A 71,502-nucleotide genomic window follows, 5' to 3' on the forward strand; every position below is an offset into this window, starting at 1 on the left:
TCAAAGTAAAAGATCTGAGAGCCATTCCCAGCAGCACGAATGCAGCCTCCCACCGTAAAAGCAGTGAAGTGTTTAGATCTTCTGTGGTGGCTGCCAGTCTTCTTGGGTAGGATCCCAAGTGTGAATTCCTGCTCTATGAATTCAGCATTAACAAGAAGTGAGTTTTCATAGGGTTTAAAGCCAGAAGGGAGTCATTATGATCCTCTACTCTGATTGCCGTGATAACACATGCCTTCGGTTGTTACCCAGCAACTTTGGCCCCAAGCCCGGTGCGATTTTCTTGTTGAAAAAGGATATTTTTTAAAAAGGTACATCCAGTCTTCATTCAAAGGCCCCAAGAGATAGACCACGAAAGGATTTGCAAATGCTGATAGGCCATTATTGTCTTTGCTGAAAGCGTGCATCTGATTTCCTAGCCGATGACCTGACCATGACTACATTGACAAGCACCCCAGTCTGAAAGGTCGGATTTGAAACACGGCTTGGCACTGGGGAACTAATTAGCAGGCCTCTAAAGGTAGAGGGCACCCTCCTCAATAGCAAAATCTGGGAATATATAAAATAGCTCTTCTAGGAAGAACTAGACCTCAAGCAGGACCTCTGCCAGCAGCACCTCTAAGCTTCACAGCAGGAGCCCTAGGAATGGGCCAGTAGAGACAAACCAAGAAAGCACAGTCCAGTGCTACTTCCCCAATTACCCCAATTAAACACCCAATTACCACTGCCCATTAGCTAATTAGCACTGGAAGCTGGACCACAAAGTCATCTTGCTTGGCTTTAGCTGCCTACAAAGGAGATGTTGACACTTGAACTGGCTGGATGGGCTCCCGTTACCAGTGCTGGGAGCAAATCAGAAGGGGTCAGTGGAGTAGGATGAGTTGCTTCCCAGTAGAACTAATTTTTCTTTTTCAACTATGAATGAGGGAACAAAGCCTACAGTCTGCTAAGCTGGGTCTGTTTTGTTACCTGAGCTTTTATTCAGCAAATGACAAGCAAATCCATTTACTGGAACTTTGGGCAACTGAGTGTCTACAAATGCATGGTTCCTTCTACATACCTGTCCCCAAGCAGGTGTCACCTATGCTGTCAAGGCTAACACTGCATGGTGATCTCAAACCAGGAGGAAAGAAGCCTTGATTTTTGAAATAGTTGCAGCTTCAGCATGAACCAGCTACAGCTCCAGAAGTCCCTAAATTGCAGGTTGTTGGAAGCTGGAGGAGGATGACAGAGAAACTTTTAACACAACAAGGGAGAAAGAGAGAGAGAGAGAGAGAGAGAGAGAGAGAGAGAGAGAGAGAGAAAGAAAGAAAGAAAGAAAGAAAGAAAGAAAGAAAGAAAGAAAGAAATCTGAGCTTTTCAAGAAGTCTTCTCTTTCTAAAACTTGGCATTCAGAGAAGACTATCAAGCACTATTAGCCTTGCAATGAAATTTGAGTCAGTGGCAGCCTCAAGGAATTTGTCTGAAATTTCTAGCCATTGTGAATTGTAAGGAACATTTAAATGGGAAATCTCTTGAGAAACCTGTATTCCCTGGGGAGTCCTGCTACTTCACATTTCTGGGCAGCCAGTGAATTGTGATGAGAGCAGTGTTTGCAAACTCTGCCCCCGCTGTCAGCTGGAACTGTGAGTTGCACAAGCCACTGGCATGAATAATAATGCATGGGAAGAGGTTACGCAACACTTTCAGACCTCAAATATTCTGCATTTCACGCCATTCTTGGGTAAAGGTTGGGGCCACTTTTTATTTTATCTGGAGAGGTGCATTTTACTGTGACTACTGCGTCAAAAGCATGTGGCTGGGGTGTTTTTGGGAGGTATGTCGTAACACGGTGTGCCATGTCTGGTGAGTAGAGAGCTGCAGATCACAGAGGGACAGCTTGAAGTTCCTTCAGAGAGCTGGTCTGCAAGCTGTGCTGGCCATATAGCATTTAGTTTTCTGCAGAATTTATGAAAGGGTAAACAGTATTATAAAGCTGCTGAATTAAAGCCTCAATTTCAGACCAGTAAACTGAGGCACACCATGGGTGCCATCAGCTCAGGAGGTCAAAAAGTAAAAAAAAAAATCTCATCAGACTGATCCTTGTGTTCTGTCTCCATTACCCAGTGTCAATAGCTGAGCTGTTTGTGGATGCCCAGGAGAGGCTGGCTTGTCTGTGTCTTGTTGTCATCATGCTCTCTCTGTAGTATGTCCTCCCAGGAAAACGTCATTCATTTAAAATAGTGATCCTCCTGTTTAAAGCATGTTTTATTCTGTGAGAGCAGGTCAAACAGCAGACACTTTTGATTAATGAAGCACCAAGATAAAGCAAAAAACCTCACCATGCCTCACTGGGAAAAGGTATAAAGGACAGACGTTCAGTGGGGGAGGGGGTTGGGGGCAGGGGGGAATGAGCAGGAATGATCATACCTAAAGAGAAAGCCAAAGCCAATGCTTGCAATTGCCAAGGCATCAGCCAAAAGGAAAACACAACTCTGATCGCAGAGTAAATTCATGTATGAGTCATGATGGGCCAAGAACAAGTTTGCTTTCTTTTCCCCCTCATTGAACAGATGATGATTATAAGATAAATCATGCTTGGAGTCAAATCAAGTGATTGGATTAAAGTTTAGTTAAGTATTTAGAGACTGTTTGGGACACAACGGAAAGCTAATTGAAAACTTACATTTGTGAGACCCTTGAACTCTCCAGCTCTTAATAAAATACTACTGCAAAGTACACCAGGGTTCCCTGTGGGAAAGATTCCTCTCCACAAGTGCTTTTATTCTTCAGGTATGTGAAAAAAAAAACGGTATTCATTTTCTCTACAAGTTCACCAAAGAAAAGAATTTGAACGATCATAATTCAACTATTGCTCACGATACAGTAACAATCTATTCATCTCACTGAAAATCAGTGAAGCAAGACAAAAAAAAGTCACTTCTTTAAAAAATGAAGTTTTAAACACTTCATTCTTTTAAATAGTCTTTGCTCTTCTGAGCAGCTGGTATTCCAGTGTGACTGGCTGCCTGCACTGGACTGAAGTGACTCTGGAGTCTTATAAACTATGTAAAAATTCCTTCTGGATGTGCTGTTGTAGGAAATGTCATGCTTTATTTGTACTAATAATATAATTGCATTCTGGAATCACCCCCAGTTCTTAAGGAACGCACCCAGCCTCCCCAGCTTCAAAGTGCTGTCCTTTTTGGTGGAAATACCAGTGAAACCCACAATGAAAGAGAACAAACTTCCTCATGTACACACACAAACACACAGAATTGAAAAAGCAGTGCTGGTTCTTCATTTAGCCACTTTCTTGATAAACCTTATAACTGAAGTAAAGCTGCAGAAACTCTGTAGTCAGGTTCATTTACCCCCTTGCACTTTCTGGCTCTTGTAGATTATTTACCTGACTTTTTACTGACCCAGAGAAGTGGGGATCCAACAAGGCATTTTGCAGCCAGAGCCTGCATGCTACAGGTCATTATATTAGAGCAGTCTATCTCTCTTATAAGCCAACCCTACCCAAGCCCCTAGCAGCAGAACTGAGAAGCAGGGGTGTTTAACAACCCTCACAAGTGCAGGTCAGATCTGAAAACCCACCATCCAGGTTGGCTTCTAGGGTAAGGAAAGGTGCTGCCCTCAGTCTGCATCACTGCAGGTCCTAGGAAGGCTGTTGAGTTTTGTGGACCAGTTGACCCCAAAAATAGGTGATGAATGAATCCTGAGAGGAGCACATTAGAGCTGTCGTCCCCTCTATGTGCAAGAAAATATATTTCTCCAACTAGCTTAACCTTTAAAACAGCTTTTCTGCAAAAGGATGTGGGAGCAGAAACCATACCTGAATAGTTTAAGTATAGAAGGTTTGGGGGAGAATGGTAATAAGTTATGCTTATTTCAGATGATTAATATAAATTACTTTTCAGATATGCTTTTCAGATCATCACAGCAAAACCTAATGTGAATGTGACCAGCTGGTTTAGTAGGTGTGATGCTCCTGTGATCAGCATAATTTAAAATATATTCCCTGCACCTGTCCAGCTGCAGTTGGAAGGGGAAAAGCAATTCTTACCTGTGGCTGCTGAACTGAGTTGCTGCCTTGTAGCTGAAGATTTAGTAACCAGAGTCTGCTACTCAACAATGACTGAAATCAGTTTTGTGTTAATGTTTTTTTGCTGGAATAATACAATGATAAACATGGAGTTTAATTTGGTCATGGTCATCCAGTGCAGTCAGAAGCAATGCAGTAGCACCAGAGAATCAGGTATGTTGCACAAATTAATTAATTAATTAAACTCTTTGAAAAAATCCCCAATCCTAAAATCCTCAAAATAGGACATTGACTGTTTGTCTGTCTGGTAGTGTGGTTGCAGAGGGTTTCAGGAAGCTATGCAGCCCTTCTTCTTTCCTTAACAAACAGCCCATGGGACTTTTCCAAAATATACGTCTCTACTGTTCTTAGGGGCTGGCAGTTATTGCAGCCTTACTCTTAGTGTTTTTCACTTACCTTTAGAAGTTTCCTAACATTCAACCTGTTTTTCCCCTTGATTCCACTGATATCTGTGACTCCACAGTTTGTCCCCATACTCTGTCCCCTTCTTTTTCCCACAGCCTTTTACTTAGCTGATGTCCTTAGCATGGCTCCCGTTCACTTTTCCACATAGATCATGTGTCCTTGAACTCTTGCCATTCCCTTTCCTGGGATACTTTTCAGACCAGTGGCTCATGTAGTCACAGATGAGGAAGCTGGTAGCAGGAACAGTCTAACTTCAGTGACTCCATGCTCTACGCAAACTAACTCACCTTTACTAAAGATAAGCCTGGGTATTTCTATAGTACATGGCTTTGTGCAGCTTAGCCATGTCTGCTGCATTGCACTGAGAATGCCATGAAGGTAAAGATAAGCATGTGGGGTTAATGGTTTGGGACTAATTGTAGTTAGTCCCTAGTTTGTTGAAGTGTTTATCTTGTAGCCTAACCTTTGCCTCCCATTGCTATCAATGGAGCAATGTTCTCTAGCATAAGTATCTACTATACATCAAATAAAATGAAAATATTAGAATAGTCACAAAGGTAGCTTTCTGATTGTGCTAATTAATGTCAGTTGCATGCATTAAAATGGTAAGTTCACTATAGTAGCACTGTTGCATAATGCCCTCAAAAGCTGGCCTAGCATTTGCAGTTTCTTAACAGCTGTAGTTTGTTCATCATTAGAAAGCTTTATTATGACTTAGAGTGATTAATGTGTTCTCAGAGGACTGGGTAATAAGCTGTATGACACTCCTTGGTGGATTAGAAGAAGACAGATCAGAAAGATGAATATGTTTCTATTCACTGTTGCAGATTCTGAGATGTGTCATCTCAGTGCTGAGGAATGTGCATTGGAGGCAGTGCTGGAAGTGACACTGTTTGTTGCTCAAGGTTAGTTGCATGCATGGGGCTTCTCTGTGTGGAGGTGCCATGAACATGTTAGAGTGAGCAACATTTAGAAGATGGGGAAAGTCAGCTGCTTTGGGCATGGTGGTACTTGCACAGCCTTGGGAAGAAGTGGGAAAACTATGTGTTGCAATGTCAGAGATGACAAATCATCCAGTGATCATCCAATTTGCACTTGGCCATGCTAGGAAACAGGGATGCTTTGCTTTGTACATATGTTGGCTGGGTGATGTGACTGGCTTAATTATAACTCAATGGAGTCAAAATTGTAACAGTCTGAGAAATGCTGTCTCTTCCTCATAGTATGGGTGGTTATGGTTACAAAGCAAGCTGCACCTGCTTCATCCATGGACAGATGCTCACCCTGCCTGCCCCAACTCTTCTTGCTGCCACAGTTCTCCCTTTGGCTCTGCCAGCAGATGTGTCACTGTTCTCAAACCTGCACCCCTCCAAAATCAAGAGGTATGAACAGAGTGGGCTTTGGTGTGCAGCCTCTAGCTTCTTGCTTTCATTTCAGCAGCCATGGGGTTGATTTAGCAGAATAATTACTCCAACTAAAAACAGTCAGTCTCAGGGTGAAGTATTTGAATTGACTGAGCTCGTGGGGTCAAAAACATTGCCTTGCATGTGAAAAGAGCCCTCGCTCTGGGGAAATTGAGATGATTTTTTGTTTAAACCATCAAAAAAAAGGACACCTACTTACTCTATTCAGAATGGGTGGCGTTTCCTCAGTTTGGAGAGCACCTCTGTATGTCCCAAATAGAAAGCTGAAAATGGACTGAGACACAGCAACTCCAAGTAACAGCTGTAAGCAGGCCTGGGAGTAGCTTTGAAGTCCCCTGTGTCTGAGGCTATGATACCTCATAATGTGGCATTTTATCAAATAACTTGTAGGTTTCTTTTCACTACTACTGCTGAATTTGATGAGATAGCCTGTCTGGGTGCTTTGGCTAGGAGCACGGGTTGCATTGGGTGTCATAAATAAGGTATGCATGATTTCAGGCTCTCCTCCCCTTATGGGTCTCTCATCTCCTCTATTTTAATGAAAGTAGTAATAATTATAACAGTAAAATGATATGTGTTATCCTAAGGGCCTATACACTGAGTGGTAAGCCAGGAGCCTCTGTGTCCCACTGAGAGCTCTTCTGTCAACTGCTGTTAATATTTCTGTGCTCTCTGCAGCACTTATGGTTAGCAAACCTCCATGAGAGGGAAAAGAAACTCCTCCAGATACACGCAGAAAATATAACCAAGAAGCTGAACAGGATCACATTAGGTGGAGTTTTGGGACATAAGGCTCTGGATGGATGCTAGGAGGACAGCACGAATCTCTTCTTCCTTGCCTTTTAGAACAACTGTGTTCGATTACATGTTGCGCAAGCTCCTTCTGGTTTGTTTTTCCCCTCTAAAAGCTAGGGCAGATGTTGTGTTATGAGGCTGTTGTGGCCTCTAGCAAACATCCCTGGGCTGTATTTCAGGTCTAAATCTCCCACTTTGTGGCACTCTTTTGGTGGCAGGCAAGCAACTGAAGAAAAGGAAACCAAAGCTATTAGACATCTTTGCTACCCAGCAAACACCCTATGCATTGGTCCTAGGGGTTCATATTTTGCAGTAAAACAATAATAAATAAATATAAGGTGGCTTGAGAGAAGGGAGATATGGGACCAAGGGACACCAGACTTCCAAATTAACCATGAAAGAGAGAGCATGAAAACCAAGGGAGCATCTCCATGGGAAGTGCAACAGGGTAGACAAGAGAACATTTCATGGTACTAATGTGTGTTTGTCTTTGGGGAAAAAAAAAAAAGTCTCCTAGCTGCAGGAGTACAGAGTTAGTGCTGTATTCACAGGAGTCCTTTGAGAAAGCAAAGCATGTGTGCTGGCCATTTCCTCAAAGAAAATATTCTTTGTGAAAGCTAATAATTTTAGCAGGGATTCTTTTCTTCCTCTTGAGGAGAGTTAAATGAAGTTGTGGGTCAGTGAGAGGGCATCTGTACAAAACAGAAGCAGAATTTCCAAAGCTTGAATGTAGTCCCTTCATACAGAGAAGACCTGGTCAAATTGGCTTTCCAAAACTTTTTCTTTAATAAAGATTTTATGAGTGCATTTCTGCTGGTTTGCAGAGACTGTTAAACAACTCTGAATTGGTAGGACTCCATAGATGGGACTAATAGAAAGCTTAGGAATTTTTTAACAATTTTCCTTTCACAAAAGTAAGCTTGCCAGTAGCTTCCACTGTACCTGTCTATCTTTCTTGACAAAAATATCATGTAATATCCTTGTGTGAGTGGCATTGTTCTTCTCTCGAAATCATAAAAGAGTATTGCTGTTTAGGCTCATGAAATACCAGCACAAGTCAGGTATGCCAGCCTCCTTCTGCATTTATATTCTCAAGATAACCCAAAATTTGTTTTTTCTCCAATATGAGTGGCAACCCTCTGAACTAATTCACCAGTAATGTTCAGACCTCCTGTGGGAAGAAACTGAACAGTCCATAGATCTCTTTTAGGCTGTATTTTCCTCACTCAGAAATCACTTTAAATAGGAGTCAAAGCTGGATGAGGACTGCACATTCACAAATGAAATTAAAAATTAGCTCCTGATTCTGTTGTTTCCTTGAATGAGGGAACCCTTGGAAAGGTCTTGGGTAAAAAAATGACTCATGATGGCAGAGTATGGCCTGAAAGCTGAAACCAGTCTTAATGTCCATGTATACAAAGAGTGTAGAGCATGAAAAAAGGTGTCCAGTGAGTGGCTGCAGGGCTTTATAGTCTGCCTGATCAGGTCTCCACTGGGCCATGTTTCTTTGCGTCCTGGTTTTGAAAGCCTGATTTCCTGAGAGATTGTATGATTATTACTTTTTAAACTAAAATATTTGGCTAAACAAAAAGGCATTTAAAAGTAAAAAATAACTGGCAGTGCAAATGAGATCACTGAGTGGTTTGCTGGAAATGCCGTACATTGCGTTGCCCAAAACTTGGCATTTATGAAAGTGACCAGCGGGGAGAAAACAGAATTGTTCTCATGGCCGGTGTCAATATGGATCATAAAGCCACGCCGCAGCTTTGGCATCTCTGACGGAAATGAGCGTCTTTCCAGTCCGGTACAATCCCGCTCCACAGCGTCACTCAGTGCGTAGATTGGGTTTGCAGAGGATTGACAACTGGGTGGGACAGCATTGCATAAGTCTGCCTGCTTTTTCGTCTCGGATTAATGATCTTCAAAATCTGGTTTTCAGGGACACAGACTCACTCACACGTAAATAAAAAACAGAGGGAAGCTTTTAAAAGACTCAGATGCTTGGTATTCTGAGCAACAGCTAATGCAATGCCTTGTTAAGACATCTCGTTGACAGAGAACATGGCAGTCCTTTAGCGCTTTACCTTTTCCCTATAACTCTCTGAAAGTAATCAAAGGTGGTTTTCACACTGAACTCTTGTGCTTGGATTCCTGGACTGACAGTTTAGCCTTGCTTTGGCATGCTCCTGCGTAAGAATAGGTGTCTCTGGAAGGTGGTACAGCTTGCCCTAGGTCTCAATCAATCCCTGGAGAATCTTTCTTTCCTTATCAATGAAATCTAGGGCAACTCTTTTCCTTCATTTAGCTGCTGTAGGGAGGTGCCTGTAGCTGGGCAGAATGGGTCCATGGCTGAGTTCATGCAGTTCTGAGCAGCTGTAGTTCAGAGAAGATGCTCCCATGTGGAGGTGCAGCAGGCTGAAGCTTGTACAACAAAGGTAGAGAAGGTGAAGCTGTGTCACACGAGCTGCCTGAGTTTGATATTTCACAAGCTTTTGTTGGAACCACCCCACCTGGTCTGTCAGGCTGTGCCAGCACTGCAGGCCAAGACTCAATAAAGTCATTGTTTCCAATTAAAAACCATTACAGCTATAGAAACCGAGAACCCCACATCTTGGCAAAGGATGGACTCAAACACCATTTCAATGCAGTAACGACATTAAAGCCCCATCCTGTTCCCATTGAAGTTGGTGGCAAATCTCCCATTGACCTCAGTGGGAGTGGAATCAGGCCTCCATACATAAACACAGTTGGGATAGATTCACCAGGGTCTTATTCCTGGTTTGGGCTATTTGGGGCCTTTGGATGTCAGCAGTGCTTCCACTGAGTCGATGCTGGTGGAGCAGTGGTGTGGATCAGAATCGGAATTTCATCTAATCAGTGCCCTATGGCTCTCCGCACGTTTATCAGACGGAATTTCAAGCAAAAAACAAAGGGATTGAAAGGTTGAAAAACAACGAAGGAATGTGCACTTGGCAGCTCTGCTAACCAGATGTTTGTTTCTTTTTCCTTGTTCTTAACAATGACTAAAAAACTCGTGAACATTCTCAAGCCCAGCGCAAGGTCAGTCTGAAACTAGGTAAGAGGTGTCGCAACAAGGCGGAACGAACATCTGGGAACGGACAAATGTTAATTTATACCAGGAACCAGCTCTGTGGCTCAGAAAATGTGGCCGAACCTTCTGAAGGCTGGGTACATGTGTGCTTTCCCTTCCCACAGCAAGCCCCATCGATCGTGCGAAACTCTTGCGGAAGTTTGCAATATTCCCTTTGTGATGTTGTGTGAACTGCTTCCAAGAGCAGTGCAGAAAAAGGCGGTTGAGCTGTTGTGCTGGAGTGTGAGCAGAAACAAGCCAATGTTAAAGCAAATATGTATGTACATATAAATATACGCATCCATTTCCTGGAAAATACATACTTCAAGAATGGGTCCGCAAACTGAATGTTGCACTTTGTGCAGCTTTCAAGGGATAGAATAACACTCTTTGCTGCAGTGTTAGTCTTATTAAATAGCATGTTTCATTAAATTGCAAGAGGTCCCTTTCTGAGGAATCCCTAGCTGTTTTTGACAAAATCAATCCAAAAAGGAAAAAGGACTGGGTGGGAAAGAGCATTATAATGCCCTCAGGCTGTAGAGCAGTAAATTGAATCACTGGCCTCTCTGCTGTGTCACCCCTGGACAATATGCATTTCTTCAGCAGCATGTCCACAGGACCGTTCCCAGGACCATCATCCTTTTGTCTTGTTTCACAGAAAATCACCTCATTAATCAGTCTGCAGAACATCACAGTGAAGCAGATTAGGGGGAAAAAAAAAAGAGAGAGAGAAGAAGAAAAGATTATTAATTTTTATTAGTAAGAAAACTAAGCCAGAGAGGTAGAAGTGACTCATTCATGACTTACTTGTTCATTAATGATGGGATTAGGAGCTGAGCTCTTGTTATCTGACCAACTGGCTTTTTTTCAGATCACATCTGTCTAGTAGCAGCTCCACAGCCAAAAAGCATGCTTGGCCAGAAGGCAGTATTTTACTAAACCGGTGTGTTTCAGATTGTGATGGCCTGACCTTACTCTCTCTTAAATCAATGTGGCAAACATGATCTTTTCACAACTGGTTCTATTTGGATATGACCATTTCTGAAAAAGAAAAAAAATTGGATATATTTAAGCTCAGTTTATGTAGTAGCACTTCCTTGGGTTGCTTGGGCAGTATGCGATGGTGAATCAGTTTAATTGGTTTAGATATGTAAGAAAATAGTGCTATCAACAGGGTTAGGATTAAGGTTATGGCCAGCAGGTTTTCATCAGTACAACTCACAAAAGCCATGCAGTTCAGTGCTCATGATTATGACAGCATTAATTTCTTGGTTTAACTGTCCAGGTAAAATTGTCTGTTTCTTCTGGCACCTTGCTCTGTAACAGTCCCAAGTCCAGCCTCACTTGCTGTGAGAACTCGGTAAACAGCAGCTATTGACTGGACCACCTCACTATGTAATGGGAAAACAGAGGGGGGGAAAAAAAAAAAAAAAAACCTTCTGGAAGAGCTACTGTGAAAGCGTACAGGTTGCTCCATTTTCATCTGTGACCCAGCAGAACTACAGGCAGGGCCATTGGACATGCCTCCATGTCTGGAAAAGCACTTGCCTCAGGTGTCTTGCCCATGCACAGGGGTTAAAAATGCCCTCAGGTTCTCTTAGGAGTTCTAGCAGAGCCTGGATTTAATGTTTCACCAAAGAGCTTCTTTTCAAACAAGTACTAGACATGTTAGCATCCTCTCTGGAGATGTGAAGCCCAGACCACTCAGCGTGGCACTGCAGGAGCCTAGCCATGAGTAACCTTTCTGATGCCTGATCCTCTGTGGCATGCCCAAGTTTGTCCCATTTTTATTTTTCAGCCCAAACAGCATGTTTTCTCAGCTTGCCAGCACTACCTAAACCCCTCAGGCAAGTACATTTTTTGCACTTGTCAAGGGGTCTCTACCTCACAGCTAGAGCAACCTTGCTGTCCTAGCTGGATGTCACAATGATGTAATGTGCAGGAGAGGTGCAAGCTCTTAATTTGTTTTGTGTTTGGAGAAATGCTTAGTGGTGCTGAGGATATAATCCTCCCTCCTCCTTCTGCTTCCCAGATCTCCGGCCATCTTCTGAGCCATACTGAAAATAAATCTTTGTTTGTTTATGGAGTTTCTGGAAGGCTCAGGTTTGTTTTCCTCCCTCCTGCATCCTGCCAACACTGGAAGTGCCAAAACATAAAAGAGAGGCATTTCTCTTGGAGTTGTCGGCCACGGTTGGAAGGAGAAGTGCCAGAAATCTCAGGATAAATCTGCTCCGGATCTTTCCAGCACAGACTTACAGATTGGAGGGATTTGGAGAGTTCAGCAAAGCATCTGGGCTGCTGGATGCCAACATGGCCTGTGTTCCAGCTGGGGATGTGTCATTACTTGTTTCGATAAGGACAGTGGCACGCAAAGTCAAGACCAGGGGAAGGACTGCTGAATGCTCCAGAGGTGGTAGCCATCTGCTTGCAGGTTTTCTATATGTGAAAGCATTGGTTCACTGCGTATTTAGTGCAGATGTTAAAGCCAAAGCTTCAAGATTCACATTTCAGGCCAGTTCAGTGGCACTGAGAACTTTGCTGACGGGCTGCCATTCTTCTGCAATGTGTGGTCTTAACCAAGCTCCCTCTGAAACCTGACTAGTATCTTTCACCATATCCAAAATCTTCTTTGAAAGCAAAGCTTTATTCACCCTTTGAACATCTGAGGAAAGGGAGTCACCCAGACAGCAGGTTTGACTCAGCCTCCATTGGCTTCCAGGGTGGAGTTAAGCCTCCCTTTTACTGAAGAGATGGTTGGTGGGACCAGTAAGACATCCATGGAAAGCTAAGCCCTTCCAGGAGCCTTGCATATGACCTGATCATGTGCTAAGACACCAAAGTTCATTTCAGAGAGCAGTAGCATGGCAGAGGGAGAAGCCAAATTTTCTTGCAGTCCAATGTAGATGGCTTTGGATTTTAACCTATGGCTCCTTGGTTGGACCAGTTTGCAGGAAACAGATCAAAAAGCAGACTTTTTCTCTTACTTTGATGTGTATGTTACTCTGGTGGGTGAGTGCACTTGTGTTTTTTTCATGAGCACTTACTGTGCACATGAAGGAACTTCATCCTTCAGAATCAAGGTCATCTGCAAGTATAGGAAAGCCCACATGGGCAAATATCTCCCTCAGGTCACCAAGAACTTAAAAGGATTGAACAAGAGAAGAGATTTTATCGGTACGTTGCTTGTGTATCCAAGAAGGAAGATGCTGGTGAAGCTCTGTAAACTGGTGGTAACATAGGGCTGCATGGACTTCCCTTGTCCACCAGTTTCTGAAACCTGTTATTGAGGGCAGCCAGGAATTGAATGGATTTCTAATGGTGTATGAATCTCTACTTGATCTCACTCTATTTCCTGTTACTATTATTTCATTTAATGTTTTTTGTTTGTTTGTTTTTGTTTTTTCATTGCAGTACTAGTATGATTCCTCTGCAGAGGAATTTATGTAAGTGCAAGTAGCTGAGAGACGGGCACAGTCCTTAAAGATGAGTATTTGGAGTAATTTTCTCTCTGTGCTCTTCCTTTACAGCATTAAGTCAGGGCTGGACTTCTGCACAACTTTCTTCCTCATCTATCCACCCCTACTGCTACCTGCTTCATCAGAGAAAGAGACAGGTATCTTTAAGCCACCATTCGGAAGACTCATGAAGTCATGAGTCAAGATCTAGACTATCTTTTCTTAACTGCTAGACCAGTAACTTCAGCAAGTTGTCCCCCTGCGTGCATCGAACCCCATGGAAAAAGTAGGGCAAAAAGTTCAGCAAACTGCAAACCATGTTATAGCAGACCTGCAAAGCACAGATATTAATCCCAATAAAATAAGGAGGGGTGGTGGGGGAATTCAGTTGCCAGTGGCAGATAGAACTTCAAATATTTAAACTGTGAGCAATATTTTTAAACAATACACAATAAAATGTCCTTCCTTCAACATCAGAAGAAAATTTGTTTTTCTTAAGCTGGATTGTCACCAAAACAAAACAGAACAACAACAACAACAAAAACCTTGACAGTGCAGAGCTTTCCTGTAAACCATCAGTCTGGATATATTTAATGATGTGATTTATAGAGAGTTTGCTTCTTAAGACTCAAAGCAACATTTCTATAAAAGCATTAAAGGTGCATGTTTTGGTAGTGGATGGATGCCATTGCTTTTCTTCCATAGCTTGGAACCTGCTCAGTGGGTGACACCACTTGGAAAGATTAATTCTTCATGTGTGGGCAATCAGTAGCAGCCTTGAAGCAGCACTGATTACAATGCTATCATTCTTCTAGTCAAGAACAGTATCACAGCAGTTACTTAAGCTAAAAGATTAATTAATGAGTTTCAAGTCAAGGGGAATGTGCTTCCTTGGATTTCCAGCATCAGCTTTGATGATTCTTTCTTCTGCATGATTTTTTACATCACTTATGCAGCAGAGTTTTAGTGTTCTCTGTTCAAGTCATGGAATAGATTAGATAATCCCTAGGCCTTTTCCACCTCTAACACTTGTGGTTCTGGTTAAATAGCTGTCAAGTTCTGAATTTAAAAGAGAAGAACAAGCCAAGGCTTTTGAGGTTCTGTTGGGAGGATTACAACTTGTAACACATTCCATAGCCTTCCAAAAGTGTTTGCACTTTTGGGTTTCCGGACAAAAAAAAAAAATGATACTCAGCTTTCTGCAGACCTTCCTTGTATATTACCACATAATCCAACTTTTCCTTGTGCATGAAGATACTGCTAGCCTATTATGGCTGCCTTCAGTGAAAATCTACCCTCCCTTTCCTTGTTTATGGCTGAAGATGTTTGTCTATTGCTGAAGCAAAACAAATTTCCTTACATTAAAGAACGCATCTGCCAATTCACTTTTAAATGTGGCTCTTGGAATTTATAGGAAAGTAAAAGATCCCAGGGATATGATTGCTGTCTTGTAACCTTGCCAAGTATACATAAAAGAGTTGATAGGTCTTTGGCCTAGTTGCTTTTATTGTGGTCTATAAGCTGAACATAAATATTGTATCTCAGATGGCACAGTTTAGGACTGTGGAGTTTTCAAAACAGGTTAAGGAGCTTTTCACCTCTAAATCATTTCTCTGAACCCCACTGCTGCTTCTTTTTACAGTGAGTCATCACAGCAGAGAAGCAATGGATTTGTGGTCTTAGTGGACATGCCAAGGAATCACCAGGGCCTCATGGTGGTGCATCTGCCTGAAATGAGCATCATCACACCATCACTGGATTTGACAGGCATACCGAGGTAGCTGGAGAATCTGATCTCTTGGAGAGGCTCTCCCAGTAGAAATGTGGTGGGGTAAAGTTTGGTGGTTAGGGGAAGGGGAGGGTGGAGTGCAGGGTGTGGTAAACATGCTTATTTCCTTTGGCCTCCAAACAGATGGCCTCTTTTGGTTTCAGTTTGGCTGGGGCACATGTAATAGCCAGCAGAGCATTGTAGTACAGCAAGAATCCGTGTTGTAATTGTACTGTTTGGCACTGCAACACAAACATGACTTCTCAGAGGTCTGGTCAACAAGACCTGATAGCATTTTCGTAGAGAGGCCTCCTTGTTCCACTGACCTAAAAGTGCCTTGCTTTCCTTGAGACCTGTGACACTAACTTGCTTTGTGACCTTGGGCCCATCATTTGGGCTGGGACTCAAATCACCCTGGTTTAGTTGGGCCTCTGGTCAAAGTTGGCTGTCTAGGTTTCACCTAAGTATAAAAGCCTACGTTGGTCTCTTTTCTCAGGTGCAGTCTCAAGTTTCACCAGATGAGGTTTTGATTGGATATTAGGAAAAAATTCTTCATGGAGAGGGTGGTCAGGCATTCACAGGGAAGTGGTGAATACCTCCCCAGTCCTGAAGGTATTTAAGAGATATGTGGATGTGGTACTATGGGACATGGTTTGGTGATGGGACTCGGTAGGTTGAAATTGGTGATTTTTAAGGTCTTTTCTAACCCAAATGATTTTATTATTCTAACGTGATTTGCATGTGGAGGTTATGTATTTCAGCTATGACTGGTGGCCACAGATGCAGGAATGTTCTTTGATTCTTCACCTCTGCAGTAGAGATTGCTTGTATCATTTATACCAGTATAATCATTTTGCCATTCACCCAGTACAACAGGGTCTTAATCTCTGTGTCACTGTAGTGCAAGTAGAAAAAGGCTTTGACACACACACACACACAAAAAAAAAAACAATCATAGCATATTATTTCTGTGACAACATTTTTGTTGTTGTTACTATGGGATGGTATTATTTACCAGCTCCATGTATTTTCAGCTGTTAATGGAGAATCTTACACTGTGACTCACAGGTAGGATCAGTTGCTTTCTCCATGTAGAAGATTGCAGAACACTTTCTATTCAGGACTGGTAGGCAGCTGCTAGCTTTGCTTTTCCCATGAAAATTCAGATCTGCTTTACTCTTTGCCATTGTCCAAGTGTGGAAGATTTTACAAATCTGGGCCTGCATTCCCCTCCTGGTGCTATTTCTTTACAGCATAGGCATTTCAGCCTTGTACTTTTCAGAGCATTCTCTACCCTATTAGATCTTTGCACTGTTAGTTGCTCCTTTTTGTTGTTGCTGTTGTTCGTTTTTTTTTGTTTGTTTGTTTTTGTAGATCATCTCTGGTGTTAGAGCCCAGCTGTGTTAGGTGCAGTATAAACATTCTGTCAGGACAAAAGGTGTGTGTCTGCCTTCCTTGGCAAGGAGAAGTTGACAGAAAGTTCATCACTGGGAGAAAAAATAGGTACATTTTTTGAGATAAGGAGTGTGGCATCTTTGTAGTTTGAGCTTGGAAGCAAATGGTGACTGTGAACTCAGCAGGAATAGGATGGGTTGCCCTGTCATAGGTGAGTAAACTTACCAAGCTCTTGTGGTCAAATCTTTCTCCTCTGTAAGGCAAGCCTGGAGGAAATTTGATGGTGAGGTGTGGAGGGGAGGAGCCTTGGAGTTTGATACTGTAGGTATCTGGGGTAGGGTATATTAACTTGGCATCTGGATTTAAGGGCACTAACACAGAGTCTGTAGACAGAGTACAGGTCTGAGAAAGGGAGTTGTTGGTTTTGTGCTAGTTATAAGTCATATTAATTAATATGGAACATACTAATATCAGTTATAATATTTTATTATATACTGCTATCATTCTTCTCTAGTGCTACTGTGGGTGGTTTGTAACTAACTACGTGCTGTTTGCCTCCAATGGGACTGCTGTCCAGTAAATAGATTGTGTCTAGTGGAAATGCATCTCTGCATGGTTAGAAAGCTGCCTGGCAGAGAAAGACCTGGGAGTATTGGTTGATAGTCAGCTGAATATGAGCCAGCAGTGTGCTCAGGTGGCCAAGAAGGCCAACAGCATCCTGGCTTGCATAAGAAGGGAAGTGATTGTCCCCCTGTACTCGGCTCTGGTGAGGCCACACCTCAAGTACTACTGTGTTCAGTTTTGGGCCCCTCACTACAGGAATGACATGGAGGTGCTTGAGCGATTCCAAAGAAGGGCAACGAAGCTGGTGAGGGGTCTGGAGAACAAGTCTTACGAGGAGCGGTTGAGGGAGGTGGGATTGTTCAGCCTGGAAAAGAGGAGGCTCAGGGGCAACCTTATCACACTTTACAGGTACCTTAAAGGAGGCTGTAGCGAGGTGGGGGTTGGTCTGTTCTCCCACATGCCTGGTGACAGGATGAGGGGGAATGGGTTAAAATTGCGCCAGGGGAGCTTTAGGTTGGATATTAGGAAGAACTTTACGGAAAGTGTTGTTAGGCATTGGAATGAGCTGCCCAGGGTAGTGGTTGAGTCACCATCCCTGGAGGTCTTTAAAAGACGTTTAGATGTAGAGCTTAGGGATATGGTTTAGTGGAGGACTTGTTAGTGTTAGGTCAGAGGTTGGACTAGATGATCTTGGAGGTCTCTTCCAACCTAGATGATGCTGTGATTCTGTGATTCTCTATTCCCCAGACACTCATGGTGCAATGTGAGGGGAATCAGTGCACTTACTGCACTGCATGACAATATCTGCCTTTTGTTTTCCCTAGTTTCTACCTCAGTTGGCCTTGCCAAAATGTTGGATTTATGTGGTGAGTCTGTGGCAGCAGGGGCTGCAGGGAGGTGCAGAGCCCCAGCACTGCCCCATGTAAGAGTAGAGCCAGCTCCATCCAGGAGGGACCTCCACATTCTCTGACAGGGGGGTTGCATGTAGTTACTGTGTATTTTTAATAACACAACAATATGTGAAAGTATATTGGAAGAGCTAAATAATGGTGCAACAGGAGAAAAAGTCCTGGGAACATTTCTATTTATCTTAAAAACAGATTAATCTGGGTCCTTAAAAACAACCAGTCTGTGCATAATCATGGTTATTTCTCAGCAGTTAAGCAAGAAAGAATTAGGATGTTTGAGAGCTTTAATTGTATATTCCCTTAATGCATACGGATCTTTTTGAGATGTAAGTTTAAATATTGCTTGTTTTTTTTTTAGGTTTATTAAGGACTGAGTGACTGCGCAGTTCATGAGAAGGCACTGAAACAAATGTGATGCTGAACCTTCTACCTTTGGGCTGACAGAAAATGTGCACTTTTTGCTGCAAAGTTCCCTCATGTCCTCATCTTCAGAAGTGTTTGGCATCAGCTTAACTCTTTTTCTGCTGAAATCAATGGCAGGATAAAGAAGTTTCTACCTTGTATTTTCTTGCTTATATTTTGATAATGTCATTTTCATTGTCTTTAAGGAATGGTGAGAATTTGTTTATTGAACAAAAAGATTTGACTTTTTTCAGACTGTTTTGCAGCAATCCACATGCATCACAGGGGTGGAAGAGAAATAATTGGCCTATAACTTTGCACAGTTCAGGGAAAACATACAATTAGCATTGCTGCAAATTGCTCCCGGATGAAATTGGTGAGATGAGAAGTAAAAAAGCCAAAGAGCCCTTGAAGTTGGAATATTTCCCTGTTCGCCGTAGGATGTTTATGATCTTAAGACATCAGCTGTATCTCTGGGTCTTGTTTTCATAATGAAGTATCTCTTGAGATTTCTTCCACCAGAATAGTCAGTGTTAGCGTGGGAGACATCAAAGTAAAGCTAGATAACTGGCAACTGGCACGGCAGCGTGGGGTAAAAGGTGAATACTTTGTGAAATGATGCCTGCAGGCTGTATATTACACATCAAATACAGGCTCTCCAGAGCTTTAAAACCAGAGCACCATAAAACTCTAGGTGACTCCCTTAATGGGTTTAAAAATAATTCTCCCAAGCTTGCTCCCTGTTGTTCACATAGTCTCTCACCTGTGACAGAGAGCAGTGGCAGGCTGCAGTGAAGGAATGAGAGGGGAGAGGAGACACAGAGCAGGAAGGAGCCAGAGACAGCTGGTAGTCTCACAGTATAACATAACTGCTCCAGCACTCCCCAGGGCCAGGGGCCAGGTGCAAGGGTGGATGTTCAAAGGAGACTGAGGAAGGGAGTTGCCCAATCTCATGTAAAATCATTTCAAATTGGGCAATTATTTGCCTTAGGCTTCTATGTTTTGTAGTAATATCTATGTGGGGGAGAAAAAGAGCATGTGTATCTTAGGCCTTAAAGGGTGAGATGGTATTTTGACATTTCTCTCTTCTTCATGCGCAGTTTGGAGTGCTCAGCTCTTTCCATTACATTCCTGTTTTTATGCCACATGTAAAGTATGAAGCAGTTCAATGGGCAAGAATTATGCAAATTGAGACAAATTCGTTGAGACACAGAGCCAGTCTGAACAGAGTCTTGTACAGGTTTCTGAAGGTTTAGGAAAAAGCAGTCCCAAAGGATTCAAAACATGTTTCCACTTGGCTTCCCATTTATACCTCAGCATGGTGGGAAGATGTCAGCCTTTATGCACCCATGCCAAGGAATAAACCATTCCCTAATCTTGGTTTCTTATCTTGTGTCACTAGAATAGGCCCAAGAAGACTTAAAACACCCCTTGTTATTACTGAATGCTACTGAATGTCTCCCAAGAACAACAGGCATGGGGAGCTGAGACGTGATATTTCTAATAGAAACAGAGATCTGGGAAAACTCAAATTCCTGTAAAGACCTGTTTATTTCTCAGGCCAGATGTAACTGAATCTTTACAGCAGTGGAAAAGATCCCAAGGTATAACTCTATGATATTATTTTATTTCTTCTTTATTTTTTTCCCTCACTAATGAGTTCATCTCATGGTGGTTGAGCTACTTTAAAGCACAGGTTTTGTCTTTCATGGGCTGAGTTTCAAGGCCTCATGTCCCTGCCTGTAAAAAAGCAGTGCAGTCTTCGTATTTGGTTTCCATGCAATCAGATGTCAGGTCTGGCTACCTCCTAGCCTGCAGCCCTGTCACAACTCCCCAGGACATATACTGATGATAGGAGTCAGAGAAACATTTCCCAGCCGGTGATTGCTGCTGCTCACACTCTCCTCTGGTTTGGAGCTTTACAGGGTGCACTGTGTGTACACAGTGAGGCTGTGCCAGGTCTGCAGGGAGGCCTCTGTGCCCCGTGTGAGAGCAGAGCCAGTTCCAGCCTGCAAGGTCGGTGCAGAAGGAGGGCAGGAGAGAGGACCCAGTGGAGCAGGCTGACCCCCTGCAGCCCATGGGTCCCATGGCGGGGCAGGTCTCCACGCTGCAGCCCTCCATTGAGTCCTTTTTACCCATGACAGTAATTGCTGAGTGACCTCCCTGCCCTCATCTCCACCTACAAACTTTGTTTTTTCTCACCCTGTTCCGCTGTGGATGGGGAGTGAGAGAGCAGCATGGTGGAGCTGAGCTATCTGCCAGCATTAAACCACAGCACGGGAAGAAGATTATAAGTCTCTGGGGAATGAGGGAGAGAAGGAGCTAGCAAAGACTTGTCTGAAGTGATGGGATGAGAGCTGGGAGTCTGGGGCTGATTCTGTGGTGCTGTGGGACATAAGGAAAACACATTAGCAAACCTTAATTTTGCTGCCCCAGGAAATGCTAAATTTGATTAAAAGGATTTCTGACCACGATAGTTTGGGGGTGTAGACAAAGAAAATTCAGTTTTGGCTGTTCGACACTGTGCGCAGCAGTGCCTGTATTATCCTTGGTGAGTTGGAGGTGATGACAATGGCAAGGAGCCTGATACATGGTGACTGGTAATTGCAGCAAGAACATGCCTTGATTCCATGGCTCTGCAAAAAATAAAATAAAATAAAAATGAGAGAGAGCAGTGTAATTGGCACCAGGTAGCAGGTGTGAAAACCCCAGAGACATTATCCAAAAACAACCCTGGCCACTTAAAAGTCAAACCCCAACCACCCTCAGAAGTGTTTCTCTCCTTGCTCTCCTAGTAATGACTTCCTCGCAAGGGAACAGCCCTGCTGTTCTGTCCCTGCATGGACATCTAATTGGGACTCCTCCGACCAGCCAGACCATGAAGGAGCAATTTACTGTGAATTTACTGCGGACTCTACCTAGGAAATGAGAACCATGCTCCTGTGAGTTGGATCTGGTTCGCCCCAGCCCTAAGCTCTAGGAACAGGGGCAGAAGAGGAAGGAACTCTTGCTAAACCCATAAAAATGGTCATCTGGAAAAGGCAGCCACTGTGCGGCTGCTTGTGTTTAAAAAACAAACTTAAAATATTTTGGGGGGTTGTTTTTTGTTTTGTTGTTCTTCTTGTTTTCAATTATATTGATGCTGGGGGGGGGGTTGAGCTGAAAGTTGTTTGCATGCAAGGGGTATGGCATTGTCTTGAAGTCACTGGGATGTACTTGCAAGGTCCTTATAGGGAGCAACAGCCTGTTTGTATGGCCAGGAACCTGGCCCCCCAAAGAGACTGTCCAGTAGCAACATTATCTAGAGGCAATGACCAGGACAGCGTTCTTGGACATGGCTATCTTGTGCTGCAATGTCAGACCTGGGAGACTATGACTGAAAGCATATGCAAGAGGAAGCCCCCAGGCTTCTGTTTTGAGGGCAAGGGAGGAAGGTGGAGGGAAGAAAGATGGAGGAGTCTGATGTTTTTAGAGACCTGGTCCCCAGTGATCTGTGTGTGCTGGATCTGTGCAGTAGAGTTTGAGATGCTGCTCCTGCTCTGGGTCACAGGAGAAGCCTGTTGGGGCTCGAACTGCCCCACTCCAAAACTACTTGTTATTTTCTCAGGGTGGTAGAAGGGAAGGTCGAAGTTGCTTAATCCTCCCAGTTTTTTCATTGAAGCAGATTTTTGTCCATATAGCAGAGGTATAATCCTGGGCTTTTGAGAAATATCCTATCTTCATCCTATAAGTAACATGCAGTGTCAGTTAATCATCTTCACAACTTGCCATTTCCTTCCTCTCCTTTACAGTGTTCAAATGTATTTTGAAAGCTTATGGAAATAGCTCCATTTCATTATGGGTTTGCCCTCAAAGACACACAAGACACGTACTTTAGGAACAGAGGGCTTTGATGTGTGGAAGGCCGCCCCGCCTGTGGTCCCCTAGAGAGACCTCTCTCTCCTCCAGAGTCCATTGGCTGGGACTGGACCACAACAAAGAACCTTAACACAGGGTCCTATCTCCTCTGGGCCATAGCAGTTGTGTCCTATGGAGCAAATATCATGACGGGTGTCAATGGAGGCTCCATGTTCACCCATTGCTGATGATGAGCTTCTAGCTTTTAATTATGAAATTATACTCCCCCATTCCCCACAAGGAAACTAAAGAAACCATTGAAATTTGTGTAGGTTAAGTCAAGTATTCAAGTGCAAGGAAATGGCAGATTTATAGTTGCGACTATAATCTTGCACATGTGCTTTGATGCATGTACTTTAGTAACCTGACTCCCTGCATTTCCAAAACAGACTCGTAGGAAGCCGAATTATGGCTGCCCAGGTAAGCTTGGATCAGGCATTTCCAGCTTCTGAGTGCCTAACTCCCCACCAATACACCACTTTGACATCAGGTGACATGAGCATGTGTGCAAAGCTGATGGCATGGCATTTTGTGTTTTGTGTGCAGCGTAGCTCAGGCTGGTGAGAGGTGAAAGCATGCGGGTGGCCCTGGTGTTGTATGGCTTTGAGGGTGTTGTACGTTGATCATCTCCACTGCCAGAACACTTAACAAATTTTGTAGTTTTCTGGCTACAGTGGGTTTACTTTTGCAGGCAGCTTTAAAATGTGGCAGCATCTGACATTCACTAAAACCAAAGGCATGCCTGTTGACTGTTGAATTTCACCTGTAATATCCTCTCTGGAATCTCCATAGATGTTTTTTCAGTAAGACAGAAACATTTTATTATTATTATTATTATTATTTTTATTTTTATTTTTTTTTGAGAGGAATTAATATCTTGTTCATTCGTGACTCTGTTTAGGAATTCATATTGTGGAAGTTCAAAAAGTACTTTGCCAACAACTTTGTGTCCTGTGAGCAGGATACATCCAACTGCTTCTCCTGTAGCTGTGCAGAATGTGACATGGCAGTATGTGTAACAAGTGTTTCTTGGTATAACTTTACCCTGTTGCCTTTCTGATGCTCAGCATGCTTGGAGGTACTCCACAAACTGAACCAGAAGCACACCTGTGTCCTTATTCCTTCTGCAAACAAATACTTTTGTTTTGTTTTGTTTTGTTTTTCCACAGAGGAATTTGACTAGAAAATTAAAGAAATTTTAAGATTAAGGCTGGCAGGAGAGGGTCCTGCTTTAGTTTCCCTACATTGTTTGTGGTGTATACAGTTCTTGTTCATGACCATCTTTACACTGGTGTTGCTCCACTGCAAAATTTAAAGATGACTAGGAGCAAAGAAGAACTGCAGTTAGCTCATGTGAATATCCAAACTGAGCTCCAGGCCTGCCCCACAGCTTCATACCTGCTACACCTTCCTGCAGTAGATTTTAAAAAGTATCAATCCCTTGGTTTAGAAAAAGCAAATTCTGAACTACCTAACAAAACTGCTTAAGAAGACTATGAAATTTCCTCAGACAGGGTGCCTAAGTGACAGTCCCTCCCATGGGGTGATAGGGTGGCTCTAGGCTTGCAGCTTTGGCTAAGTCTCCAGGCTGCATGCAGTCGGCCCTAACCACAGCCCACAGGAAGCATCAGTTCTGTCTCGGAAGGATGATCTTGTAAAGAGGTGGCACAGAAAATGTTCTTTCCAGGATGGGTTTAAATAACCTCAGTGGGTGCTGGAAGAGAACAATGACCCTGATTGCTGACAGATTCATGTAACAGAGAAGATACAGCCAAAGCTGGGGTTTCTCTGACTTGTGCTTCATTCCAGAAGTCCAAGTACCTTGTAGCAGTTGAGTTCTGCCAATGAAACTTCCAATTTGAGTTCTCCTCTTGGGCGTAGGTCCAGTATCCTTCATTTATCAGAGGAGCTATGATATCCTGGTAGGAGCCTCTAGAACATAAAACAATGTAAAAGGACTTTGGCATAATAACACATCCATGTCTTCCTCATCTCTCAAACGCTGGCTCAACAACGTGAATGTCTCTCAGAGACCAACAGTATAAAATGTAGGCTGAATACTGATTTGATGACTTCTCATTAGCTGCATACATGCATTATATTGATTTACAGTAGAAGATATAATTCTGATAAGCTGAGTTGAATCATATCCTTTAAAAGGAGAAATGACACATTAATTTGTTGTGAGGTGGCAAATATCCTGGTAGCTGGACATGGGAGTGAGTCAGATGGATGAATCGTGAATCATTCACGGAGTTGTCAAAGCACAGGTCGGTTTCCCATAAAAAGCTGGTTGTTTAGAACAAGTTGTCAGAAGACCAGCTGAAACTGATATGACCTTGTCTTGCTTCAGAACTGAATGCTGAATAATTTTGTTTTTTTACCTAATCACACAAAAATGTTAACATTAATAACGACTAGAAATTCCCCACTTAAACAAAACATCTACATATTACAAAATTCAAATGTTTGCAGATTCCCAGTTAACACCATCTCTGAAAAAATATCCCCCTTCCCCAGCAGCTGTCTTGATATTTAACAATCCTTTACATTGCAGCTGCTGTTTAGCTAATCCCAATTTCTTTTAAGCTATCTGTTGGGATCTAATTCAGGTCATATTGAAGGATTTCAATCTATCTCAACCCGTCATTTAAGAATGATTCTTTACACTAACTCTGTCATCTAATACAAGGTGTAAGAGTCCACTATCAATTGAAGATGCAAGAAGAGGCAGAGGGTATGCAAATAAGGAGGGAAAATAGACTTTCCTGGTCTATAAATACATCTTTGGGGAGACAGTTTTGGATGTAAGAGAGTTTTATCCAGATGGTGAAGACATAGGGATGTATCACTTCAGGAAAAGACTGTCAAAAGAAGTCTACTGATTCTACAGCAAGGAAGGTAATTGATCTTCAGCTCTTACACTTCCCATGCTTATTCTGGATTGCACTAAAATAAAACTGCTTCATTTGGGTGTGAGAAAAAAATACACCTTGTTCATTTTCAGATTCATCTTAGTGCACTTTAACACTAGGTGAGCTTCCAATGGGTAGTGAAAAGAGGGAGAGTATTACTCAAATTATAGAGAACATCCTTAACTACAGGTCTGAAAACAATTACAGAGAGAAGTTATAATCAGAAAAATGCAAACTTTAAAATACATCTGATGTGGTTCCTTGCCAGCCAGAGGCACTGAAACCACAGGAACCATCAGTGGAGCTCTGTTGTGTCTTAGGGACTGGTGTCTTTCTCCCTCCCATTTATGCTTAGGTAGTACAGTAGTCTTTGCTGAGCTGTAGCTTTGGATGAGCTGCTTGGCATCCATGCAGTAGCTCTTGGCACATGGATAAGGCGATTTAAGAACAATTATGCTGTTGGTGTCCAGATCAGATTCCCTACATGCTGATCCTCTCACTAGTCTGTCTTTTCTCTTTAGTCTCTGAAATCATAGTTAGAAACATTCACTGTAATATTTTCATATCACATATCTTTAGGCTTTTTTCACTGAGTTGCAGTTCCATTTGACTTTATTTTACTGGCATCATTTGGAGACCACACATGATGAATCAGCATGTTCTGCTTGCACCGGTGCTGTCATATCTCTGATGCCTTCCTGGGTCGTAGCCTGTAGTTAGATGTAAACTATTGTGTCTGCTCCAGGGGTCACTGTGTGAAGTCTTCTGGTCTGTGTGACACATGAGGACAAGGTAGGTTGCCACAGTGGTTTGCTTGGCTATGAGCTATGAAATAAGGAAATCTTAACGAAAGGATAGCAGTGGAAGTTTTTGGCCAGAATGGGAGATAGTAGCAATACTTGCCTCTTGACATCTTTAAATCTTGGTGGCAGAGCAGGATGTGGTGGACAAGGGGTAAAACCATGAAAGTGGGGAGCAAGTATTCAGTCAAAATATTCTGTTTGAGCCTGGAAGCAATATGTGTGTCTTGAGCCTCTATCAAGTTGGAAAGCAAGATCTGGTGGAGTAAGCACAGCTGTTTGCAAACAGTGAGTCAGGATAGCCATGGGCAGGACTGGTGCCACAGACAATTGTGGCCAGAAGGAGCAGGGAAAACCAGACTTGGTATGTGGAATCAGAGCATTTGGCACAACTGAAGTAGTAAGAAGACATATGGCAGCTAAAGCAGAACTGGTGCTGCAGCCTACCCATAACACGTGAGAGAGGGCATTCAGCAAATTCAAATTCAAACTACAGTCCATCTCTGAGCAAAGAGGCTAGACCAATCACACGTGCTCTGGTGCTAATTATTTACTTCATTCCTGTGCTATGAGAGAAGAGCAGGCTAAATCAAATGAGAGCTGCAGGACATTGGAAACCATTGGACACCCTGGAACAAATCAGAATCAGGAAATACAAGGACAACCTGTGGATCAAAGGGTATGAATCCAGGTTCCCAAATAAAGGGGTGATTATGTGAGCAGTTAAGGAGGGATTAGAATTGTAGGTGATAATAGTAAGCAGCTGGAAAGGGAGACCATAAAGAGCCAGAAATAAAATAAAAGACAGGTGGAAAAAAAAAAAAAAAAAAAAAAAAAAAGAACAGATGAAGGAGGCGTGATGGGAATCTTACCCTAATTAAAGATTTAAAAATATGAAATGAAGTGCTCTGAGGCACCTCATGTTCATATAAAATCATGGAATGAGGCACTCTGAGAGGTGCTCTGACTCCAGCTGATACTCTGGCTTCTTCCACATCTTCCTAGGTTCTGATCTGGGCAGGAGAATGCATATTCCCTGAAGGAAAGATTCTCTTAAGAAGTGCTTTTGTGATAAGTCTGGTCTTTGAATTGTTACTGAAATGCTACTCCTGTTTGACAGGACTGTGGTCAAGCAGAAAACTATTCTAGATGCCTCCAGCATTTCCTTTATAGTTGGATGCTTCTTTCTTAGCCAGCTGCTGGAGGCTTAGAGAAGCCTGCTGGGATTTCAGGAAACTAGAACATGACAGTGTTGAGCTGGAGGGAAAAAGCCTCACAGATCTTGTCAAAAGCACTCAACAGTCTGTTCCAGGAGCTGTTTTTCTTCTTTACTGCAGGCTTGTAGCTGGGATTGAACATGGGTGCTTTAGAGCTGATACGAAGAACCAAGCTTGGTTGAGCGACAGCACATGGTTGTTCTTCAATGTATGGTAGGCCAACAAGAGCTGGGTCTAAGCCCTGTGGCTGACCTGCCCATAGATCCATTGCAAAGGGTAGCTCTTAGAGGAAAGTTGAACTGTTCTGCCTTTTCAGCATGCCTTTTCTTTCTTACGTGGCTAGATCACACTTAAGATTCAGGAAAATGCCTTTTACATGCAAGTTAGACCTATCTTTGCACTGAAAAACTATGGCTCCATTATTTCCAGTTCTGGTTCTTCATAACTTTTACACAGAGTCATTATAATTCCTTTACACTGCTCAAGAAACAGTTTGAAGCTAAAGATAGCAACACATAACAGAAAGGAGGGAGTAAAGCCAACTTAACTTGAATATGCTTTTGTTCTTCATTTCAGAATAAGAAGCTATCCCAAGCCCTTAGTTTTGGTGTATGACCTGATATCTTTGTTACAGCTCCTCTCTTTTTTCTTCCCCTTGCAAGGACCATCAGGTTCATGTATGAAAAAACATGTTACGTGTTTAGGACACAGAGAAGGTGAAGATGTCTCCTGGTGCTTCCAGACCTAGTCTGGGGCTTTTCAGAGTGGTGACATCTATCAGGAGTCAGATGAATAGGAGGAGGCAAGCTTGTAGTAGAAGTTGCACCACTTGTTCACCATACGTGCACAGGCCATCTTCCCATACAGACAGAAGCTGATGGATCGGCCAACCATCAGCTGGCATTTGGGCAAGTGGGGATGGGGTCTGGAGGATTTTATGCATGTTTTGTTGTTTTGTACAACAGAGCTGTTTGACTGGTTGCCAGTGGTGGCTGGCTGAAGAGAACTTTCCAGATTTTATCACATTTTAGTGGAAACTGGCATTCAAAATATGCCAGGCTGTGGGGCCACAGTCTCACCTACAGGGGGCTGAAGTTGCTTCACTGCCTTCTGCTGTACGATGGCATTGTGTACCTAATGATTTGGTGCTGGTGTCCTTCTGAACAGCACATCCCAGGAGGGTCAGAAAGCCTCTCTCTGATCTTAGATCAGCAATGCCAAGCTCTTCCAAACACACTGAGCACAAATTAATTTACAGGAGCCACTGATGACCCTTGAAGTTCTCATGGAAAAACATGAAAACATATAATTTATTCAGTCATCTCCAGCATCTAACTGCTCTCAGACTAGTCTCTTGTTTTTTACAGCTTCCTGTCTTGTCTCGTCCCCTGCATGACTTCTGCTGGAAAGGTTGCCAAACTGGCCATGAAATAACCAAATGCCAGCAAGTTTGATGTTTTTCTTGCTATCCTCTCATGTGCAGGGCTGGTGGGTTGTTTGTTAACATTTTCCCTGTCATATCTACCCTTGCTTTTTCTAGCCAATGGCTACTTGCCAAAAGCATCTTTTTAAGAGCTAAATAATAAAATTATTGCAGTTGGAGCTGCCTCAAAATCTCAATGAATTTTAAAGGAGAAATCTCTTATGACAGTGGGGGAATAATGATACATCTTTTGAGGCCAGAGGAAACTATGTGGAATTCTGAAGTTATTTCTCCTTCCCCACCCTTCAACCAGTTCCTGAAATATTTTCTTAAACCAAACTAAATCCCACATTTTTACCAAACTTACTGCCAGTGTGAACATTTATGATAGAGAAGAAAATTGTCTAATAAATATCAAGATTCTGGTTTGAAAAAGGCTAATCTAGACAGAGTTTGAAGTTGGAGAGTGTCTCTGTGATCAGGTCTCTACAAATTTCCACTGGAAGCCTGATGGCTTGTGGGGGAGGTTGGCCCATTTATCTCATGTGCTATGGATGAACATGAGTTCCAAATAGTGGGAATGGTCCGGTGCTGATGGGTTGGGATTTGGGAAGCCACTGATCACTTTTGTAGCTCTTCCAGAGATTCCCTGTTGTGAACTTAGGCTAGCATCCAAGATGTGACAATTCAGCTAGAGACACTATTTATGTGACTAACTTGCATCCGGGGGAAAGGGGTCACCCAGAGCTCATGAAAGGAATCAGTTCTGTTGGTTCCCTTCAACTCTTTTACAAGAACATAAAAAAAAAAAAAAAATGCAGCAGGGATGCTAAAATAACAGGATTCTAGTCTCTTGTGACTTTTGAGGTGGTTCTTACTGCTTTGCTTCCCCTCAAAATGTTTCAAACAGTTCTAGCAAGTGGTAGCTGGAAGGCTCCAGCGAGACGTCCTGGGAGTGGTTCACATTTGCATTTTCAGTTCAGGTACAAAGAAGTGTTTAACTTTTTATGAAGGCACACCTACCTACTTCCAGTTCATTGCAAGGAGCCAGGATCTGGGGTCCAAGCTGGCTTTCCTCTGGTTCTTGCACCACTACTAAGGTAGACCCAACTAACAGTGTCTGCTGTTGGTTTTATCTGTCCAGCTGTTATGCTGAAGTCAGTGCTATTCGATGTATTTTTTTGTTCAGACTAACACTTAACTTCAGCAGGAGTATTTGCCTTGAACTAGTTGATGCTTGGGTGTGTTTCAGACAATTTCATTGCTAGGTACAGCAAGAAGAAATTGTCTTCTGTAGCTACAAGGGTTTTTTGTTAACTTATTCCTCAATGTGAATTTTACTTTTGCTCTCCCAGTGGAGCCAAAACTAAAGGAGCAGAGACCAGGAGTAAATTTCTTTTGGATTTATGTGAGCATTGCCTTGGGTCTCCATAAAGCAGGACTGAATTCCTGCCCTTGATTTACCACCCCTTAATATCAGCATCAGTAACTCTGTTGGGTTTAACTCGCACTGCCCAGGCCTGTCTTCCCTCAGTGATGGATACCTCCATCACCTCCCCAGCAGCATTCAAGGTTTTGTAAGGAAAATTGGAAGGAAAACATTGCAGGCACTTGTCCTGTGCTGCAGACCAACACCGCAGAAGACACTTTCCTTGCTTCCTTTCAGCTCTTCAGTCTGCCAGCCACTGCGGTGAGAAAGATCCAGTTCATCCAGCAGTCGCAGTCATATGTGAGGTGGGAAGCTCTGGTCTCTCTCATCGGAGGAATACAAGGGAAGTGTAACAGCGAGCAGTGCCTTGTGCAAGGCCAAGGAACATGATGATAGAAGGCTGGCTCGGAGCAGAGGAGGGCTGCAAGAAACGATAGCGGGGGCTAAGGGTCAGGCTTGAAGAGCAGGGAAACTTATCCCCTGTTTTTCTCCTGTTGTCCATACCACACTTCATCCATCTGGTTCCAGTTTGACTTCCTGTTGTGTTTGGTGCAATTCTCATATTGCAGCCCCAGCACTGCCAGTCCCAATGGCAACAGCAAGTGAACTGACTGTCAGTATATGCTCAGGCATGTTAAAGTGAATGAAAGCAGGTACATCCCTTTTTTTTTTTTTTTTTAGTGGTTGAAAGGAGCCAGGGGGAGGGCAGCTTGGGGGAAAGGTACTTATTACAGGCTCTGAGACCTTGGGAACAGACAGCTTCACGTCTGTCGCACATACTGAAGCCATTTTTCCCAGGCAATGAGGTAGATAGCACCTGATGCTCTGTTGGTTTTGTTTTATACTCAGTTTTTTAAATGTGTGGAGGCTTACTGCATGCATGCATTTGGATAGGACACCTGGTTTCTCCGCTGGGGAACTCTTAGATGCAAACAGATGGAGAAGCTGTCAGAGGGAGTCTTGCTCCAGGGATAAAATTCAGCGATGGTTGAGGTACATGGAGCAAATGGCATTTAGGCATCTGCTGGCCTAATTGCTTCACTTCCCTGCCTTCCCTCTTCTTCCCCCCTTAACCTGCAGTCAGTCTGGGAGACATATGAAGTATATTGCTGTGAGGTTTTAAAATACTTGGCAATGAGGGAAGTGTTGGGTGAAAGATAAAGTCAGAGGTACCTTTTCTTGTGGTGTGAGCCAAAGATTATTGCAGGTTTGGAGTTCTTGGGCAAGGATTTTGCAAGAGAATCTGTTTTGTAACTTTTTTTATTGTTTTATTGTTTCCTCTGTAGAAAACATGCTTAGCTGGCTCATTACAGCATTTACCAAGAATTTGTTCTAGGACAGGATTAATTAATTTTACTGTCAACATGTCAGTTTTCCACCACTGTTCTGTTTCGTGGTCTCCCTTGGGGAAAAAGAGATCAACTCAGGGGCAAATGCTATGGTGATGGGCATGCTGAAGTCTCCTTTTCCTCAGAAGATACATTTATTTTAGGGATGGAAAGATGTTTGTATGCATTTAAAAAGGCTTTAACCTAGAACTTTTTGGAAGTGGTTGCAGTTTGGGACACTTGTGTGTGCCAGCAGCAAATACCATGTTGATTACCTTTTGTTCTGATTTGAGAGAGGATCCCAGGAGGTGACTGGAGAAACTGTTGGTACTTCAGCTTCTATTGTGCTTTCAAGTGAGATGTCTGACAACACACTAAGGCACAGGAAAAAGCAACAGTCCCCTCTGAGAGAGGGAAGAGCATTGGGTCTGCTGGCAAGGCTTTGGTGGTATTTACCAAGGAATCATGAGAAGAACAGGAGCTACACATCTCTCTTTTTCACTCTTCTTTCTGAATGAAGTTTGTCAGTAAGGAGAGAAGCCAACACTGGCAGTTTCTCTTCCCACATGGCTGAGATGCAGCCAAATACAGGAGAGGGGAAGTCAGTAAGTTTGCCTTCGACCCCCTGTGCCTCTGGGAAAAAAAAAAAAAAAAAAAAAAAAACTTGCAAATTCAAGTAGTAGCAAGGGGAAAGGTCCTGTAGCTTTCAGTAGGGATGAATGGGCAGGAGCAGGGGTGAAGGACAGATACATCACAGTTGAAGTGGCATGAACAGACCAGCAAACCCATGGTGAAGACATTTCTGCTAGTGGTAAGTAGTCCTGGAGAAAGGTGCTGGTTGTGTCTGACCACCTGCGTTCAGACTCCAGTGTTAGAAGTAAGGGCACCTAGTTCAGTTGTTAAAGGACTCATCCAGGACTGAGAAGGTAGGAAAGATTTCGAAAAAAAAAAAAACAAACAAAAAAAAAAAAAAACACCTTGGCTTTGCTCCTGCCTTTTGTGTGACTGCAGTCGTGTCAGCAGAGTCCTCCAAACCACTCCTTGTCATGTTTCTTCTCCTATGAGTAGTCCTGTTATATTCAAGCTTGCCATCTTTCTCCAAATTTCCCCCTTAAAACAGGCCCATAGATGTAATAGCAGGGAAAATTAATACGATTGCTTATGATCACTGATACCTGGGGTCTGGTCTGTGTGCTTTTTGCTAGTTGTCATTGTTTCTTTGCCGTCTTTCCCCCTCCGTTTTCCTTGCATCTGCCCACGTCTTGGACTGTGAACTCCCTAGAGCATGGACCAATGGATGTGTTTGTCCACCTTGTACACCACCCTGACCTAAGCTTCCAGGTATCACCAACTGCAAATGGCAAATACTGGTCATATGGTGGTTAGAGCCCCGGGGAGAAAGGGATGTGAGGAGCACATTAAATGTTTGCTGCGCTGCTGAGTTCCTAGGAGTTGTGGGACATCTGTCAGAAAAGCTTTATTTAACCTAAAGATCACGCAATCCCAGTCTTCACCCAAGTATCCTGTGTCTTTTTCACTACACATGCTCTTTAACCCAGCTCTTCTGAAGAGTACTCTTGTCCCATATGATTTGCATTAGCTCTAATGAGAACTATCCATGCAAATCTCCCACTCAGCTAACAGTGACAGTTCCTGGTTGACAGGCTAATCTCATCCATGTGGAGAGCTTTTCAATGAGGTGGCTTTATAGCTCAGTAAAATTAAAACTCATTAACTTTTAAAAAAGAAAAAGAGTTTAATATCTTATTTGTGGACAGCAGCCTTGTGCTTGCAAACGTTGACTGCTGTATGGTGTTTAATGGCCCAAGGGAGACCAGTTGGTAAAGACACTTGGAGTAACGAAGGGATGAAGGTCCTAGAGATGACATTCAGAAATGCACAGCATTATTGCTGGCTTTTATAGGAGCAGAAATTATCCAGGTATCTGTGTATGGTAAATGAATCCCTTTATAGATGTGTCTGCATGGACTTCTTACATCTCCTGCTGTATGCAGTGGGGTAACAATCAGGTATGGTCCTTGGAGCTGCTGCACTCCATACTCAGGAACAGCTGGTACTCAGGACTGAAAGCAAGATTCAGGGTCAGACAGAAATGTTGGCAGGATATTCTCCAGGATGCTAAAATGTGTATTTATTATTTCACAGAAGCCAAGAATTCCTCTCTCCTGCAGATTTTCCATTTTTAAACATTTTGGGACATTGAGGTGTTAGAGAAGTAGTGAATGACCATGTAAGCAAGCAAGTAGAAACCATGCTGGGAACTGTTCTAGAATTAATGAGTGATGTGTCCCAGGACTTAGATGTGTTCACCTCTCTTACTTCAGCAACCTCCTACCTGTTTTCTTCTTTTTCCCCACAGATGTGAGGAGCAGGCTTGGAGCTTTAGACAGGAATTGAATGTTCTGAACCAAAAATCACTCTCTTGGCAACTGTTGTACAAGTATAGTCAATGCATGAAATATCTTTTCTGACTCCCTCTGCATCTGCCTTTTCCTTTTTGATGGCTCTGAAGCCACATCTGTTTGACAAGGCTAAGCTGCTTGATGCATATCTTACTCCCCTAACCAACAGAAGTGCAGAAAATGGGTGCATCAGTAGAGAGTCAGTAGGCAGTGTCAGATGAAAGACACACTTCTTCCTGCAATTCTAGCCAGCTGCGCTAGCTGAAATAAAAATACAGCTCGAGAGAAGTGTATGTGATATTTCTTCCTCCATCCAGCACTCAGCTGCAGTTCCCTGTGCACCTTAAGGCAGAGATCATTTGCCAGAGCATACACGGATGGGAAACAATACCACTGGAAATAGCTGGAGCCGTGATATTTATCATAAGACAGAGAAGCGTTCTACTAGAGGCCTGATGCAGGCTTCTCTATCTCTCTCCATCCAGGCATGCAGGTGGGCTTCGCCTGGCCACATCCTCCAGCCATGCACTGCACACCCAGCAGGCACGCCCGAAGCTCAGCCAGGAGAACCCATGTGATGGTGGTGTGTGAGATGCCAGATTCCTACCAGGTCAGAGACAGGTCAGGAGTGAGAAAATGCAGAAGAAATGTAGCCCAACTCATTCCACAGGCCCACTGTCACGCTGCTGTTGAGTCTGTGTGTGTGTTGCAATTACGGTGCACGGCCCACGAAGTGTATCTGAAGAGCCGGCTTGGTCCCTGGTAAAGGAATGTTCCCAGACGTGCTGCAGAGACTTTGCCTGTCGTGTGATATGTACAGCATTTCTTTCCCTTTGTTCCAGAAAGGAGCATTTGGCTTATGGTTACTTGGACACATTGCAAAAAAATAAAACATTGCATTATGAGAAAGGGAGCCACTCATTTAAAAAAAAAAAAATACAAAAAGTTGTGTAAAATGTGAAATAAATATAGAAGAAAAGAAACCCTGTACAAGAGCCAAGTGCATCAAAATCCCCATAAATTGTGAAGTTTTCAGCACTGTGATGAAGTCATGCAATCAGGAAGATTGCGGTGTCTTGAGGAATGACGCAGTCCAACTTGCAGCCCACACGTAGCTTGCCTGCCGTGTGTCCCAGCAGCAAAACAGGCTAGGTGAAATCCGGCAGCGATCAGATTCCCCCAGCCTGAGCCCCTCACCCCGCATCTTGGCTGCCCACAGCGTGCCATGCTTTCAGGTCTGGGGAAAAGGCTGGATGTGGTAAGGCAGGAGAGGGAATGCAAGGCTAAGCAGGCAGGATTGTCCTGGTTGTTTTACCAAGAAACAGAAAAAGCAATTCAAGGGTGTTATTTTTTGTTTGTTTGTTTGTTTGTTTTGCATTATTCCTTGGTGCAACATTCACCATGCCTAATTTAGATTGCAGTTCTGGTTATGACCTTGCAGCTCAGATCTTGTAGTGCTGAGAAAGACCCTACATGCTTTGGACCCCACTCCTCTTTCCATCGGAGGTACCCCTTCCTTCAAGTCTCTGCGCCTTGCCAGTCCCTTGGCATCACTGAGGATCCCTCCATGCCACATTACACGCTGTGCTACATTACTTACAGAAAAGACAATTTGGTTCCCACAGCTATAGAGGGCTTCAGAGAAGACTATGGATCTGCTGATCTGCATCAAGCCAAGACATGAGATGTCATCAAGGTCATAGGAAGCTAGCAGAGATGGTGCCAAGCGATGGGGACAGGTTTCCATGAGTCAAGGAGCTAAGAATGCACAGCAAAAAGTATCATCCAGTTGATTTCCAGCCACCTCCTCATGATGATCTGAATTTCTCTATTTCAGTAAAACTCCAGATTTCTTCACAGAACTACTCGCAGCTCCTGGTCAGCCTGCTGTGCATTGTTTGCTTTGATTACGTTTGTGGTTTCTTTATGGTGGAGGCTCACTGCCTGCTCAGACGGCTGGCTTGATGGTCTTCATATTTTCCAAAACCACTTGACCTTAACTGCAGTTAATTTGAGGGGCAAGGCTGATGAACAGCAGGCCTTCCAACTGCCGTCCTCAATCAGCAAGGAGCAGGGACAGAGCCCTCCTCTCGCCCTGCAAGGGGAGGCACTGTCCAGCAAAGCTGCGAGGCTTGTAGAAGCATGATGCCAGGAGAGCCCAACACATGGCTAATAGTAAAACCACCACACATTAAGAACGGATTTTTTTCCCAGAAATATCCAAACACTTTAAACAGCTCAACAGCAGCTCAACACTTTGGTTACAGTGAAATTTCACAGTATAAAAAGCTCATTCCTGGCTCTTCTAGGAGTTGTTTTTGCATTTCTGAACCTCACTTAACAAAAGGCACGGTAGTGCAGAAGAATTTCAGCTTTCGTGTGGCTGCAGTGCTCAGATAGGAAGGAGCCTCTCCGAATTATAAAATGAAGAGAAGGGAAGTATGAAGGAGCCCAAGGACCTGCACTTTTGATATGTGAGGGCAACCAAAAGGCACCCATTGCATCTTAATCTTTGGCTGTATCTGATAAAGTACTTCATACTAGACATGATCAAAAATAATTCTCCTCTTAAAGAGCAGAGTTTTATCCCATTTCCTGACTCCCCTATACATCTTCAGCAGAAACACTAATGTGCTAATTAGCCATATGCTAATGAATTAAATTGTTACTGCTGTCTTACTACAGGACCTATATTATTGATTGTATTGAATTCAGTAGGAAATCAGCCTCACCTCAGTTTGTGTTTGCGTCTGTGATCATTCTGAAGGGTATTTCTGTGTGCCTAAATAAACCCCTGGTTTTGGAAGACTGAAATGTGCCCTCTAACTCTAAATGTGGGCAGTGATATGGATGGTTCCCAAACAGCATGAAGTGTATGCAGAGTTAAATGAGGAGCAGCAGAACTGGTGTGCTGAACAAATTTCATCTCAGTGTAAAGCTGATAACGCTGTTTTGGTAATGATCATCCTGAATCCATCTACATTTTAGACGGTACAGCTGGTCCCAGACCTTTTTCACTGTGTTTTTAGCCACAGGGGAAGAACTGTAGACTTTGCTACTGGTGTTGCTCTTGAAATGCTATGACTTTGCTCACTCAGCCCTCATGTTTTGAATCACTGTTGCTTTGGCGGGGATGGGGCAGGGAAGGAAGTTGCTTTCTTTCCCCTGGATGTTATTAAGAAAAATCATGAGCTGTCTGATTATTATTTTTCTTTTTTTTTGGAGGGGGTCCTAAAATGCTGAGAGTAATGAATGTGCTAAACCTCACACCAGCAGAAATCCAAGGAAACAGAACATCTATTTTTAAAACCAAAAATACAAATTGCCCCCAGCATTCACGCATCATTAGAAAGCTAAACCACAGCCCCAGAAATCTAGCCCTTCACTCCCAACATGTGCTCACAGCACGGGGAGAGGTGGGCAGACATAAAGCCACTCTGTAAGGAGATGCATGGAAGAGAAGCCAAGGCACTGCCAAGCCTCTCAACTAGAAAACCCCAGGAGGTGAGCCAGTCCCAAAGAGACCAGGAGAGGTAATTACGTAGAAAAGAAGTTTGGGGAAAATCTCATGGTTTTTGCCACTTGTGAAAGAAGGGCATGCTTCAGCTCTGATGCGGTCTGCCTGGACCCCTTCAACTCCTTGCAAATCTGATGGATGCTGTGTTGGACCAGCACCAGCCTGTTTCAGGGGTGGTAGGTTCCTTCTCTGCTCAGCTTCCCAGCTCTTCTTTTTGGCACTTTTATGAGTTTAAATGACACAAAACAGAGGATGCTGTTCCTGTGTGCTCACCCATTTTGTTCCTCTTGGAATCACCTTGTGCTCAAGCACAAACACAGGAGTTTCATCTGGCTACAAATCTGAAAGTTGATTCAGATCCATTAAGCTCCTAAAAATACAGCCATTATGGCCACTTCCATTTGTTAGCAATGGAAGATTATAAATGCTAATCAGGGAACAAATATAGCCTAAGCAAACATCCCTTTTCATACCCTGTTCTTGTGCCGAATGAAGCTTTTTGATGTAATTTCAAAAAGATCTGCTACAAAAGGAAGAGCAGCACCTGCTGAACACTGCAGCCAGGGGTGGCAGCAAGACCAAAGGGGTGGCAGGAGGAAAAAAGAATGGCTCACAAGGCTGTGTCTGGTTCCGACAGCTTTGGTCATAGCCCCTTGCAGCACCATGGGTTCAGTCCCAGCAGTGAGCTGTAAAGCTGTTGGAGCGGGGAAAGCTGTCAGGTGCGGAAGGATCACAGCGGCTTCCACTTCCTAGTTTATATAAAGATGAAAGGAGAAAACAGACACAAGCACACACACATGCATATCAAAAGAGCAGATGATTGCCTCCGATGGCCAGCACAGCCTGCTTCTTTCTTTGCAAAGCAAGCCAAGGTACAATTAAGCTCTAATGGCAATTAGACCCCTAGGAGTTATAAAGTAAGTAGGACTTATTCTCTGCTATAAACTGCAGCTAAAATGATAGTAGTTTTGAAGAAATAAAAAATAAATACAATGAAAAAAGCCTTCTTCAGAAAGTCTTTATTTTCTTTCACTCTTATTTTGACTTTTGTATCCTCAGACATAGAGGGGCTTTAATAATTTATTAATGAAAAGATGGACTTCTCTGTTCTTCAGTAATCCCCTCACAATGGAATTGAAAACTGACATTTCCATGAAAACCATTTTGGGAGGAGGGTGGGAGGGAAAAAGGAGATGATTTTGATTAAATGTTGTGATTGAGAATGTTTGACCCCTCCTTTCAAACATAAATCCCGTGCTCTCTCTCCTGATGGGGAGCAGTATAACTATAGCCTGTTCCTTTCCCCATCTTTCCTTGCCTTTTCCTTTCCCCAGTTTTCTTCACCATGCCAGGACCACTCTTGCAAGTTCCCAGCATTAGCGATCCAGGGTTCGCTTGACTCACAGTGTATTTAGACCAAAGCGAGGTGCCTCGACAACGCCACCCACAAGGGATGCAGCTCGTATGCATTTGCAGTCTTTGCAGGAAATCTGAGCGGGTTCTTGGGACAGTCTGATAATGTGTCGTCTGTGGTAGGTGTCTTTGGCTGCAGGTGATATTTTAAGGTATGTATGCTGATGTGTTTGCAAAGGGAAAGGTCAAAGGCTCTCTGAGCAAGCTTCTCCATGTGGTGACCAGCCACTGCTCCAGTGGCACCAGTGCCGCTCTGTCCCAAACAAATGAGCAGCCCTGCACTGCCAATAGGGGAAATAAGGTTGACTGCTAGCTCACCATGGGACAGCCACAGTTTTTTACAGCCTCAGCTCTCCTCCAGCAAAGGCCTCATCCAGGAAGGGATGCAAGCTTCAGGTCTTAGTGACAGTGTTGATCTAGGTGCCTGCAGCACCTCCAGACTTCTCCACAGGCATGATGGCAAAGCAGGGAGACCCTCACCTCTCTGGGAGAGCTGAATGCTGGCTGCTTGGAAAGCCCATGGCTGACAGGTGGGAGGTGATAGCAAGCTGGAAAACACTCTTGTTTACTCACCCATCTCTTCCTTTTCAGCCTGTTTACGGTAGAGCTAATCCATGCTCGAGAAGTGAAGGCAGGACACTCAGAGCTGTCAGCGCACACAGTTCCCAAACCCGTGAATCAATCATCGCGAGTCCCAAACACAAGCATAAAATCTCTCAGACAAGCTCCATTTTCCAGCTTTGAAACAAGGACCTTTTTTCTTTTTCTTTTTCTTTTTCTTTTTTTTTTTTTCATTTTAACATTTTAAGTCTAAGATTTAGTGCTAAACTGACAGGCTTAACTTGTAAAGTAACTGGCAAATCTTGAAAGAATTGTGGTTTTCTCCTCCCCAAAGGACATTGCAAGTGACATGGTTTTTCACTTTAGTGATAGATGGTACTTGCAGGCAAGTATTTGGATATCTAAGTACTAAAGCAGCCACAGGTCTGGTTCCTATCAATAATACATTTTGTCACAGTGAAATTGAAACAGCATGGATACCACACATAGAAATGGAAGGGAGAATTATACATAAAATTAATTTTCCCCATAAAGGCACGTAGTTTCAGCTGTCTCAGTTCACAGGAGAGTTCGTGGATGTTCATTTCCTGGGGATTGCCCACCCCTAAGTTTTACCTTTGATTCTGAGCACCAGCGAACAGAGTCTTTCAAAGCAGCACAGGGGTGGAGCCATGTGATCACAAAGAAATTTAAAAACCAGAAACAAACAAAAATATTGTACCCTTTGCAAGCCAAATTAATGGATCTGGTTTCATTGGATTTTTTTAAAACCAAAGCCAGTAACTGAGCTGAGTAATGAGATGTGAAAGCAAGCAAGTGGCACGTGCCTGTGAGTGGCAGGGGAAATATTTCACCCATCTGAAGGCACCACGAAAATCTTCTTTGCCAAACTTCCGTAACATTAACACAAAGAAGTGACCCCCCTAGCTGTCCTCTGGGCAGTAGAAAAGCAGTAACATCTCACTGCAGAGGGGATTATCATATTATCAGGTTCTAGGATTAGTATCAGCTCCCTTTTCAATTATTTTGGATTCCATGAAATAAGAGAAGATTTAATTATCTGGGCAGAATTGCTCCGTTCTCAAAGACCTGTCCAAAGCAGGTCCTTCCCTGAATAAATGCATCTGAGAGATGCAAACAGTGCCTGCCCTGTGCACAAATACCCATGGGAGTACATTGTAGTGTGCTGGACCTGTCTGAAGTCCCAGTGAACCAGGACTTCTGGAATGAGCACCCAATCAAGGGGAGATGTTTTGCCAGGGAAAACTCTGTTTTTCTTCTGGGAAACAAAGACAACTCATAGTAACAGGGAAATGAAAGAAATATTGCCCTCTGTGTCATGTCCTCTCAGATGGCTCTTGCAGCTCCTTGCAGCTCTCACATCCTTAAATCACCTTCAGGTTTCTGGCTCAAAATGCTTCATGGCCCACTTATGCCGTAGGGATATCAAGTCTTCCTCTGGCATTAAATGCTTGTTCCTTTGTGGGATCATGGGCCTGGCATGGTGCATACCAGTCATGCGCTGAGGACCTTGAAGCAGCCCCTCTTGCCTAGGCAGCAATGCCATTCCTTTGTACTCTCCAGCATAGCACAGACATGGACAAGCTCCATTAGATCATCTCTCCCAGCTGCCTTCCAAGTCATGGTTGAGTTTGGTTATTTGTTTCTGTGTTCTGTCCTGCTCAGTCCTGCCCCACTTTGCTAGTAGCAGATTTCTTAGAGCAGTACCTTAATTCTTGTTCTTCCCTTGAAACAACTATTTTAACATTTTCCCCACAGTGGTTCCCTAAAAGGCTATATCTCATTGGTGACACAGAAAAGTCCTTCACTAGTATTCAAAGGTGCTTGGATACAGAGCTGGGTGGAAAGTAGTTTTCACCATCAGAAATGTAGCATTATGTTTTCACTGAAGTGTTTTTTCTTAATGAAAGGGAAACAACAAACATCTTACATGCAGAAGCAATACTTCATTTGACAAAATGCTGGGCTTAAGAGTGTTAACTGGCTCTATTAATGACATGTGTGGCCAGTATTTGCTTATCTTCTCTTAATTAGTAAAGGATGTTTCAAGATGCATCGCTCCTCCTAGCAGTATCTAGGGAAGTGCTGTGTTTAGAGAAGACTCCTTAAATACTTTGCTTTATTAATTTCATTTCCTAGTGCAGGCATCTCATTGCTGCTCTGTGTCTGAGACTTTTATGCCTTTAGTCTGGAAACAACTGTTGCTACGGGACATCCATAATGCCGGTGAGATAGTTTCCCTCCAGACAACGGGATTACAGGGGAATAGGAGCCGGGGAGAGCAGGTCTGTGCTAATGCTGGTAATGGAAAAATAAAGGAAGGTCAGCAACTGCACAGGTCTGCAAAACCAGAGGACTTCTCAAAACCAGGGCATTTTGAGAAGAATAAATTTAAGTCCTTTTCCTTTCTACACTTTCTACACTATGCCCTCCTTCCCATCTTGGCTTCTTCCATGGCTCCCCAATCTTGGAGTGGTGGCTGAAGGGCAGAGAGATCTTGTGGCCAGCAGTAGGGTGGGAGGAAGCCTGGCGCTGTCTGACCAAAGCACAAAAATCTGTTCTTGCTGTGTTTCCCAGGCTCAGCATCAGCCGTGGGGCCAGGCACCTTTTATCAGGTCCTGCACTTGTTCACCTACAGGTTCGTATTTACGAGGGAGAGGGAAGCAGTTGCAGAGACATCAAGGAGAATCAGACGTAAGAATATGGAGTTCACTGGATGTGTATTACCACAAATACATCAGGTTTATATCCAGTTACCTGTGTGTTTGGGCTGTTGAGGTGGAAACAGCAAGTCCCCTGCTGTGCTCCTGCAAACCCAGTTGCTCGCTGTCACTGAACCATGAAGGTCAAAACCTGCTCTCAGCCCTCTCCCCTTCACTCTGGATTGATTTTTTCCTGTGAAGACACAAGCTTGTCTTCATTGGGCTGGATACACCAGCCATTGCATTGGCCTTGCAGGATGGCAGCTCGCCTGTGAAAGCTGGCTAAGGGAAAAAGAGCCAATAATGCCTTTTTTGATTGGCTTTAGCTGGTATTTTTAGCATTTCCACTTAAACAAAAGCTCAAAAATCAGAGCAGGTAATTGCAAATTTCAGCATTGAGTAAATCATTATAGCCATGCTATAAACCCATAGGGATTTGGGAGCAGAATTACAATGAATTCCCTGCCAGAGCCGGAACAAGGAGCCCTGGGCTTGACTTTAGGAAGCAGTAAGCTGGGCGCTGCTTTAAAAAACCAGCAACTAGCATGGAACAAATTAAAAAGGGAAGCGGCAAACTCCTCTGGGATTCCATAATAATTTAAACATTCCTCTGGGACATCTGAAGTTTGGAGGAAAGGTGGGGAGGGGGGTGCAGGGGTAAAAATGCTGCTAACTTATAAGGAATGTTAGCAATAAAAAGGGACCCATACGGGTGTGCCATACCCTGAATTAGTCAGAAAGCAGATGTGTGCGTCTGCAGCCTCGACTTTTTCCCCTTGTTTTCTCTTCGGTTCTCTTCCTCCATCTCCCTCCTCTTCCTCTCCCGTGCTGTTACAGCAGTTACACCTGCGTGATCGAAGGAGCAGGGAAAGAGCTGCAAAGCTCAAAGCTTTTGGTGTGTTAGATCGGAGCACAGAACAATAGCATCATAAATCAGTTTGGGAGGGGGGGGGGGGGGGGGGCTAATCCAAAAATAAACCATGTGTGAGTTTTATTTAGCTCTGCCATTGCTAAAGGGAGTTCAAAACGAGGTTGAAATGCAGTGCGGTGTTTTGGGGTTTGCCCCTTTTCTCCCCTTTCCAGCATCCTGTGCTGTGGGACGAACCCACGTGCTGACACTGTCCCTTTCCTCTCGGTGTCACTTGTCCCCATGTGAGGACATCAGGGGATCCTGGTGTCAATAGGAGTTGTCAGGGCCCAGACCAGCATTTAGCAGACTACTTCCCATGCAAATAGCTTTGTTTCCACCCGAGGAGGCAGCTGCTGAAAGGCCCAGAGAAGCCAGTGAGAGCCAGGAACTGGAATCCCTCTCACCTGGGAGCCTTTCCCATGCCCTTGGCTCGCAGCCTGGGCAGCAGCAAGGAGCATCCTTCACGTGCAAGCACACGCACACGTGTGTGCCTTCTCGGGGGGAGAGGCTGAAGGGCCTTCTCAGCCTTTAACACCAAAGTGAAGAATGCTAGGTTTTGGTTTATTAACGGAAGAAAAAGGGAAGAAATAAAACCCCAACTGCCCAAAGCTCAAGTGTGACATAAGGAGCCTCGAGGCAACTTTCATCATGTTTTTAATGTGGTTTCCTTCATCTCCCTGGGCTCGCCTGTTTGCAAGAGCAGATTGTATTAGATGATGCATTTACCAGATCACCAGGAGGATGCTCCCCCCCGGTTGGATTCCCCACCCCACCCCATAACTGAACCTAACAACAATAACAAAGAGATCCAATTTGTTCTTCAAAAATGCAGGCTCCACAGCACAGTGTCATTTTGTCCTTGTGCTAATTCCAGAAGAACATTTGGCCTCATTACACGTCTCTGGATGGACTGGAGATGAGCACTAGTTTGATCCCTGAAAGACATCCCAAGCTCTCAGCAGCGTGAAATTTTAATTTCAGCTTCAGAAGATTGCATGTCAGGCCCAAAAAGAAAAAAATTGCCTCCTCATGCTGGAACAATGTTGATGCTTTCCAGGTCGGACTTTCATTTGAAAAAGAAATGCAGCAAAGCAGTCCTTCCTGGCATTACCTAGGGCCCCCACATTCCCCTGTCCAGTGTGTGTGCAGCATGCGTCCCACATTCAGGCGCTCCCTGCAAAGTCTGGCTGTGGAGATGCATGGAGATTGTTCTTCTTTTTCCCTTCATTAAGAAACGCCATGGTTCATTTGCAAGCCATTCCCATTCAAATTGGCCTTTTTATATTTTATACAGCAAGAGAGAGGGAAACCAGGAGCAGTAGCTGTAATCTCGCATATAGACTGTTCTTCGCACTGTGCTGTCTTAAATCTCTTATGTTCTTTATAAAGTTGTGGGCCAACAGATTTCAAAGCAGTGTGTCCATAGAATAATAACGCCTTGGGCTTCTCCTGCAGAATGCTCAGAGGAAGTTAAACAGGGCTTTTGGATCATTACCTTGATTTTACAGGTGAGAAGAGAGAGTTATAGAGATGGAGTGAGTGGAGGGTGCAAAGAAAAACTGTCTGAAAACAGAACCAAGGTCTCCCCAGCAGTGATGCCAGGAAGCACTGCAAAGCAAATCACCTCTTGGAGTTAAATGAGGCTCCTAGGAGCCCAAGGTGGGATTCTTTGCCATTAAATTCCAGCAGGGATTGTGTGGATAGCAGCAGTATTCTTATTCCACCACAAGAAAACAAATGAAAGGGAGATGAGTTGGTCAGGGATGCAGCAGAGCTTACATTTGTCTGTGGTCCAAGCGGTTCATTTTCAGCTCATGCTGGTGAGGGATCCTACAGGTCATCTCCATGACCAGAGTCTGAAGGTTTTCAAACACAAGCTCTCATTTACAATGAACTCACCAGGATCTGATGGAGCTGAGTTGAAAGAAGGAGCTTTGTTCCTGCAGAAATTGAAGGGAGCCTCTTGCCTGGCAATTTATTTATTTATTATTTAATACACAAAGGCTACATCAATGCAGAAATGTGTTGATTTGGCCAGACTGCAATATATGGGCAGAAATTTTTGCCAGAATATGAAATGCGCTGTGAATCAGCAGGTCCCGTAGTTTGGTAGTCAAAGCCTCAGAGGAGACGGGGTGAGGCCAGATAGGGATGCGTAAGAGCTCCCTCATTTGGATTAGATGTACAAATGTGCATTCTCTGTGGCTTTTAAGAGAGTTTTTCAAGTATGAGTAGAAAGAGGAGGGATTGGAGATACTTAGGTCTTGTTTAGGCAGTTACACTCAGTATTGGACAGCTCTGGCTTTGGAAGGTCTCCAGAGCAGGTGTTTGTCCGGCTTTAAGCCCAGCTGTGCTTTGCAAAGTCAGTGGCTTGGCTGAAGCTTGTGGACTAATGACTTCACCTAATTTAGCATTTTGTACGTGATGTGTTCATGTCAGCTTGGTGACTTCTTAGCCTTGCAGCTAACAAACTTTGCCTTCATTTTATAAAGTGAGGAGCTCCAGATGAGCTGGTGAGTAGAAGTACTTTCATTGCTGTGTATGTGGGGACAGCTAGGTTTGATGTCACCCACTTCTCATCCTGATGATTGATGAGCAAGGGGCTGATCAAGAGTCCATCTGCCTCATCTCCCTCCTGTTCCACCACATTCCCCATGCCCCCTATTCTTGCTTGGCTAGGCAGGACTTCTCCCAGCCTTCATCTTGGCTTACTCTGTGCTGCTCGGCCCCACACCAGGTGGTTCTCTTGAGAGAGAGCTCTCGTTCCTTTGTGGTCAATGCAAACTGCAACAAGCAATTGGTGGAAAAATTGATGACAAGTACAGGATGTCCCAGAAGTTAGCTTTGATGAGATTTTAAAAGTGAAATAAACGGAAGGTCCAAAGAGAGAAAAACAGATGTATGTCTGCCTGAGCCTGCATAAGCGGTCACCAAGTCAGGAAAATGCGCTGCCAGCTTGCAGTACAATTGAAGTTCCCTTGGGTTAGAAGGAAAGTTTTGCTTCTCAGCCCTCACAAATACACACACAAGGGTGCTAGAAACCCCCAGGAAATCTCTGAAGTGCCAGCTGTTATAGCAGTAGAGGTTATGTAGTATTTCAAGGCAACCAAGTGACCTGCAAAATTAGGAGAACACAGCCCCAGTGATGAACACTCTGTCAGACATGGCAAGCCAGCCTGCTGCTGAGACGAAAGTGTTGGAATTTCCAGGCCTGTTAGTCCCAGGCAAAGGTAATCACCTGCAATAAATAAAACAGCGTCATTGTTTTTTTAAAAAATAGAAAGCAGATTATGATGTATTAGGCGTCAACTGTCACTGCAGTTGTGGCCCAAGTGTTGGAAATGCTATTATGGAAGTGCTCGTAAAAGTTTAACAGGGTTGGAAAACTCTGCCTGCTGTTGCTATCTGCCTTCGAAGTCCCCTCCTTTTGCATGCTGGAGCTGTTTTGCTATAAAACATAGAAAGAGATACCTTGATGACTGAAAGGAAAGCATGCTGTTAGTAAACACAGAAATCTTGAATGCAACAGAGAGGGGTGTGCAGGGTCTCTGTCTTTTGCAGTTTCTCACAGGAGCCAGAATAGTTGAACCAGCAGCTTCCCAAAGTGGATAAGCCTCAACTCCAGGTGCAGGCCCGAGAAAGTAATGGCACTGAAAATGTTGGCATGAAGCAGAGAAAATAGTAGAGCCGATGACTGTGCTCCAGTCCCAGAAGAAAGTTTCAGTAGCCCAGCTCCACTCCACTCCATATTACATGCACCTTCTTGTTATGCAGAGCTCATCTTTAATCATCACTTTAATCATCACTACAGATCTGTAGCTCCTTTGGTTGCTTCTGTTCTGAGCTATGGAGGACCTTGCTTCTACCCAAGCTCTGCTGGCAAAACCAGCAACTGTTGTATTAATAGGCACAGTTTCACATGTCTGCTCATGGGAATGACATACTAAGAAACCTGTCCTTGTGCATTTTTCAGACTTAAATCACAGTTCTAGAGCAAAATTGATGCTTGAAATTGCATATCGAAAGCCTGGTTTTCAGATAGTTCTGTTGTGTTCTTTTTGTGTGTTTGTCTCTAAGTGCAGTTCTAGCATCTATACTTTGAAAATGGCAATTGCCTGTAATGAAGTAAGTGCCTTCAAAACATGCAATTCAAATGTCTTATTAAGGCCCTCATGTCTGAATTCTGGGCTCCCAGTTCAAACGTGGAATACTGTCTATAAAACTTTTTATATCATCTACAGTAATATTAGAATCATATTCCCTTGACCATCCTTAGTAAAACAGTTCTTGACACACTACTGGGATAAAAGAGGGGGAACACATGGTATCAGTAAAAACTAAGTTAACATACCATTCCAAGCAATAACATTACACTATATAGCATAGGAACAAGCCAAAAAGTAATAATTATTGGGAGTAAGTGGAATCAAGAATTGCCCCCAGTGTTGCATTATGCTCCTTTCAGTGGAAGAACCTCAGGCACACAGTATATAATAACCAGTCCCATTGTCAATATAAAAAAGGTTGATACAACCTTATTTAAAATCTCTTTTCCCTTTTAAACAGAGTGCAGCAGTGATTTGTGCCAGAGCTGCTGAGTGATTTCAAATGCGTCCATGAGGGCAGGACCAACAGGTCTGTGGTGTTTCACATGGTGCTTCCCTGGGATGGGAGTCCTCTTTTGCTGGCTGATGTCCACACCCTGGGCTCTGCTGCCTCTTCCCCGTGCACCCTGGTGACTTCTCCTCCTCCTCTGCTGGCTTCCTCCACAAGACAGGAGATGAGTATCAGTGTTCCCCTCAAGAAAGGATGCTGCTCTTTGCTGAAGTTCAGGATGGTTTAAGCCAGCAGAGGGTATGCCCCAAAGACCTTGCTTGGGATCAGGAGCACTTGACCCTCTCTTCTGGTGTGCAGCAGTGATATCTGGGTTACCCCTCTCCCATCACTATCTGTCTGGTGCCCCCAGTTCCTCCCAGCCCTTCAGCTCAGGGGACACCCAGCTAGAAGGGCTCCTATCCTCAGCTGGCCACCTTGCAGACCTCTTGTCCCCACAGGGAGCACCCCAACAAGCCCTTCCATGATCCCCAGGATCTGTACCCCGAGCTGGGGGTGGCGAGGGCTGCGCTGCCGTGGTACAGTGATTCAGTCCCATCCCCACTCCTCCCCCCAGTGAGTCACCATTTCCCCTAAGCCTCCCAGTTGCGAAAGGAGATGATCCTGCTGTGCTGGCCCAGTCCCCACTGCAGCCCCACTCCAGGAGACAAAATGGGTGCTCGTGCCTCACCCCTGCCCTCCAGAGCCAAGGAGAGGAGTTGTGCCCTAAAAAACACCCTCTTCCTACAAAGCCATGCTGGATGATGGAAATTTCTCCTTCTCTTCTCACCTGCCTGCATCAGTCTTTGCTCTAATTTACCCCTTTTTACTCTCCAATGACATTTTTCCCTCCCGAAAAGAAAAGGGGGTGAGTACATCCTGGCCTGGACGGAAAGGGATGAGTGAGCGGGGCTGGGTGGTGGGTGGCGGGGGGAAGCCAAGACGCACACCAGGAATGCAGTGTTGGGTTTTGAAGGGTGCTGCTTCAACCACTTGGCAAACCCCTTCCTCCTCTATTTCCCCCGTCATCCCCCTCCTGATTTGAGCAATGAAAAACAACTTCCTGTCAATAAACATGAACAAAAGCTTGGACTCATCTTCAAAGTGATGAGTTATGTTGAAAATATGTTTCGGAGCACTTTGAATGTTCCTGTAAACTGGAGGAAAGTGATTGTTCTTGGCGCTTTGGCATTCAAGGAGATTTTATAAATAACCACTGCAGGTCTGTGTGAGTCTTGCCATGAGAACAATGCAATGGGACACGGAGGGAGGGGAGAGGAAGAAGAGAGGACAGAGGCCTAAGAGGGAGAAGAAAGAAAAAGCAGGTCCAGAACCTGGGGAATGGTGTGATTTATAAAATTGACAACTAGCCAGCAAATGTGCTCACCCATTGCGTGCAGAGTGAGCTGGGCTCCCCAGCTGGGGCTGCCTTTGGGAGACTGTCTTCTCCTTTCGCCTGGTGATGGGGCTGGTGGAGCAGTGCATGGGTGCTGATGCTGAACTGCATGCTGCCATTGCTGCATGGGACAGGGAAGAAGGAGGAAAGCATACGGTTCCCATTGGTTTGCAGAAGTGAAAACATGTGCTGGAATCCCAGCCAGACGTGCTTCTTGTTATTTTAATGAGAAATTCCATAATTAGTGGCAAAAAATAAAAAGAAGCTACACTGCAAGTGAAAGAAAACCCCTCTCTCTCCTCTCCAGCACATGATAGACGCATCAAAGAGATGTGGTGTTTTTACAAACATACATTACTTGACAGGCTATGATGTTCCTTAATCTGTTTGCTTGAGGGAATTAAAAAGAAACATAAAAAAGCAACCAAATAAAAATGACAGATTTTTTTACTTAAACAGTCCTTGTCTTAAATGGGCAATGCGCTCCCCACCTGTAATTCATTTGTCAGCAGTTAAACATCATTACAACATTAACAGCCAATCTGAATGCAGAAGAGCTGGGCTTTGTGCAGCCATAAACTACAGGACATCAAACTGTACTTTATGGAGTAGGGGCCAGTCAGAAGTGACCCCTTCTAAACTTTTACAATTCTCTGCATTCTTCTGATTATAGTAAAGATTTATTTGAACTTTGATATATATATGTATAAAAAAAGAAGGTTTTATTAAAAACATTTCATCCCAGTTCTTTAGCAAAGGAGGAGAGAAAAGAAATACTGCAAGAAGCCTTAAGCTGGTAGATTTTATTTGTCTTGCAAAGCAGCCATGGATGGATTTGCTTGGATTCATGTTCAGAAATAAACACGTAGTATTGCATTACATCCCGTTTACACACTTTGTTCTCCAAACATTTTTGACATCTAATTGCGCAACTCCTTGCCTAGCTGGTATAACACAGAAAGTCCTTGTAAGGGGTTTGCTGGAAGCCAGATTTTGGAGCCCAAAAGGTGCTTCAGCAGCTGGGTGCTGACGGATGCCCTCTCTCACCTACTCTCTGTTTGCTGTTTCCCTAGAGCATCCCTTGGCACTGTTTGGGAAGGCGTTCAGGAATTCATCCCTTCTGTTCTTGGAAAACCCTCTGAAAATCTAACTTATCTCTCAGTGTGTCAGCTTGCTACAAAGAATAACGTGCAGCCCCTGCAATAACTGTACTAAGGGGCTAGCTAAGGGGCTAATAACTGTGCTGCTTTCCAGGCAGTGTTGGAGCAAGTATATGAAAGATATTAAGGCAGTGCTGCAAGCTGAGCTGTGAAGTTAGGGAAAAAGGAAATGCCTTAGGTCTTCTTTCTCTTTTTCAGGAGGCAAGCGTGTTACTGACATGCCTGGTTCGGCACAGATGGATGTGTTTCAGCATTCAGCCACGGACACATACAATGGAGACAATGGCTTGATGCTGGGCAAGTCTTGATCTCCTCTGCCTCACCTGCTAGACGGTGATACTGCCTGAAGTTGGTGGTGATTTCTACCAAAAAATGTGATTTTACACACTCACACATGCACACTTCTATGTTTAGACACACTTTATTTTGCAGAAATACAAGTAAAAGAGAAGGAAGGGAGTCAGCGTTCCTTGGAATCGTATTTTAGGTATGTCATGGTCTCAGACTAATGATGGCCAAAGATTCTGTGTTGTCTGCAGGGGATTTGGGGAAATATCCTTTGAGCAGGGAGCTTGAATTAGGGACAGATACAAGAGGCACCTGAGCCACAGTTACTGGGAAGCTCCCAGATTGGGGTAACAGACTTTATGGAGGTTGTGCACAGAGCAGAAGTGCTGATGAGAATGATTTTTCTAAGGAAACTTGCCACTTCCACAGATCTGCTTTTTTCCAGAGAGAAGAAATGTGATTTTGCTGGAAACCTTCAGTGTTCTTCCTTTTATATTGTTTTCTGTTTTATTTTGAAGTGCGGGGGGAGACGAACCTGAAATGAAACACTTCATTTTGGTCAGTTTGACCAGATTGGGGGAATATTTCATTCTTCTGACTGGATTGGTTTCAAATCAATTCAGAATACACTTCAACTTCCCCCAGGGGAAGTGCAGCTCCAGATCTTTTTGGTTGTGCTCTCAAGAGGACCACAGTGCCCATGAGGCAAAGAGTGATTTTTGTGCTGGCTAAATCCATGGGAGTAGTACTAATCTAGGGGCCTGCTTGCATGGTACAAAGTAGAGCATCCAAAAGCACTAAGATATAAAATGGCTCAGTTAACATTTATTTCCTCTCAATCAGTGACTAGCTTTTGAGAGTACATAAAGGAGAATAATTAAATAGAGAGAGAGAGCGAGAGAGAGAGATCCCTCTCCCGAGTCTCTCTCTGCTTCCACCCACCAACAGGGTAGGTGTTGTGCACTCTCGATGTAGGACAAGGCATGCAGGGAAATTAGGTTTAATAATGTAGTGACTTGAAGGTAAACATTCTGTAGTCATTTCAACTCCAGCCTGGGCATGCCACTTTTCAGTTCAGATAAGGAAGACAAAAGCTGAAATGAGCCCATAGTTACTGATGTTCTGGTGCTGAAGAGTTCAGTGCTCACTACTTTGAATAGCGAATCTTCTTCCTCTTTGTTGGCCAGCTCCCTCCAAATTTATTTGGCTTCTTTCTTTTTTTTCTTCTTTTTTTTTTTTTATGGTTCTATTTTTCTTTAGTTAGATTAAAACCACAAATGTATAAAATGGAGCAGGTTGTCTTTCTTCTGCTTGCATTCCTTTAAGAAGAACTGGTGTATTTTGAAATGGAAATGTCTTGTCCTGAAAATGCTGAAACCAAACTTACTTTTAAAAGCACTGTTTTCTTGTTTTGGGGTTTGGTTATTTTGTTGTTGTTTGTTTGTTTTTTTCAGACTAAACTGCTGAAAGGATGATTACAACTGGTGCTGGTTAAACACATTATGTTCTAGCAAAATGAAATAAATAAATAAATAAATAAAGAGAGGCATTTTATCATGAGTGAGTGCTTTGGATTGGGAAACATGGCCCTCTTTTTCTAGGATCTCAGGTCACCTCTGCAACTTGTGCTGGGTATAGTACAGTATACAACAGAAAAAATGGTTTCTCTACCCAAGGACTTATGACATCCTTTCTGTATGCATTTTACCAAATTTTTGTATCATCAGGACAGGTGCCACAGAGCTAACCAGAGACAATAAAGCTGTCCTGAATGCTTTACTCAATGAATTCATGAGAAGAAATGACAGTGCAGGCTCCTGATCTGCCTGCTGCCCCATCTCTGAGCATGCAGTGCACTTCTGCAGCAGGTAGGAAATCTTCTGTAGGTGTACACGGACTTTGCAGTAAACTCCCTGAAAGGCATAATACACCTGGTTTCAGAATTTGCTCTGAACCTTGTTGCTGAACCTTGGCAAATATTTCTGCAAACACAGTCCAAGTGTAGAGTAATCCCTGTAAGGAAAGATTTATTGCTTTGGACCAAAACCAGGCAAAGCTCAGCAGCATTTCATAGCTTTGGAGCCCCTGATCTGCCTGCACTCTGGACTCAGTTTACAGGGGGGTTTTGGTGCTGTAGACCTGCAAGGTCATGCAGGCTGTAAAGGACCTCCAGGAGTCATCTGCTCTAGCCTCCCGGCCCAAAGTGTCAGGTATGATTTCACAAGGTTTTTTCTCATGCTAGATTTTCCTTTCTTCCATCTAAGACTCTAGTTTGTGACGGGCTTTCTTCTGTCCTCTCTTTTTTAATGTTCTTACCAGTTGTGCAACAAAGAAATTCTAAAATCCTGAGGTTTTTGAATGTTTACTGTAAGCTGGACTGAAGCCTTGATGACTATGATGCATATAAAAGACCAAAGGAAACAAGGAATAACAAGCTTTGTTGCCATAACAAAGGATGATCCAATACCTTGAGATCTAAAAATGGTTTATCCCTATTAACCTCTCCACGGTATGTGCTCAAGGACTGGTACTATTATGTTTTTAAGCTTCAACAAGAGAAAGGAAGAAAGAACTAATTCATGCTACAGAGAGCAGAGTTCTGGCGTGAAGAGAAGCTGAGGTTAGGATTGGAAAGTTGCTTTTACAGTTAAATGTCAGAGCTGAGATTTGGAAAGCCTCAGCTCTGCCCTTGGCTTTGCCCCATGCTCCTCGCATGGAATTGGACTGATCATTTCTGCTTCAGGACAAGACAGACATGGCCATACTGGAGAAAGTCCAACAAAGGGCCACCAAGGTGCTGAAGGGCCTGGAGCACCTCTCCTGTGAGAAGAGGCTGAGAGAGCTGGGGCTGCTCAGCCTGGGGGAGAAGAGGCTCAGGGGGGAGCTCACCCACTTCCACAAACACCTGAGGGAAGGGCACAGAGGACAGAGACGGGGACGTGGGGCTGGGCACTCTGCTCGGGGTGTCCCTGCTGGAGCGGAGCTGGGACGGGTGGGTCCGGGGGTCCCTCTCTACCTCAGCCAGTCTGGGATTCTCTGATTCCTTCTGGTCTCTTTCTTCCTTAATTTTCTGGTGCAACGTTTAACAGAATGCTGAGGGCATGTCTGTATATAAGGCAATTCCTAAAATACTATTTCCAAGGGTAGTCTTACTCCAGGAGAATATTCCAAGAAACAAAAATCCAAGGAAACACTTTTCAAGACCTCTGACCCCGCATCCTGTTTGGCCTCATGCTGCCTGCACCATTACCAGCTCTTCCTAGTAACTAGGAAATAGTTGGAGTTTTCCTCCACTTCTGAGAATGTTCAGCAAAATTGAGGACAGACCCCAAGCTGTTGTGCTGTGTTCCTCCTTTGCAGGTGAAATTTGGTTGGCTTCTTATTTTTCTCTGACAAAACAGATAAATTTTGGAAAGAGAGACCTAGATAGATGAAAAATTCAATTTTGGAAGAGGGCTGCCTACATCAGAACCTCTCCAGGGGTGTTCTGACTCAGGGATTTCTGGCCTAGAGCCCCCCTAAGAAATATCATGAAGAGGATGCCAAGGAATGGAAGACTCAACAGCTTCCCTGGGTAGATGAGCTGATAATTGCCCTATTCTGAATGATATCTGCAGTATCCAAAGGCTGGAGAAAACAGAGCTCCTGAGCAGGTGCTTAGGAAGAAGCCACTTCTTCATCCCACCGCTTCAACACACAGAGCAGTCAGGAGATCTGTGTACCTTTAAAGAGCAGCACCCCCACCCATTTCTTCCTGTATTATGAATACATTGATTAGATAGCTCTTTATGCTTCATTTTCTTCCAGTTTATAAACTTCTCTTTCATTTTATTTCCTTTTTTTTTTTTTTTTAACTGTAAAAACAGAGAGCAATTGAGAGAAGTGCTGCTGGCATAATGCAATCACTGTCAACAGCAGTGTGCTCTTGAGACCCTATCCCAGATTTCAGAGCTGCTCAGGTGAACAGAAGGGCTCAATGCAGGCACATTAATGTGCTTATTCAATCTTATCTTAAAAAAATAAAATAAAATAAAAAATAATAATTAAAAAAAAAAAAAAGTGGGAAGGTCTTACTAATCTTGCCAGTTGGTTTCTGAGGTTTTTGGGTATCTAGCATCTTCCACTGTGAAGACTAGACACTCTTTGTTTCTTTGAAGACTGGGATTCTTACCCAGAGATGAAAGACAGAGATTTTCTTTAGTGGAACACTGAACTTCATCAGGCTCACAAGAAAAAGCAGATAGATGTGAAATATTGGTTAAACAATTGTCTGATGCTAAATATGGGAAAAGCTGAAGATGAACTCTACCTGGCCGTATTTCATAGGTCTGCATACTAATGTTCTCCTTATTTTTAAGTGCAATGGATCTAGTATCCATGCATGCATAGCTGGTGTGGATTATTTTGTTCATGATTTTTTCCAATGTAAGCAAGAAACATCAAAAATGTCAATCACCAGCCTCCACTCCTGCTCTGTCCCCTTCTCCTCCCTGGGAAGGACTCCTAGGCCACTCTAATCTGCTTCCAAGAGACACTTTGTTCAGCTAATAGATGCTAAATAAATTTATGAAAGAAAAGAGCACTCCGAATCCTGTATGTTATTGCCGTTTCTGTTCATCCATCATGGTTTGTATAGCATTTTAAACAGAAGTAGTCCTATTATTGCTGCAATTCCTGCTTTTTCCTTAAAATGAAAGCTCTGGTTTTGCTGTTTTGCATTAAACTGCATATTGATTTCTTGCTCTGTTGAGGTAATGGGAGATGATAAATTTTGAATGGCAGAGTATGGGTTCGAGATCAAACAGGGAAACTCCTCATTCCATTCACTTAGGGAAGACCTTGAAACCTGTTCCTGGAGCATGCTGCAGCTCTGTTGGCTCCTGACAACAGATATTTGGGCATGTGCAAGCAATCATTGCTGTATCATAAATAGCCAGGAGGTCACCTGAGAGATGCAAGAAGGCTGCAGTCTGGCTGCAACTGCTGAGACAGAGAAATCCACGTCCCCTCTTCCACTGGCATAAAGTTTGCAGGACCTGTGCTACATGATCTTACATCTGCTCCTGCAGGAAGAGCAGCTCAGGTAGAACTGAAGGCAGTTGGAAGATGTTAGAGGCACATCCACAACATCCCAGGCTTTGGTTCTGAGGTAAGAGTTCACTAAAAACTATAAGGTCTGTCAGGAAATAGCTGCCTTCATCCTTTCTCTGTTTATTGTGTTCTTTTCCTAGGCATCTCCTCTCGACAGTTGTAATGATGGGAATCTGCCTGCAGGCCCCTGTAATGCATTTCTTCTACACTGAGCATATCTCAGCATAGTTGGGTACTTGGCTACTCTGAGCTTCCTTTCTGAAAATGAAGCCAATACCACCAGGTAGCATTGACCTGTGGCACAGTCAGGCTGAATTTTCCAGCTGGGAGACATCAGGGCACATCTAAACTGAGCAACCGAGCATGGTTTACATGCCCCTGAGCTGGGCAATCCAGGCAGATAATGCTGGGCTGGAGTGCAACCCAGGGCAGTGGAAGGATGCCGAGTTTGGGCGCGCAGAAACTGCTACTTCATTTCCCCAGTGGTTTGCCTCTGTGTTAGCTGTGGCTTTTCTTGTTGAGGAGTTATATTGTGTGGAACCACCTCCGCATCCCTCCAGCAATGATGTAGAAATGTCTTGAAGATGGTTTGGCAGGCAAATCCTTCTTTCCTCTTGCTGGGAACCCCACAGGTCTATTGCAAAGAAAGTTGGTTGGCGGAACTCTCAGCCACCACAACACACGCTCCAGATAGACAAACCACGTCTGTGTCTATCCACAGCTCTTTCCACAACTCCTGGATTCCACTTTTGAAAAAAATAACAGTTTGGTTCTTCAGTGACAGAGCAGTATGGTAAAAGTAATGACCACATTGCAACAGGCTTCTTCATCTGCTTATCTTCAAAGCCGAGTTTTGCTCCAAAGTATCCAGTGCCGTGGCATGGAATAAAGTCTGCTTGGGAAAACTGGGCAATTGTTGGCTGAAGAAAAGAAAAATATCTTTCAGATATTTTCTAATCCAAAAAACATGGTTCTTAAATGAGCTTTTTCCAAGCACATTAGTGCTACAGCCATTAATAATCACAGAATTCAAAGAAAAATAAAATCAGCTGGAAAAGAGTTGAAAGGGAAACCTATTAAAATATAAAAAGCAATTTCCCAAAAATATATACAGTTTCATTTCCAATTTTTTGTTGTTTTTTTGCTGTTACTAAAACTTTCAGTGACCTAATAGTCCTTTTAAAAGACAGCTGCACAGAATAAAACTGGGGCATTTTGTTCTTCTTGCATTGTTCCTAACAGCGGGACCCATTCTTCATTCTCCTGATTGAATGTTTCCCAGAGTGTCTAGACATGTCGCCACCACTGCCGAGGAGCCGAGAGATACCAGGGCTCATCCGAGGAGCTGTAAGCACCAGTCATCTCTCCTTCTACCCCTCAGGAGTCCTAAAAATAAGCTTTTATTTGCCTTCTGTGTTGCTAATTTCTAGGTTACGCTTGGGTCATACTTTCCACCCCCTCATTCAGCAGTGGGAAGCTGAGATTCCCACAGAAGAACATTGTTTTTTGAGCAGGGTGTTAGATAGCAGCATGAAATACTCCCCAAACCTGGTGACTACATAGCAGAACTGTGCAGCACGGATGAGCTTGTACCTCTGCAAGACCCAACTGCTCCCTTTCACTTCAGCTTGTGAGCCTAAGCCAGGTCTGGGACAGCTTTATCTGCCTTCCAGTAAGCCCCCTGGTGTACATATCCAGATCAATGCTCCAGAACTTTTCAGCATTTACCTGACTGAGATATTTCACTCCAGTTTCTACATTTTCACAGGTCAGACAGGTTGCTGAGCAAAACCAGAGTCAGGTCATTCCAGACCAGAAGCAGAAAGTCATCAGCATTAGCTCGGAGCACCCTCCCTTTTCTCCTTGCTGTCTCCCAGAACGTCAGAGCTGAAAATGTGCTCAAGTAGACAGGCTCTGAATCTCCAGCCTTTGTGGCACGCCTTTGGCACCTCATGCCAGAGGAGGACTTTGTTCTCCTCCCACCTCACTACACGTGGTAGCAGCCTCTCCTTGGTGGTGAGAGAAGTGCTGTGGCAATTCTCAGCTTTGGGCTGTGTCCGTTCAGGATGAACCAATGGTCCGGTTCATCCCCGCATGCCAAACGAGTGTTAGTGTAGCCAGCGCAAAGCTCATAGCTCATCTCCAGTCACACCCTTGGATCCCAGCAATTCTATGTACGAGGGGCAGGAACTGTCTTGCCGACAATTCAGAAAGGACTTTAGACAATAGGAGCACTACCCAAATAATGAATAGCAGTGCTAATAATAGCCCTTATCCTTGCATCCCCCTGTAAGACACTCTAATTCACTAGGACTTGGCCGGGGTCTGTAATCAGTCAGTTATAATCTATTTCAGTCTTGTGTAGAGGGATCTGGCTGGGTTTCTCAGGCAAGGGCTGCTAACATGACTCATTCCCAGCTGATCATTAAGTGGCTTCAGCCAGGTGCTTCTGGGACTTGATGTCCTCAGCCCTGCTGCTTTGCATAATAACTTGGTTCTTCGGGGCCAGAAGGCAGAAGGGAAAGGATGGTGAGGAGCACACGCAGCAGGGCGCTGCTCTGCAGAGAAATAAGCCTCCATGAGGTCCTGAGACAGTGTTCTGGAGGGAACAGTAGGAAAGGGGGATGAAAATCTCCAAGCCAGGTTTCTGTGGGGTTGAGGGAAAAGCAGAGTCCTGGAAACCTTGGGGAGAATTCCTGTGGTCCCATCTATGCAAGGGCCAGAGGAAGGATGAGGTGGGGAAACAACACTGGGGCTGGGTGAAGAGTTTGGCTATGGCTGAGTTGCGGGGTGCCATAGGGGAAGGCATGGCCAGGCCTTGGGCCTGCTCCCGTCCCCACACAGGGCGGTGGCATAGCAACGAGGGTTGGGCGTCAGCAGCAAGGCCTCTGCTCTTGTGGAGGGGAAACAGCATACAGAGCTTGAGTCTTGTTTGTGCATACCAGTTTCTTGGTCAAAAATAGAGCTGGATCATGGCCAAACCCTCAGGGGGATGGAGCTGGAAGAGGTGTCTTCCTGAGAGGCAACCCAAGCAGGGTGGACTGCTCAGCATGGTGCCCTGTGCAGACTTATGGTGGGGCCAAAAGCCCCTTGCCTCACACTCAGGGAGGTGAGCCCTGACAGTGAGAGATGTGGTCGGGAGCAATGACCCGTACCAACGTCCACAAAGCTGCTGCACATCCACGTTCCTCCTGCCAGAGCCAGAATTAACATCTTGTGGGCTCATCTCCAGCACGGAGAGGCTGCTCCTGCTGGCGCCTGCAGAGCTGTGGTCATCTGGGCTTGGAAGAGAGGATCTGTGAGCATTACGAGGGGAAAAAACGTTGAGGGAGAGGTCATGTGCGAGGGGTGCGAGCGGCTTCATTTCGAGGCTCCAGCCCAGGACCGTACACCCTGGGGAAGTGTGGGGGTGGGAAGGGGTATTCTTCCTCCTGTCCAAGTGCTCTGCATGCTGTGATGGGATCCCAGCCCCTCCAGTGTCCAAGTGAGCAGCGCTTTCCAGCACAGCCTGGAGCAGAGGAACAGAAGGCTTTGAAATGCAGTCCAGCAGGGAATTCAGCCCTGCATCGGACTCCAGCAGCATCGCAAAGCCAGGTACTCAGGCATGTTTTCCAAGCCCTGTGGTAATCCCCACCTCACGGAGGGCCATATGGCTCTAAAAGCCTCCTTCAGTTTTATATCAGCAGATCTTTCCAAAAGCTTCACTCTTGGCCATGGGAGACAACTCCTTTCAATTGCAGCTATCCCATAGGTGGGGGGGCAGAGTGGCACTATGGCTCCCATTTTACAGGGCATGGAAACTGAGGCATAGACCACTCATAAACTTTCCTGGGGTTCTCTCTAAAGACAGATCATCTCTCTTTTTTTTTTTTTTTTTTTTTTTTTCATGAAATAAATGTTGTGGGTAAAAATTGTCATCTGAAAGAGACGGGGAGAATGTGTGGTCAGGGGAACAGAGGTCAACCACCGTTGAAAAAGCAGGCTCTCACAATGGTTTCTAAAAGACAAAGGTGAAGCAAAGCTGAAGGTGAACTGAGATCATAGTGAAGAGCTCTGGGCAGGGAGAGAAAGGAAATGTGGTCCTAATTACTTGATAACTATCCCACATTTCACAAGTCATTTTAATGGCCCAAATGGATTGCTTTCAAGCTTAGATCTAATGCTGGAGCGATACGGATAGAGTTCTCTCACAGTGGGACATATGATGCCAGAAAGCCCACTCTGAGAAGAATATTATTATCTAAAATGACATTAATACATCCTGTTATTCCCTCGCGCCGTATCATGTGCAGGAAAGGGACCGTGTTGTTAAAATGTCAGCATTCAGGCAACGTCTCAGTGCAGAGCAAGCAAAGACAGTAGCCGATGCTGAGCGGTCGGTCCGACCCTTGCAGCTGGAATTGGAAGCTCTGGGCAAACCCTGCCCACCTGCAGGCTCTCTGGGGCAAGTGTTGCTGGTGAGTCGGGTGCTCTGTTGGCTGGTGTAAATTCGAGCCACCCATCCACATGAAAACAAATAAAAAGGAGCAGGGTTGGGTATTACTGCAGTTGGCGGAGCCACCGGTTAGCTGTTTGGTCCAGGGTTTCTCTTGTCCACTGTAATGTCCTTATACCCAGCATTATTCTGCTTGCTTAGAGGATGACAGCTTTCTTAGGCATGGAGAGGTTATTACTATGTTGCCATAGCTTCTGGACACCTTACAGTAACTGGAAACAAGCTATGGAAATCTCAATAAACAGCGGCTGCTGAAGCTCACTGAGTGCCTTTAAAAATGTAATATTTTTTCCTTCCCTTTCTCTTATTTTTTATTGGACTTTAGATGGGAGGTGAGAAACCAGTTAGATGTTCTCCCAGCCTTGCCCTCCTAATGAGTGTCTCTGCTCTGATCTTGTGGCTTAGCTGCTAACAAAATAAATCAGAAAAGGGAGAGGGCTTTCCTTTGCTAATTATGGAAAAACAAAAATTCCCTCTTGTTTATTATGCACTGCGCTGGTGTATGGGAAAGCAATTAAAGGTGTGACATTCTTTATTGCTCAGATACCTGGCCTGCATTGCAAATTTTTTAAATATTTTTTTTTCAAGCAGGACCACAAACTATTTGCTCCTCTCATTGATTTAGTTTCTCATGAGCAATTTCATCCCTGGTGTTACAGGGATGTAACACTCTGCTGACAGCAGCAAGGTTGCAGCAGAGAAGGATTTGGCCCCTGGAAGGCTCCAGGCCAGATGTTGCTCTTTCAATGTAATAACTGGAAGAACAAGCCTCGTTACCAGTTGGAAGCTTGTTCCATAAAGTAGATGGCTCTGTTCTCTGCTCTAATGTGAGTACCTAACATACTGTCAGTGCAGATGACCTCATAGCCCCCTCCTGCCTCCCCCTCTCTGCTTTTCCAATACATCTACTCAGCCTGTGTTGGCTTGTATCTCCCGGTGTCATTTGTACCAAAATAGGACTGTAATATGAAGGTGGATGACCTCATGGATGTTAGGAGCAAGCTTTGTGAACATGCTTGCCTTGGTAGCACAAACCAGCATGTGCTGAATCCATTTCCTCTTCCAAGCAGTAGGCTCGCATGTATCCATTTTAAAGGTTTGTACTTCATTTTCAAGCCTAAAAGTTGACGTGCCAGCAGGAAGAAAATGCATGGATTCTTTTTCTTTGCTTCATTTTTCCTGTTTCTCAATGCAATCTGGTATTTCAGCCCCAACCTGCCACGTGGCTGCCCCGAGGGGGCTGTGAACGCGAAGAGCATTACAGTGCACGTGTCGCCACTACGAGCACGCAGCGCTGCCGCTCCACACTGTGCCTTGGCCATGCTCGTTTCCAACTGCTGCTCGCTGAAACGATTATCGATGATAAATTTTAAACGTGTTGGGATCCAGTTAACAGGGAGTTTGCCTGGGCCCTGCTGAGGGAGTTTGTTGTTTCGGTTGAGTCTCCTCATCAGTTTCTGAGGTCTGATTGTCGACACCCAGCAGTAGAGGGATGGAGGTAGCTCTTGGCTAGTGAGTAATGTCTTATTTTAGGAGTGGAAATTGCTGCTTTCAGCATTACCCTGCATTACAGGGTCTTCTCAGGGACCTGGGTAATGCAGTTTTTATTAAATGACAGTCCTTCCTTCAATGTATCATCCCAACGATGCTCTACAGCTGTGCAGAAGTGGTAGCCCTGTCCCCAGAACCCAATGCAGAAGCTTTTCCACCCAGAAATGCATATTGCAACGAGCAGGAGAGAAACTCCTCTCACACTTCCCAGGGAGCTCCTGTCCCATGGTGGAGATGAGATGTCTCCTTCATGGTCTGACTAGCCTTCCAGAACTTCAAGCCAAGTCTATCTCTCTTGCTCGTGAGTTTCGTCAAGGAACAATCAGAATCAAATAAAAAGCTCAGAAAGCTCTCCTGGTGGCCAAATATGGACTCCCAAGTTGAGGGCTATAAAATTCTATATTACTTGCCAGATGTACTGACAAAATGCATAATCATTTTGAATCAAATTTCCTTCTGGACTCTGTGTAGGAGAGGGATCACTTCTGGGGAGAAACATTACATCAAGGAAATCCAAATGAAACACAACAGATTCCTGAGAAGTTTGGAGCTGAAATCCTGTGGACAAGTTTGAATCAGATATCTCTGTGCAAGATTAGGCTCAATTTTGAAAATCTACACTCAAATTCCAGACCAAAAGGATGAAAGCTCTGGGATTCATTTACCATAGATTTCTTGCAGAACTACCGAGCAACTTGACATGCAGCAAACCAGATGTCCCCTGCAGAACTTCTGCATGTGCAGAGTATGCAAGCTAAATTAAATTGAGATGTTCTCTGAAAGTCTAACCATGATGGAAAAGGTACCACAAGATGCAACTCAACAGGGTGTTCTACTTACAGTCTGATAAAAGCAAACAATGTACAGCTGTATGCTTTATTCCTAACCATCCAGTGTGGCTTGTTGCTGAGTGTTCATAAATGCTAATCTGTGAAAAAGTTTAAAGATTAACTTCAGATTCATGGATTTATGGAAGGCAGTGATAGAAATGATTACTGGGTCTCAGAGAGGACTAACCAGGAAAGAAGTTTCCCATTGGTTCTGTGAGAAAGTGTTTGTATTTTTGAGAACAAGGAAGTAAACAGCAACAAAAAATAATCTAAATCTGAGATCAAATCAAATGAAAATTTGACCAAAAACACTAGCTGAAATCTGCAGGTGGGGAAAAAAAATATTTTTTTTTTTAAAAAGTCCTTTTCAGATGAATTATGATGCTTCATTTAAGTGGTTTCTTCTTCTTCTTCTTTTTTAATTTTTACAACTTCCTTCTACAATGAAAATACTATTATCTCACATTCTAAACAAAGCTGCAGTAATTCACTTAAAAAAAAAAAAAAAAAAAAAAAAAAGGAGCAGCTCAGTGATTTCGAAACATTAAATAATAGGCATCCAGAACCTCATTTTAAAAATCTCTTAAGGACAGCAGCTTTATATTCAACAAATCAACTAAGAACAAGCTAATAGTGTTTTCTGGAGGAAAAAAATATCTTCAGCATTCAGTATGTAACCTGTTTTTCTACTAACCCTATATGAAACCTCTATCAGCCATTTTTCAGCCTCCAATGAGCAATGGTCTCATAGGTGTTTGAGAGCCTGTCCTGCCTTGCTATGCTTAGATCCATTCTCACAGATATCTTGCAACACTACAAGCTTAATTCAAACACATCCAAGAATTTTGGCACCCGGTTCCATATCTGCGTCGCTGCTTTGATCTTGTCAGGAAAGTCATCTGCTGGCTGTCTTGCAGTTTGGGCTCTGCCACCTACTTCCAGCCCTGTCTTCTGGTGGAAAGCCGAAGAATGAGATTCTTTAACTCCCTTTTGAGACTGGTTCTCCACCATAAACTTCTGGCCTTTTCAAACTTTTCTTAATGCCTTATCAAATGCATCCTTTATCTCTCTGCCATCTCTCTGGCTGGCCTCAGATGGTCTCTTCAGCCTGTGCCTGGTGGCACTGATGACAGAGCAGGGCATCTCACATGGCAGACTGACAGCTGCTGCCAACCTAAACAGATGCTCCAAGCTTGGTGGCTGAAATTTTAATAGTAATTTCTCTCTCTCTCTCCCCCCTCCCCCTTCAGTAAAAAGGATTCTGGAAACACAAATCAATTATTCCCAGATTTCAAATGCTGGCACCACTCTGTGTGCAGCTGTGAGCACAGAATTTAACCTTTTCAGTATTTCAGTATGCAGTGAGGGAATGTGTGTTTTCTGTGTCCTGACTTTCAGCTGCGTGCCCAGCCTCAAGCTCTGGAGCTGCCTTGCTCTCATCACTGAGAGCTTCCCACTCTGAGTCCGTGCTTGGCTCAACTCTTTGCAATGGGCTGAACCAAAACTCTAGGTCACAATACACTGAGGACTTCAGAAAAGTTCAGAAGTGTACCCAAACCTTTCAACTATAGTTTATTTTTTTTCCTCCCCTTTCAAGCTAGTGGAATTAAGTGAGAAACAGTTTTGTATCCCCCTCAGAGTGAAAAGTATTTCCTAAAAGTGAAAAAAAAATGTTGCTCCACTTGAGGATCAAAGTTACACATTTTTCTGACGGCCACAGAAAAAATGGGCAGTCCAAAAAGCTGAGCAATCAGGACACCCACCGGGATCCCGAGGGGCCTGGACCCACTATCACCACCCGGGCAGGGATCTGAGCCAGGACCCACCTGATCTGGGAAGTCCTCAAACAGCCACAGGCAATCCTGGGAAATAAGCCTTTGGTGCTGACTGAAATTTCTATGGTGGAGCTCAAACCATTTTCCTGACAGTTTCTCTGAGATGGTTTTGCCTCTTGGTTTTGACAAGGAAATATTTTCCATGAAAGCCCCCTTAGTAGAAAAATGCCTGACCACGTCTACTAGTAGAGTTGCTTGATTTTAAATACCTTTTTCTGCATCTGCTCTAGGAAAAGGCTTTTGAGGTAATGCTTTTCTGCAAGAATAAAAGGAGAATGAGCATCATGTTTCTTATCAAAGTGAGGTGTTAGGAATATTTTTTCTGTTGGCTTAGGAGGGGAGAAGTCCTTTTTCCCCCTTCCCTGCTCACTGGCACAAGGGACGCTCAAATGTGGTTTCCCAGGCTGAGATACTTATGCCACAAGGAACTGTGGGTTGGTTGGTTTTTGGTTTTGCTTTTTTTTCCTCTCTTCAGTTCATAAATAATCACCTTCTCCAGCATTCAAATCTCCAGTTTGGCAGACAAAGGCAAAATGAGATCTTTTTGGCAGGAGGTGAAAATCAGCAGAGCACTACCTGAAAATAAAGTGCTGATTTTAAGGGAAAGCAGTTAATCACGAGGGACAGGTCATGGAAGGAGCAGGTAAAGACCCTGTTTTTCTGAGCTCTCTCATCACTGTGCAGCTGGATCTACCAGCCAGCTTTGGGCAAGCCAAGATGTCTTGATTGCTTGTTGCAGAGGCTGATGGAGAGAAAAGAGCACACAACCTGGAAGCAGCATCACTTCAGCAAAGGTGAATGGATGGGCTCAGAGCCCTGAGATTTTGGCTGCACCACTCTGGTTCTGGAAGGCTGGAGGGTTTACAGCCCTGATAAATGCCTGCCTGGGCAACAGGCTCCAGCTGATGCAGAGCCCCGGGTGTTTTCTTGCCACTGTCTCGTGGGACGGTCAGACCGGGTGAGTGTCCTCTTGTGGCCACAAAGCCTACAACCTAGAAAGAAGGAACTGGTGATTTTCTTAGCCATGGTTTTCCTGGCTGCCTTCCAGTAAAACACACGCTGCGATAAAGCAGGGTGAATGTGGACACAGCTTTCTGGCAGCAAGCAGCACCACAAAGTGGGGCATCTGCAAGGCACAGAGGAAAGAAGGAGCAGAAGAGGCAGAAGAAGGTAGGCAGGGAAACGAGTGGGGCAGACTGGTAGGCCGATAAGATGAATTTAGACAGGTTTGAGCTGAACACATTACATGCCTCAGTGGCTTACAAATCAGCTGTTTTAATAGCTGGCTGAGGCAGAAAGTGTGCAATGGCCAGCTCCAATCCGCAGGGCTCGTTGTGTGGATCCAGCAGCCGTACCCCAAACTTTGTCCAGACCAGGCATGGTGGCCTCCATCCACGAATGAGATGGCAATCAAGTACCCACTGTGGGATATGGCATGTACCTTCCTGCACTGCTGACCATGCCGGACCCCATTCCCTGGCATCTGCTTGTCCCTTGTGCTGCCACATGACAGCAGGCTTTTCCTAAGGCTGAACTACAACCCCCAGAAACCTGCAGGGTTGTCTGTCAGTGAACAGCACTCACCTAAATATATGAAGTGCTAATGACCCTTGTTGGCTTTACTTGAGGGAACAATGTTGTCTCAGCAATAAATCGGCTTCCTCTTCGTTAAAGCCGCCACCTTGGGAATGCCAACTTTGAAAATAATGCCGTCACCTCCAGCTACCTGCCAGGCTCAGAACACCAAAGGACTTTTTGTAAATACATTTGTTAAAAAGTAGGTCCCAGGGTCCTTTGCTTTTGGAGAGGTCTAAGTATCAAGCAGACGTAATGGGAGCAAGAAAGCTAACCAGCACTTTTCTTGTTCAGCTACTTCTCTCTCTCTCTTTTTTTTTTCTTAATAGGTCCTGGGTTGCCAGATTGATAGATTAATTGCTGGTGGAATGGCGAAAAAGTACAAGGAATAGCCTGCAAATTTGAGAAGGCACCAGAGGATTCAAGGAGGGAAGGGAGGAAAAGTGATCCACATTGCAAAGCCAACACGGGGAATTTTCCCTGTGACTAATTTTTTTTTTTTTTTTTTTTAATGGTGGAGAAGTAAGAGTCTGAGGGAAGAGCAGGGAAAATTGGATCCACAGCCAAGTCAACCACCACAGGGGACCAGAGAAAGCTACAGTGAGGAACCAAATGAAAATTGAAAGTTTCATCTGGAAAGAGGGGAAAGAGGGATGTCTAAAGAAAAGATATGCTGAAAGACTGGGAGCTGGAAAAAAAAAAAAAAAAAAAAAAAAAAAGGAATTAAGAATGAAATGTGGCCAGGTTGGTGTAGGTGGGAGGACATTGCAATGCACGGAGGCATCACCCATGGCCCAGAAAATAGAAAATATGGCAGGAAGCAGATTAATTACTTAGAACAGAAAAATCCTTTCTAAGTGTTATGGATCAAGAAAGCTTACATGCAATTTGTGTTGAGTAGAGGACAAAAGAGATGTCTCCATTTGAAAGAAAAGACTGCAGCACCGAGGGGCAGTTAAACATGAATAAACATTGAGAATCATTTTCGTTGGGATGTTTGAAGTATTGCAATGTACATTCACATGTCATGCCCACATTGTCGTAGACCTGTGCTTCCACCCACCCAACATGGTTGGGAAAAGCTTCCCATGAGAAAGACCAACAAAAATCTTTTCCCAAAAATGATGGCACATATCTTAATCCTAAGGCATGCAGCCAAAGAACTCCTTAAGTCCAATGGGCAGATAAAAAGACTGATATGATGACCTTTTTCTAAATTAGGCTTTCCCTCTCTCCTCCCATCTTCAGCAAAAGACTTAATTTGCTAAATTGACTTTTCTTAGACATAACATCTCCAGACAGAGGTGGACAGCGTCCTAACCCTTAATGTGGATGGAGGACGGTCTGGGATGGTGGGGATGGTAACAGTGCAATGCCTCGGTGTTGTACCAGCCCATCAGCAGAGGCTGGGCAAGGCTTGGCCTTCAAAGCAGACGTTTGAAATGCCTGTGCCAGACATCTGTGTGTGCAGAGCAGCTCCAAGTGCCAGAGCCACGTGGGATGTAGAATCTGTTGGAAAGCATGCCTGAAGTGCCCTAAGGGAAACAGCCAACAAGTGAGAATGCCTGAGCCTCCAGGACCTTATTTCAGCACCGTAGTGAGGGCTGGACTCCTTGAGGCTGGGGAGCACTGCCCACACTGGACAGAGGAGAGCTGGCACATTTTGGGCAAGGGATCCCTAAGGCAAATGACCCTGCCTATGTTATTTTGCTCAAAAATGAATGTGCCATGAATGTCCCATTGTGAATCCCCATAAAAGATGCAGAGCGTCTTAAAACCCGAGTCAACAAACCCACACAAGTCTTGATGGAAATGCATCCCAGTCAGACAGGTCTGGATCCCATAACTATAAAGGTGTTTTATTTCCTGGAATTCTGACATCAAAGGGTGGATTTTCAAGACAAATAGCTGCTATTTTCATTTCTCTGGAGAAATCATATGATGTGATTGACAATTAAGATCAGAAAAAGATTTGATGGGCAAAAGATCAGGAAATAAATCTCCCCACACCACCAAATCCAGGGCTGTTATCAAAAGCTATTCATCCCTGCTCAGCACTATGAGGATCACAGGAATTTAGGACCTAATTTAGGGGTGTTTTTTTTAGTAACACTAACAGAAGATTGAGGAAATTGGGCTCAGTTTTACCTGCCACAAAGCTCCGTAAGTGCTAGAGTGAAGGAACAGATATTGAGCCAGACTCCCTGAAGATGGCACAATACAGATGTGAGCTCACAAGCATCCGCTTGGACATTTTAACCCTTTGGGGCATTTCCCAAGTAATGAGCAAACATCATCACCTTTCCCCATCCAGATTTTTCAGTGGATGGAATAGTTAAAATACCTGACAGAAGACTGTTGGTAAGTGGCAGTGACAAACATGCTGGGACATGTGGTCATGACCTTTGATCTGCTTGGGGATGTAGGAGGGACGGAGGGAGAGGGGGTAATATTAGTCACAGCCGTTCCCAAAAAGCCAGGAGGGTTAGCAGGCTTACACTTCTACAGCTGGGCCTTGTCTCCACCCATTTCTGACCATCGGGGAGTTTGGGCTAGATTTGACATTGATTGACCATTTTACTCCAACAAAACAGCATTTTATTTCCTGAGACCATTACATTTGTGTGTCACAACCACATAGTCCAAACTTCTCTGGTAACAGGCAAAGGCATATGGTTTTATTTCTCTGGTAACTCTAACGGTGTGCAGGAGGCAAGGCTATGATGCTGTGTTGGTTTTCCCCCAAGGGAATCTGCAGGTGATTCTGAGTCCCAAGGCATGGTGCAAGCTCATCCCAAAGCTGGGTTTGGGTTCTGTGTCCTGCCTCAGTCCTCTCTGTATGGTTGTCTTGAGAAACGACCTGAAAAAATAGACGGGTAGGAGCTGAGATGTCCTTCCTCCTTCAAGATCTCTCCCTCCCACCAAGCTGTCGTGTCAGCTGTGTGGTGGTGCTCCTGCCAGGCGGACGATGCTCTCCCGGTGTACCACCACCTACCATTTTACTCACTTCTTTTGTGGCCCTTTGGGGTCTCCACTTCCTATAGTCAGATGTGTCTGGTAATACTACCCTACAGCCCAGCAATACCGTTATTTAAACACCGCAGTAACAGAAGTTATGGAAGTACAAGAGAGGCTTGGCTTCCCTTTCTATTTACTGCTCATGATCTGGACAGAGTTAGATAAAACTACTTTCAGGTGGAAGACTCTGCCACCATCAGAACAAACAGATTACTTTCTTTTTTTCCAATTACTATTTTTTTCAAAATCTGCCCAAAGACAGCATCATTATTTCCCAATTGTTCCAACCTGAATCCAGGAAAGCACCTTAAGCACATGCTTAACTTTTGGTATGTGAGTAATCCTGTTCCTCTTTGGCAAAGCACTTAAGCACATGCTTAATTTTAAATTTGTTCTTGAGCACAATGAAATGTAAGCTGGTGTTTGAGTGCTCTGCTGGATGGGAGCCAGAGAGCTCAGCACCTTAGAGGGCTCAGCTTCTCAAAGAAAGATGCCATGATTCAAGAAAGCTGTTAACTTTAAGTACTTGCTTAAGTTTCAGGTGTAATGTGGTATAAAATCTTAACCTGTGAAGCCGTAAGTGAGTAATATGGACAAATGCCAACCAGAGCTGGTAAAAGAATGAATAAAAGTTTCCTTATTGTTTTTCACCCATATTTCTATTTCTCTCTTTTGCTAGTATTTTGCTTTTTCTTGAAAACCTGGCTCTGTGTGAATTTAAAATAGCCAAACTTTACTCTAAAAACAAAGCTGATCAAGATTTCAAAAGTCCCAATTTTTCTACCTATTCCAAGGGCAATGAGCCCTTTTATAACTTCATTATGAAGTCAGCATACACATACGTTGCAGAAGATCAGTTTTAAAGGTTTTTAAAAAAAACATTGAATGTGCATGTGTATATATATGCACGTATGTATATATATATGTATTTACATATATTACTCTTCCTGGAAATCTCAGACACTCACTTAATAAGGGATGCAACTTTGCAAGGGTATGTGGGGAAAAAGCCAGCTGCAGAGAGCACGTCACAAAATGTCCCTGCTCATAAAGCTTCATAACCACCCCAGCACAAGGGCATGCACTAAATGTCCCAGGGTGAAAGCCTGCTAGGAAAGCACATCTTCTTGCTGGTTTTCAAGCTCCAGTGGTTTGTGAAGCACCAAACAAGTCTCTGGCTAAGATCTGAATGTTGCCCATCTGAGCACACATGTCAGTAAAATTTTATGGAGGGGAAATTCCACATTTTAAGGAAAAAAGAAAAGAGCGTAGGTTTGAGTCTGGTTCTTTTTAAAAAATGGCAGCTGTTTGAAAGCTGCCTACAAGTTCAAAATGTTAGAAGCCGGTATTAGGAGCTCAAACCTGGTGTTAACAGAAACGAAGGAATGGATATCACGACCACATATGTGATATTGATGCAAGAGCTGATGGAAAGTTAGAGAGAGCGTTCTTGTGTAGATGTAACATACTTGTAAATTATGTTTAGGGTCCTCTTCTGTCATTCGTCCGTGGAGGATAACTGCCTGCCATCACCACTGCCTGATAAAAGATTTTTTTCCAGGCCAAGCAGTGGACCTGAGGTGCTAGTGAAGACAGCGTGGAGGGAAGAAGGTTGATTTCTCTCATTTGATGACCACATTGAATAAAGTTTGGACAGAACTGGAGCAAGGATTGTTGCTCTTTTTTTTTTTTTTTTTTTCTCCAAAACAAAATAAACACAAGGAATTAAGGTGAAACAAAACTCTTATATTTTAATTTATTCTGGTCTGTTTTGGCTATCTTCCCAGGTCAGACCACTTTTTAAAAGAAAATAATACTGGTGAATGAATATTAACAACAAAATGAAGCATTTGAAAATTTTCCAAATGAAACCTTTTCATTTTTAATATGTCAAAGTGTAGTATTTTGACACCTAGGAAAATTTAAACATATTTTTTTTTTGCCTTAAATCTTGTTGTTTTGCCAAACCTCAATTCACCACATGATTTGGCACTCACCAAAATCCTTTTTTTTTTTTTTTTTTTTTTTTTTGGTGGTGGTGGTGATAACTATTTGGTTTGTACAGGGGCAGTGGAGGGACACAAGAGGACTTATAGCACCAGTTGTCCCAGAGATGACATCCATGGCAGGACACAGAAGGCCACTCTAAGGGCATTTCCTCCCGTGAAGATGTCTTCTGTCCTCGTGAAGGTGTTAACCATGCCAGGGGCTGGCCCACAGCACCAGCAGCAAGCATATACCAGCCCACTTGTCCCTCCAGGTCTGGATCTCCAGCCCAGACCCTGCTGAATACCCAGTTTCCCCAGAAGGAAGGGGTATCTCATACATATGTTTGCTCTTAATCCCTCATTTCTTCCGAACCTGTCAGAGTAAAGGGTTAATTTGTCGGCAAAAGAGTTAGGGGAAATAGGAGAGCCAGCAAGCCCAGGTCTTCGCTGGTGTCTGTCATAGCAGGGTCTGTCTTTCAAGGCCTATATAAATAAACTTCCTAGTAAACTCAGCAATTTTGTCATCATAAAGGCTGGCAGCCTTTCCTGGCAATAAAATAAACTCTAATCATTTCTTCAAATAAAACACAAATAGCAGCAGTGCGTTCACAGGAGGCTCTGTGCTGGCTGGTTTTGCCTCTCCCCCCCAGCCACCCGGCCATGTGTGTGCCATGCCAGGCCGTGATGGATGGAGAAACGCAGGGGCACTCTGCTGCTAATACCTAAGAGGAAACAGACCCTATGCCTGCAACGTAAATCAGGAATGGGCAAGAAGCTCAAAAGAAATAAGAAACTGCTCTGATCCTCCTGCTGCGGCTCAAACAGATCAAAA

The 71,502-nt window shown here is 43.9% G+C and overlaps 2 long non-coding RNA genes across 6 annotated transcripts; both read left to right on the top strand.

Moving 5' to 3' along the window:
• Positions 1-1,319: 1,319 nt before the first annotated feature.
• LOC118170040 lies at positions 1,320-40,359 on the top strand. 3 transcript variants are annotated; one of them, XR_004752452.1, is made up of 4 exons: positions 1,320-4,240; positions 5,320-5,397; positions 5,716-5,874; positions 33,684-35,065. It is a non-coding gene; the product is annotated as an uncharacterized LOC118170040 (long non-coding RNA). The 3 variants fall into 3 exon arrangements; XR_004752453.1 differs by lacking the exon at positions 5,716-5,874 and adding an exon at positions 40,349-40,359 and having other exon boundaries at positions 2,380-4,240; positions 33,684-34,671; XR_004752451.1 differs by lacking the exon at positions 5,716-5,874 and having other exon boundaries at positions 2,950-4,240.
• Positions 40,360-41,321: 962 nt separating this feature from the next.
• On the top strand, positions 41,322-57,640 carry LOC118170044. Of its 3 annotated transcripts, XR_004752458.1 has the most exons (4): positions 41,322-41,464; positions 47,417-47,485; positions 52,020-52,497; positions 52,607-54,124. It is a non-coding gene; the product is annotated as an uncharacterized LOC118170044 (long non-coding RNA). The 3 variants fall into 3 exon arrangements; XR_004752460.1 differs by lacking the exons at positions 52,020-52,497; positions 52,607-54,124 and adding an exon at positions 55,519-57,640; XR_004752459.1 differs by lacking the exons at positions 52,020-52,497; positions 52,607-54,124 and adding an exon at positions 48,666-49,246.
• Positions 57,641-71,502: the final 13,862 nt, after the last annotated feature.

The sequence above is a fragment of the Oxyura jamaicensis genome, chromosome 7, assembly GCF_011077185.1.
Source record: "Oxyura jamaicensis isolate SHBP4307 breed ruddy duck chromosome 7, BPBGC_Ojam_1.0, whole genome shotgun sequence".
Taxonomy (NCBI): domain Eukaryota; kingdom Metazoa; phylum Chordata; class Aves; order Anseriformes; family Anatidae; genus Oxyura; species Oxyura jamaicensis.